General features: G+C 50.9%; 4 protein-coding genes across 11 annotated transcripts; 2 read left to right on the top strand and 2 right to left on the bottom strand.

Annotated features, from left to right (window-relative positions):
- Positions 1-581: 581 nt before the first annotated feature.
- On the top strand, positions 582-8,735 carry LOC149852571 (uncharacterized). Of its 2 annotated transcripts, none has more exons than XM_090029997.1 (4): positions 582-797; positions 4,900-5,024; positions 5,893-5,988; positions 6,321-8,735. In XM_090029997.1, the coding sequence occupies exons 2-4, from the start codon at positions 4,937-4,939 to the stop codon at positions 8,300-8,302; spliced, it is 2,166 nt and encodes a 721-aa protein (XP_089886123.1). In that variant the 5' UTR covers positions 582-797; positions 4,900-4,936; the 3' UTR covers positions 8,303-8,735. The 2 variants fall into 2 exon arrangements, with proteins under 2 accessions (XP_089886123.1, XP_089886124.1); XM_090029998.1 differs by having other exon boundaries at positions 583-797; positions 6,324-8,733.
- A 10,827-nt stretch (positions 8,736-19,562) lies between these two features.
- Positions 19,563-37,079, bottom strand: LOC149852570 (uncharacterized). Of its 6 annotated transcripts, none has more exons than XM_090030018.1 (5): positions 36,856-37,079; positions 35,819-35,905; positions 24,365-24,487; positions 23,393-23,500; positions 19,563-22,557 (listed from the first exon to the last, which is right to left on the bottom strand). In XM_090030018.1, the coding sequence occupies exons 3-5, from the start codon at positions 24,450-24,452 to the stop codon at positions 21,053-21,055; spliced, it is 1,701 nt and encodes a 566-aa protein (XP_089886144.1). In that variant the 5' UTR covers positions 24,453-24,487; positions 35,819-35,905; positions 36,856-37,079; the 3' UTR covers positions 19,563-21,052. The 6 variants fall into 6 exon arrangements, with proteins under 6 accessions (XP_089886144.1, XP_089886146.1, XP_089886140.1 ...); XM_090030020.1 differs by lacking the exon at positions 36,856-37,079 and adding an exon at positions 36,221-36,423; XM_090030014.1 differs by lacking the exons at positions 35,819-35,905; positions 36,856-37,079 and adding an exon at positions 27,196-27,404 and having other exon boundaries at positions 19,565-22,557.
- Positions 37,080-43,047: 5,968 nt separating this feature from the next.
- Positions 43,048-52,389, top strand: LOC149852569 (uncharacterized). 2 transcript variants are annotated; one of them, XM_090030035.1, is made up of 6 exons: positions 43,048-43,379; positions 44,381-44,469; positions 45,689-45,794; positions 46,134-46,247; positions 46,977-48,451; positions 51,243-52,389. In XM_090030035.1, exons 2-5 carry the CDS (start codon positions 44,446-44,448, stop codon positions 48,407-48,409), a joined length of 1,677 nt encoding a protein of 558 aa, XP_089886161.1. In that variant the 5' UTR covers positions 43,048-43,379; positions 44,381-44,445; the 3' UTR covers positions 48,410-48,451; positions 51,243-52,389. The 2 variants fall into 2 exon arrangements, with proteins under 2 accessions (XP_089886161.1, XP_089886160.1); XM_090030034.1 differs by lacking the exon at positions 51,243-52,389 and adding an exon at positions 43,670-43,880 and having other exon boundaries at positions 43,072-43,379; positions 46,977-51,223.
- Positions 52,390-52,528: 139 nt separating this feature from the next.
- LOC149852568 (general transcription factor II-I repeat domain-containing protein 2B-like) lies at positions 52,529-64,630 on the bottom strand. Its single transcript, XM_090029995.1, has 6 exons — positions 64,385-64,630; positions 64,163-64,246; positions 61,176-61,217; positions 57,723-57,855; positions 56,323-56,433; positions 52,529-54,511 (listed from the first exon to the last, which is right to left on the bottom strand). Exons 1-6 carry the CDS (start codon positions 64,484-64,486, stop codon positions 52,680-52,682), a joined length of 2,304 nt encoding a protein of 767 aa, XP_089886121.1. The 5' UTR covers positions 64,487-64,630; the 3' UTR covers positions 52,529-52,679.
- Positions 64,631-68,895: the final 4,265 nt, after the last annotated feature.

The following is a 68,895-nucleotide window of genomic DNA, read 5'->3' as shown; positions in this document are numbered from 1 at the left end:
TAGAACAATTCAGATAGGGATAATCCTGCTTCATGTAGGGGACGGGACTAGATGATCTCCAGAGGTCCCTTCCAGTCCTACTTTTCTGTGATTTTGAAATTCATGGGCCCCCAAGTTGGTGTTAGTCAGCACCACCAGGGATAAAATGAGCCATATTCTCATCTGGTGTAAACTGCCATAGCAGTGCAGTGCTTATTTACACCAGCTGAGGATCAGGCCTCAAGTCTGGGGTGTAAATCCTGAAGCCAGGGGACAGGAGGGGCTCGATGAGCTTAGCCTGCTCTGTTACAGAATCTCATCCACCAATCCTTGCAAGGAAAGCATTTGTTTTTTTTCTTTCTTTTGACATCTATTACCCTCCCACAGCCTGTGAGCAAATCAGTAGGCAGCAGGGAAGGAAGGACTGGGGGGATGCAAATCTTCATCAAAATCTGGAATAAAAATTCCCTTATGCCATGTTTCTGCCCCAGGAGGCACAGAGGGAAGAGGATTCCGTAGCTATTGCCACCAGAGGGCTCTGGTTATTGCTAAGGGCTCTTCCTCTCTTTTTTTTTTTTGCTCAGGATATCAGGGGGCTGAGCTTCCTGGGTCAGACACTGCTAGCAGCTGCATCCATAGTGACCTAAGAGCCTGGGCTGTGCAGCTGCTGCTCCCCCAGCAGGTCTGTGCCAGGGAGAGACCTTCAGCAAAGCCCCTCTCTGCTCAGCCCAGGGGGAGCTTTCTGCAGGGGCTGGTTCCAGCTCCCCAGGGACAGGCCCGGGCTCTGCAGACACCAACTCAAGAGCCGGAGACTCCAGGTAATGGGAAGAATTCAGTCTTAGATGTGGTCAGGAGAGTGACTGCAAAAATGGCTCCTTCCTCCCCTTCCCCCCATCTCTCCTCCTGGTGGGTCTGTGACTCCCAGAGCTGCTGCCGTCACTGACACACACAGGCTCTGGCTCCCAATAGCACTTGCAGGAGCTGATCCAGCTATGAGGGAAGTTACATTTTCTTTTGTGCGTGTATGTATGCGTTATATATATATATAGTCTGAGTCATTTGACTGGCTGATGGGAGCATTAAGCAGTGCATAATTTGGGGATAATAAAAGTTTGGTTTAAAAGCAGCTAGTATAATCATTCTGACTTGTTTAATTGTAGGGTTTAATTGGTGAGCGTTTGGAAAAGTGCCTTTGCTAAAGAAGGAGGAAGAAAGTGGCAGAGCTGCTAACTGGGGAAAAAGAATGCGATTAAATGATATTAAAATTATCTGTTAGATCAGAGAATTGAAAGGTACCAAATGTTGTACTTCTTTTAAATGGGTTGTGTCTCCTAGAATAGCAGAGCAGAGCATCTGTATTTACCAATACCTGGAAGGTTATTTCTGGCGATACTTAAAGATGTCTAAAGGTTCAGATTGATGAAATAAGGACTAACTACACAGCTTCTACAAACAGATCTGATGAAGTGAGCTTTAGCCTATAAAAACTTGTGTTCTCTCAAGTTAGTTCATATCTGCCCTGCCTTTTGACTGACTTCCAGTTAACACAGCTAACAACCTCTGTCTACAAAGAGATGCCATGATGATTTGGTTTAGTTCTTTAATGCAATAGTGGACGAAAGAGGAACAGTAGATGGGCTTTATTTGGGCATTCAAGAAACCTTTGATGAAGAGGCTATAAAGGAATAAAATAATTTTGGGATGAGAGGCAAACTTTTATCCTGGATTGATAACTAGACTAGAACCAGTGGGAAAGAAATGGTTAGTTAACACACAAAGTAAACAAAGGTGTCACAAAGGTCTACTGTGGTTCTGATCAGCATGCTGAAAATTTCTAAAAGGCATGAGCAGCAAGGTAGCAGATTTTTCAGGCTATCCAAAAATTATTGAGGTTATTTAAGTATAATTTTCTGCAGAGGAATCTTGGGAAGGTATGTGAATAGACAACACAGGTGCAAACATGATTCAGTGCCGATGTGGATTATCTAGCATTCAATGAGGGGTGTAACTTTGGGCTCAGTGTTGAAGTATGGAACACATAGGATGGTTGAATTAGTTGGTTGGAGGTATTCTGTGCTGAGTGATTAGAGGACTAGTGTTAACTACACAGACAGTTTATGGAGCGTAAACACTAGTTTTGTTTGTTACAGGCTTAAAGAGAGAGACATGCTCAGTTGGTATAAATCAGCTTAGCTGCGCTGATAAACACCAGCTCTGGATCTGGCCTAGAGTGGGTGAGGCTGGCATGTGGAAAGTGGGGATATGCCATGAGCACTGATCACCCTATTGTGTTACCTTCAGCATATCCCTTCAGTGCACACAATTGTACAGTAAACCCGCCTGCTCCTTGCTCCTTTTCCACCTTGATTACCTTGCTGCCCTTCGTCTGGCTTGCATGTTGAGCAGGTCAGCCTCACCTGTCCAAAGAGAATGCAGTGCTCCTATGGTCTGGTCTGCTTAGCAGTTGCACCCATCTTGCATGGTTATAAAAAACTGAAACGGGACAAATGTAGTACAAAGCTCTAAATTGTATTGCCAGAAGAGCCATCTGAGTTGCCGCGTAGCCACCAACCTTGCCATTCCTAGGGTGGGGAGGGGAGAGAATTCTTTACGTTTGGAGAGTCTGATAGCCTGCACACTCCTGAGGGTATAAGAGTCTACTACTGCTGCCAGATGGTAGAGTTGCCCCTTGAGTTTTAAGAGCAAGCAGGTGTGAGCTTTGGTGCAGAAAATCCTAAGACCAAACCCTGGTGCTGATGTGTTTGTGTCACAGTAGTTGTTACTCAAGGCTGTGGGAGCCCCTTGCATCCTTAACTACAGTATTGGGTCTTAATAATGCTTTTACCCTGTGAATAAGAGAGGTAGCGGGCGGGAGAAGGTGAAATCTAGCCAGCAGGTTGCCACTATTTCATTGAGACCAAGCCACTCCGATAATGAAAAGGAGGCTGGAGGTGATAGCAGGCAAGAAGTCTGGAATCTGATCAGGGGTCCAAGCTCTATGGAGAAAAAAAATCTCTAGTACTTAATCACTGCGTTCACAATTTTTTTCATAAATAAAATTGAATTTTCCAAAAAGATCTTCCTTGAAAATTTTTATGCCACATTTTAATTTCTCAATGAGAGAGGGCATGGTTCCCTTTCTTGGCACTCTTGAGTGTATTTTAAAAACTACTTTTCTGTGCTGACAGTGGCAGGACATTGACAGTACCCTTGCTCCTCTGCTTCATCTATTGTAAGTTAAAGGCTGTTTTTGATGTTACAGACATGCTTCAAAGTTGTGCATGAGGGTTAGTTCCCAAAGTTTTTAAAAAGAGGTTATATGAGGGCATTTATACACATACATGTGTCAGCTCCAATATGCTGGAGATCTGACGCATCAAAGCAGACTCGATTAATGAAGTCTGTTTCACATGTGAGCTGATGTGCCTGGTGCTGCATTGCATGCATTTGTATGCACATCACTGTGGCTAAATGTACATCAGCACTGAGAAAACGGTGGTGCGCTTCTGAACTAAAACACCTTTGATGTGTTTTAGTTCAAAAGCATATCTCTGCCACTTTCTCAGTGCTGACACGCATTTCGCCATTTATACCAATGCATGCACTACAGTGCCGGGCACTTTTAAAAGTACCCAGTGCTGCCACACAAGCGTGTGTACACAGGTCCCAAATGCTCATCTAAAATGGTTTGGATCAGGAGTAGGCAACTCCTGGCACGGGTGTCAGAGCATGGCACGCGAAGACTTTTTGCTTGGCACATATGCCTTGGGGTAGATGGTGGGGAAGGGGCCGGGGCTGCACTGCCACAGCAAGGATTGTGTCCCTCATGGCTCCTCCACCATCTGCTCCTGGAACATCAACTTCTTACAAGTCAAGGTTGCAGATATTTTTGGCACTATCCCTAAAAACATTGCCAGCCCCTGGGTTAGATGATCCATTGTGAGCAGGAGGTTGGACTAGAAGTGACCTCCAGAGCTCCTTTCTAGCCCTATTTTTTCCTATGGTTCTTGCTTCAATTTGTCTCAGATTTTTGAAAAGCAAACCTTTATACACACACACACACACACACACACTTTATCTGTGTAGATTTTCTTGAAAACATTAAAACAAGCTTTTTTTTCTTTTTAAAGTTTTGACTAAAATTGAAGTGTTTTCCATTGCCAAAACCCCACCCTCCATGAAACCTGATGATCAAATGTAGCTGAGGCTTCTTTGCAAAGTACACTCCATTCCCACTAAATATGTGCACTGAACGTGTCAACCACGTATCCTGCCCCCTCAGGTGGACTTCTGTTGTGTTCTGTGAAGGTTGTTTGACTTTGGGGATTACTGTGGTTTGAGCATCTTCCAGGAGGCAATTAAGCAACCTGACTAGCATCAGTCATGGGACTATTCTGTCATTGTGTTTCTAGGAGAAGTTTTAGCAGAGGTTTTTTTGTTTTGTTATTTTTTGTTTAATTCTTAAACAACTGCATGTGTACACGCGCATACTTTGCTACGTATATTTTAGGGAAGGTAAAGTCAAAGAAATGATCCCCGCACTTGGATTGGAAGGTGGTGAGGTTAGTGACAGCCCTTCAATTCTGTAAGATTTCATTGCCAGCAAAGCTTCATTTCTGGCAGTGTGCGGCAAAAGCAACATATGGGGTAAATCAGTATAGCTGTAATGGAGTCGTTTTATACTGGCTGTGGACGCTAGTCATTTTGAACCTGTTCTTTTAGCTTTTTCTTACTAATTGCTTCCTGGAATGAGGAGTTGCAGGATTAGGGGGTTATTGGACAAATCAGTTCTGGGGACACAGGGAGGAAAATAGGAGTTATGCAAAAGGAGAAGCCCATGCAATGCAGCTGTGCCCAAGCTGGGGACACTGTGTCAAGATTGTGGGGCTGGTACTGAGTGGAGAAAATTTGTTGTTACAGAGGCTGGTGGCTGCCGTGGAGGTGGCCAAATCTAGCCATGGAGCCGTACGTGTTGCTGGACCCTCGGCAGCGAGCGCTGTACAGGGATGTCATGCAAGAGAGTTACGAGACCCTGATGGCCCTGGGTAAGGAGGCGTTTTCTCTTGCATTCATTACAAGCAGTAAATGTGCCCCTGCCTCACCCCAGTCTCCCCAGGGGTTTGGGCTTCCTTTGACTTTAAGTGTGCGGGCTCCTTGTTGTGATGTACATTATTGCCTCAGAGGGCTGCAGCGGACAGGGCATGAATGCAGTTCTTGGAGCAGGTTCAAGGGTTGACAGCAGAAGGAGAAAACGGGAGTTGCAGACAGGACAATGAGGGAAGGGCACCAGCAAAGAAAGGAAGAAGTCAGCATTTACCCAGCCAGCAGGATGGGATAAGACAGACAGTGTTCCTGGTTACTGGGAGGAGGTGGGCACCTTGGAGAGGAAGGTGGGGTGACACAAGTATGTTATTTGGTAAGGGTTAAGAGAGAGTCAGTAGCAAGGACAGGGAATGCAGCAGGGGTGCTGGGCATGGAGAGGATCCTCAAGGGGTTCAGGGGCAAGAATGGGGGTGTGAGGTGGCGATGAGGAACAGTAGTGCTGTTTGGACTGGAGAAAGGGAACAGCAACTTGTGTGAAAGGGGAAGGTTCAGAGCAGGGAGATGGTGTAGATATGACACTTTCCTGAAGGGTTGTGAGTTCGTTGGAGCCTGCCACCGTGATAGTGATGAGGGAGGGCTGGGGCACAGAGCTATCCGATGGCTGAAGGCGAGTAGGAGCTGATGTGCCCCAAAGACCAGAGAAGGAGCAAGGAACTGACAGTGGGAAGGGGGCAAGAAGAGAGCAAGAGCCCCAAAGACTTCTGGGAAAGGGCTGCTGAGATACTAGGAGACCACGAAGCCAGGGACGATGAAGGTCAACCCTAGCTGCCACTCATCCTGTTTGGTTTTTATCCTTCTCTCCTCCAACAGAATTTCCCATTTCGAAGCCTGACCTGCTCTCCCGGCTGGACCATGGGGATGAGCCAACAGCTCTGGACCTCCATGTGCCTAAAGGTGCCCGTGCAGGTGAGCAGCAAGTTAAATCCACCTGGGTGCTGCGTATCCGCAGGGCAGCAGAGCAGCCTGTGAGCTCGCCCACGTCAGGGCTGGGTGGGCATTGTACCCTCATGAGAAGTGTCATTCATGGCTTTCATGCCATCATGACTGACCTGCTGTCTGAGGAGATGAGGAGCCAGAATCGTTCTCCTTTCCCTTCCTCCCCTCGGGTAGGGTTTTGGGTGGTGACTTCATGATCTCTTCAGACACCGACCATAATGGTTCCCCTTGCACCTGCCATTCCCCATTCTCCTTGGCACAGCGAGAAACTAGCTAACACCTGGATACTCTCTCTCTGTCAGCAGATGGGGCCACAAGCGAGAACGAGGAGGAGGAGAACCCCCCACAGGAAAGCCCTAAGGAGCCAGAATCGGAGAGCCCTGAGAGCAGGAAAGCTCCTCTGAGCCCTCCTGAGGCAACAGGGAAGGCAGCAAAGAATGAGGCGGGTGAGGCTGCAGCCCGCCCCAGTGAGAGCCCCAACACCTGCCATGAGTGTGGGAAGACCTTCAGCCACAAGTCAGCCCTGGTGAAGCACCAGAAGATCCACACAGGTGAGAGGCCCTATGAATGTGCCGACTGCGGGAAGAGCTTCATCCAGCGCTCAGACCTGACCATCCACCAGCGCGTGCACACTGGGGAGCGCCCCTACGCCTGCCCCGACTGCGGGCGCCGCTTCAGTGTCAGCTCCTCCCTGCTCACCCACCAGCGTACCCATGCGCCGAGTGGGGAGAAGCCTAACCGCTGCCCGCAGTGCGGCCGCAGCTTCACGGACCCCAGTGCCTTGGCCCGGCACCAGAAGAGCCACTTGGGTGGGAAGCCCTATGAGTGCGGGGTGTGTGGGAAGGCCTTCGCCTGGAGTTCCCACCTCGAGCGGCACCAGCGCATTCATACGGGTGAGAAACCCTTCCAGTGCGGGGAGTGCGGTCGGGCCTTCGCCTGGAGCTCTCACCTGGACCGCCACATGCGCACCCATGCGACCGTCGTGGAGGCGGCAGAGGAGGAAGCGGAGGAGGAACCCCCGCCACCCCCCCAGCGCTGCGCCGATTGTGGCAAGCGCTTCAACCACCAGACAGACCCACAGCGCTTCAAGCACAAAGGCACACAGACCCATGCCGAGGTGGAGGTGGAGGAAGGCGTCCCCGACCGGCCCCACCGCTGCCCCCACTGTGACAAGTGCTTCAGCCAGAGCTCAAACCTCCTCAAGCACCAGCGGGTCCACACTGGGGAGAGGCCCTACCCTTGCCCTGATTGCAGCCGCTGCTTCCGCTGGGGCTCAGCTCTAGCCAAGCACCGCCGCACCCACATCCGTGACCGCCCTTCTGAGGCCTCCTCCAGTCAGGGCTCCCCAGAGGAGGCAGCACCAACACCACCCATTGCTGGCAGCAAGCCCTACCCGTGCGGTGCCTGTGGGAAGAGCTTTGGCTGGGTCTCGCACCTGGAGCGGCACCGGCGCATCCACACAGGAGAAAAGCCGTTTCGGTGCGGGGAGTGCGGCCGGGCCTTCGCTGTTAGCTCCCACCTGGAGCGGCACCGGCGCATTCACACTGGGGAGCGCCCATATCGCTGTGGCGACTGTGGGAAGAGCTTTGCCGTCAGCTCCACCCTCCTGGCGCACCGGCGCACCCATGCTGCCCAGGAGGGGAGACCTCACCAGTGCCCTGACTGTGGCAAAGGGTTTGGGGCTGCTGCCAGCCTAGAGCGGCACCGGCGCCTGCACCGGGGTGAGAAGCCCTACCAGTGCAACATCTGCGGCAAGGGCTTTGCCTGGAGTTCCCACTATGATAGGCACCGGCTCACTCACACTGGTGAGAAACCCTTTGCCTGTGCCCAGTGTGGCAAGCGCTTTGGCCGCAGCTCCCACCGCAACCGGCACCAGCGGGCCCACGCCCAGGGGGGCAATGGAAACGTCAGGGAGAAGCGCCATGTCTGCCCTGAATGTGGTAAGGCCTTCAGCCTCAGCACCGCCCTGGCAGCCCATCAGAGACTTCACTTGGCCAGTGCCGCCAGCAGCAGCCCGCTCTCCCTGCTGCCTCCTGCGTGGTGGGAGACCGAGAGAAGGACAGGGACGCCGCCACCCGAGGCCTGGGCTGAGGACCCCACTGCTCCATTCCAGTGCTCCGACCCTTCCTCCTCCTCTTCCTCCTTGCCTGGGGCATGGATGACCAAGTCCCTTGTGCCTCCTGCCGCAGCTGCTTGGAGGCCTGGGGAAGTAGAGGGCAGCCAGGCCACCAACACTACAAGCCAGCCAGAGAGCTGGGCCCAGCTGCCTCCCCCCAGCTCCTAACTCAGTTCCCAGCTAACTTGGGGGAAGGGGGAATCTCTGTCACCAACATTAAGCTCCCTATTTTGGGGAGAACCAGAAACCTCCTGCACCCTCTGGTCTTCAGGACCATGGGTGGGTGACTGACCTGCTTCCCCTCCCTTCCCCCCAAGCCAGGTACTCCTCCAGGTATGATGGCACAGTGACTTTCAAAACACTGTCACTGGGATCTGCCACTGATGTGGAAAATTGCCCTTTAAGCACTTGGTGTCTGAAGCACCCCAGAGTACCACGAAAGGGGCATGGGGGCTGGATGGGCAGGGAGTGAAGGGCTGACATGGGGGAGAGTGCGTGCTTAGGCAGGGATAGACACCAGAATGGGGTTGAGAGGGTGATGCTGAAGGGTTAGGGGAGGAATGAGTGTTAGGGGATGGTGGGTGGGAGTGCAAGAGCCAGAGTGGGAGGGCGGGGGAGCAGAATGAGGGAGGGGGCTGTTCAGGGATTGAGGGGGGAAGGGGAGATATTAGTTTCCTGGGATTGTGGATGGTAGGGGAGGAGAGGGAAGAAGGGAAGCACTGTCTCTCAGTATGACCTTTCCTTCTGTTCTTTTTCCTCCTGCTCCATAGGGAATGAGGGAGGCCTCAGAGCAGAGAGTCTGAGAATGGGAGAGGTGGGGCAGCACTTGGGAAGATGCAGACAGAAAAACCGAGACAGCAAGTCTGTCACTGCAGCAGAGGAAATGCTTTGGAGCAGAGCATGGTTCACCCACAGGGTATCCAGCTGTTGGGTGCTCCAGGATCAGTGGCTCAGAGAAAGGCCTTTTGCAGTGGCCTAAGCATTGGCAAAAGTTTGGCCTCATTCTTAGGAGCCTGGTGCCAGCTTTTCCCATTGGGCCCCGTCCTGAGCCCCTGATGAGAGGGGCTTAGGTAATGGATGCCCAGGGAGAAGTGTGAGGATCAGTCTTTAGAGCCACAGACTCATTAACGTTACCCTGTGGCAGGGTATGATGATCGGGATGCTGCCTTATTGTCAGGGGGATGAATTCACACAACACCATGAGAAGGAAACTGTTTCCATGGAGGCCTTCCCCATGGAAAGTCCCTTTGTGAGCACAGGGCATCTTGTAGCAACAGCAGTAGCCATGGGAGGGCATCACATTTATAATGTTCCCTTGCTCCTATGAGACTGAATCATGAGCACCCCCGATGGATGAAAGATGATTAAGAGGGCTGAATTGTTTGACTTTTTTTTTTTCCCATGCAGTTGTTTCATTTGCATGAAGGCTGGGTCTGATCCTGCCATCCTAGGCTGTCATTGATGACACAACCCCCTTTGGCATCACTGGGCCGAGAGACAGGACCCATTTGTTGAGCAATAAGAAATCACTTCTGGAGATGGAGAGAGTAACACAGGAAGAAGCTACTGCTCAATCTTGACATTGACAAGAGTTAGTTAAGATACCAAGCTGGGATACGAGGCACAGCTGGGATTTGAGGCACCCATAACAGTAGCTGCTGGTAGACAGGGGGTTAAGACAACACAGCTTAGTAACCACAGCTGACAACTCCATAATTCCAGTCGGACAGAGGTCCCTGCAGCCAGGCTGTGAGATTTTGTCCATCTGAAACCTAGTGTCTGTCACACCCACGGCCTGTGCTGTCCACTTGTGTCCAATGCCTGTGAATGCAGTGAATGAAGTTGGACTCAGAGGTGGGGTAAGAGGTTTTTTTTTCTTTTTTCTGCTTTCCTTGCTTTGGATTTGAGGATAATAAAGTAGAAGGTAGTTTAACAAAAAAACAAACAAACCCCAAAATGTCTTGGAGTCCTTTTCCTTAGTGAATGTGAGCAAGAATGGGTCACAGGGTGGAGAGGGAGACCTGAGAGCAGTGACACTCACTCTCATATTTAATAATAAAAATTAAAAAAAAAATTAATGTGCCAGGTCAAATTAGTTTCAAATCATATCAATTGAGCAGAACTCAGCTGTTCCAAAAACCATTTTGACTGAGCAGGCAGAGCTCAATCAGTCATTCTAAACACCAGGTATGCAGGGCTGGACACGGGCATGAATGAACTGGGTGAGTACCCAGGGCCTGGACACAGTGGGGCCTGAAAATGGTGGAAGTAATTATTATCATTATCTCTGGCAAAGGGTGGCCTGATACTAAGAGTCTGCCCAGGGCTACCAGGAGTCTTGGTATGCTGTATGGTATTACAAGTGAGCCTCATCCATCCCAGACACTCGCCCTGGGACTTCAGATGCCTGCCAATGGATTTGGGAGTATCCTACATGCAGGCCCAAGCCCAGAGGTCTTAAGATTCAGATGTCCCTGTGGCAAAGTGGGGCTCCCCACCTGACTCTTCCGCTATGCCTTGTTCTTAGTTAATTATGATGTTAATTAAGGTGGGAGGCTGCCTATTCTTGCCCCGATGCCAGGGGGCGCTATCTGTAGCGCTGTACCTCCCCTCCCCTGCCCAGCCCATGCCTCACAGATACCATCCAGCTGTTGTTCTCACCAGCCCCACACTGGGCCCCAGAATCCTTCCAGCAGGAGCCCTCTGAGATCCCTCCATGTAGGCAGCCTATTCCGCCTTCATACGGACTGTCTAGCTCCCCAAAACATTTCCCCTCTCAGGCATGGTCCCCCCGGGACCTTTAGCCACACAGGCTCTGGCCTCGCCTCCAAGGCCAGTCGGGACCCCAGGCCCTCGGCTCTGGGCATCCCTCGTGGTGGGCCCCTGGCCCTTTTGACCGTTCTGGTCCTGACTCCAGCATTGACCAGTCGAGGGTACTTTACATCAGCCCTCTACCACTCTAGCCCCACTCTTCCTCTGGGGTCTGCCTTCTGGCCCCTACTAGCAGTTACCTGCCGGTTGTGGGAGCTGAGATACCTCACACCACGACTGGTGCTCCAGGGTCTCACAGGGACTCACTCCCCCTATCCCCCTGGAGCAGCAGGTCATTGTGCTTACTCTGTAGGTCTTGTATTTGACCCACACTTGCCCTCCCACCAGTGGAGGACTTACCAGGGTCAGGACTCGCCCCTATCTCTTGGGCTGAGCCCCTTTTACTCCACCTCTGGCCCAAACTTCAGCCTTGTGCATCTGGAGACATACCTTGGCCTACTACCCTCACTTGGGGCTCCACACCTCTGCTTCCCTCACTTGGGGGTCACAGGGCTTCGCTCCCCACTGGGCTCAGGTGGCTGTAGCTATGCCTGGCCCCACTCTTCCTCCTTGGGTTCTTGCACCCTACAGGGCTCAGGTGGCTGCAGCCAAGCCTGGCCCCAACTGCCTCTGGTGTTACGTAAATCCACCTGAAGGTGAGGGCTAAGGTTAAGGTGCCCCAACCTGCCTTTTGCCAGGGTGGTAACTGGCCTGGCATTTCCTGTGGGCTCCCACACCACTAACAGCCCCACCAGGCCACCCACTCCCAGCAGGGTGCAGTTTTAAGTCATGCGCAGGACCAGGAGCCTCCATCCCATCCCCTACAGCCCCTGCCCTTACCTCCAGGATGATGCATGAAGCCTCACATCCAGGCAATGTTGCTACCTGCTCTACCAGCAGCAAACTGCCCTGTTTATATGGGTGGCCAGTGACCTAAAACAGCCGCCGCAATCGAGCACTTGCTGGCTGCTTGGCTCCAGTCTTAGTGGCAGGCACCCACTGTGCCCTGCCACAGTTCCCTACACTTGATCTGAGCCAAAAGGTGCTAGAAATACTGATGGGCAACTCCACAAGGACAAGTCAACGTAAGAGCTAGTGACACTGTCCTGAGGGCTTGGAAGCCATGTGAATAGTTGGAGCTAACCAAAGAGCCTCAACAACATGTAGAGCCCCAGGTGAACGCACTTCTTAAAAGTGGTAAGTCCTTTTAGTGGGTACCAGTGTGTTTGTACGTGCATGTTGCAAGTGGCCATGCTGCATCATTCCCAAGGCAGGCAGAGCAAAACAGAACACCTTTTGGTATGGCCTGCAGCTCTCTGCAGAAAACGTGAAGTTGAAGAGCCACTTGCAGCTCAACAGATGCAGTGTGAGTATCACCGGAGCATGTTGACTGCATGTTTTGTGCGGGAAGAGCGAGGACATTGCCCCATGTTAGCTCATCCTGTGGGTGGTGACTGACTGTAAGGACTGTCAGCTTTGTGCCTGGCAAAAGACTTAACTGGAGAGGTGTGTGGTGAGAAATCACAGGGAGTGTTTTTCAATGCTAGCCAAAAATCATGAGTGAAACCACAAAATTCCTGATTAGTGTGAAAAAAAGAAAAATTCTGAAACCAAATGAATGCACTATTTTCTTTGTCTTCTGGTTTCTGAGCCAGCAGGTTATTCTCAGGTCACATTTTCAAATTTCTCTGAAAGCACAAGGGCAAGAAACCTCCTGTTCTAAAAATAACTCAGATTTACAAGAAACCCTGGCTTTGACCTTGGCTTTTAACAAAGACCTTGGGCCTAGGAAGGCTTCTGCTATAAAAAGGTAAAATTTGGGCATCCTCAGTGTAAGGCAACATAGGATGTGTAGTGGCTGGAGCTTGCATGCCACATGTACCTATGTGTTGTGAATTCACTCTGTGGAATGGTAAATATTAAGGATGGGTGCAGCAGAGAGATTTGCAATGCAAATGAATGAGGCAGGTTTCTACATGTGTTACATATTTGTCTGATGTCTGCACTTTGTCCTAATGACACCTCTGAACAGACATCCTGCATTAGGGTTAGATGTGCCATCCACCCCCTACAAAACATCTTGGCTGTTAATTGTATAGCATCCTCTGGCTTTCTTTGTCCTCCTGGTGCAACCAGCAGACATCAGGGCAGCAGCTGGCTACTTATCTCTCTGAGGCAGGGAGCCTGGGACCTGGTAAGCAGCAGCTGCTTATGAAGGGGGTGGCGCTGCCCAAGGGAGAGTTCATGGCTGAATGAACATGCACAGGCTGGGCTCTCTCCACCCCACACACAACATTAGAGAAGGCAGAAGGGTTGGTGTTGCCTAAGCATTTCTCCAAGCTACCTCCTCTTGCCATGCTCCACTCTGACCACAGGTAAACTGATCCTTCCTGCCAGAGAGCTGGAGGCACTTCAGACACTGCAGATAAGGAGGGGGTTGCAAAGAACTGGAACCCAAATGAATTTGGGGGTGGAGGCAAGCTTGAGCCACATTTTGGGGGAGTGTGGCAGGGGGGATTTGGTATTAATGATTTTTAATTGGGGTGGGGCGGGGATTAGAGCCCAGTGATTTTTGGGAGTGAGGAGATCTGTTGCAGGAATGGAAGAACTGCAATCATGGGCAGCTGTGGGATGTGACAGAAGCAATGGAGTCCAGTGCTTTTGTGATGGGGGTATGGATGGCATGTCCCAGCCTCTGCAAGACAAATAGCCTAGACAAGTTGCTGCCATGTGCTCTGATGAGGAGGAAGGAAAGGGTGTAGGTGATGGGAGAGCACTGATTGGGGGGGGGTTGGGAACCCACAAGAAAGCATTGGACCAACAGAAGAAGGGGGCTGTTTTTTCCAGTATGATCATAGAGGATAGGAATGACATGAGGGAGGTTGGCCCCAGAGAGACCAGAAAGGTAAGGGACCCCGCTTCCCCCAGGGCAGGCCCTGGGGACACTTTGCTGGTACCTCTCTCTTACTATTTATCTGGTGAGATGGATAGGTTTCTGGGACAGACAGTTTCTCTCGCTGTCTGTGTAGCACTTGGTAACATGGGGCCTGATCTCACCTGGAGTCTACAGATGTCTGTTTGGGAAAAAACAATGCTCCCTCCCCTCCTAAATAAAACCACTGGAAATTTGGGTACCCCTGATGGTAGCCAAGTACAAATGATGATGATTAATAATAGCAAAGGGGTGGGGAGGGAATTAAGTACAAATTATGTCTGGGTGTGTGTTAGTGAGAAGAAAACAGAAGCCACCTTTTTTTTAGGGATCAGAACTCATGGTAGAAGTGATATCTTTTATTAGGCGAACTCAGTTTTTGCAAAACAGTTTATTTAATTGCAAGCTTTCAGGCACAAGTACCCTTCCTTGGGCACAGGAGAAAAGATTGTAAAAGTTCTTCCAGGTAGAAACGAAAATTTGTATTTCACAGGAAAATTAAAGGGGTGGTACAATCTCCTGCTTGGCAATCATAGACCATATACTTTTGCGTAGAGTATGGAGACGAGATCTTTGGAGTGTGGCAGCAGTGGTGAAGGCATTTGCTACAGCTCTAGTCTCACTTTGGGCTCCTAGAAAGGCTGCTCCCTGTTAATCCAGCTGCTTGTGGGTACCTGGCATGCAGGCTGAAGTAGCTGGGCCTGATGCTGGCCATCTCTCTCTGGGGTGCCTCAGCGTGCCTCAACTTCACTTGCCCGATGAGCCATTAAGTGTGGGCAGAAGTCTGAGAGGAAAACTTACAGGAGCTCTCTGATTTTGGTGAAGCAGCAGGATGGGGTCAGAGCCACCTGGACTTTATCAAGAGACAACAGCCAAACGGTCCTTGGGAGAAAACAAATGACTTTTTTGGGATAAAAAATGAGACAGAGGGGAAAGACAACTAGAAAGCCATGGGGGGGGGGGCTGCAAAACTGCTTTAGCATTACAAAAAAAAATTTGGTTTTGCCAAAGCAATGCAGGCTCAGGTTTTCTGGTGGGGAAACACATTCCCTTCAATGGACATTGCTTTAGTAACAAGTCTTCAGGTGTGATGTGCAACGGGACAGCTTGCTCTACCTAGCTTTGTGTTTAATAGGCATCCTTGGAGCCTGGGCACTTATTTAATTAAGTGCCCACCACTCTGAGTCCCAGAGTTGTCTGTCACAGTTAAAAACAAGCTTTTAAGAGTGCACCTTGGCAGGGACATCCAGAGGGAGAAGGTGTTGGCCCAGTGCCTGCAGGACCGGCTGTCTGCTTTGACAAGGGATGCTGTGGCCTAAGCAATGGCAGAAGATGGGAACTGTGCTGTCATGGAAGCATCCGCATCAGTCTGTCTCCGCCACCAGGGTGTGATGCGATGAAGCTACTTCTGTGGCTTTCCAATTAGGGAGTGCCCAAGTCAGCAGCGGGGACTTTTTGCACACCTTAAGGGGAAGGTTGCTAAAGCAGAAGCTACCTTGAGCTGAGCTGGAGCATGCCCCAAATCATTACAACCCAGCCCAACCTGTGCTCAGCTCTCTTGCTAGCACCACACCCACTCCCAACCCAGTTTGAATAAAATCCCAGTTACAGCCTCCTGCCCAGGGTCCCTGGGTAAGGCTGGGGAGCAGATGCTAGAGAGCACCCTTCTCGGTAGGAGCCAGGGCTCTAACTGATGGGGCCCTGCTTGCCACTGTGATGTTTGACGAGAAATAATAAAATGATTAAAAATGTTGCTATTGCTCGAACACGTAAAAACAACAAACCCCTCCCAGTGTTCCCTGGAGCTCAGCCGATCTAGGTTCAAAACCAGATAATGACCTACAGTAAAAAATCTGAAACATGGCTTAGGGCAAGCAAAACTCGGGGGCATGTGAACCCCAAGCCTCCAGGCTTACACGTAGGATGCCTGCCAAAGGATTTGGAAGTATCTGAAGCCCCAGGCTAGGGTGCGACTTGCTGGTAGCAGGGCCACATACAGTTCTTGCATAATGAATTTGGACCTGATCTGGCTAACTTGTCTTAGGACACGAAAAGTTTTCCTTAAAAATTGAAACCCACTTATGTATGTGTACCAAAGGGCCAGGTCCTCCAAGGTGTTTAGGAGCCTAGCTCCCATGGGGAACATTTCATCAGCACTCAGGAGTCCTTGTCCCACTGCAAATCAGTGAAACTTTGGTTCTGGAATTTATCTGGGAATTTACCTTCCTGAATCACTTAAATGCTTTCTGAAAACGTTACCCCTGGACCTACTGGCCTAGTCTGAGGGCCCAAACCCCTGCCAGCATCTGTTTACATCAACCTCTGTTATTTTCATTCAGATAATAATATGGGTCTCGACCCTGTGGCTGTTGTTAAAAGCTTCGAAGCATGGCCGTGAGCCTGTCTTCCTGAGTCCTGGGTTGAGCTGGAGGGCTCCTTCACATATGGGGCTGAATCCATAAAGGGGCTTAAGTGCCCAGGGTACTAAAAAGCCCTGCCCAGCTGTGTCCTCGCCCTTTTGGTGTCTAAGTTTCTACAGCTGGGCATGTGCAGCGCTCGGCATCCTGTTACCATCCAGCTACTTGCAGCCGGTGGAAGGAAGAAACATGCTTCACCTTGGGTTTGGTTTCGAAGTTGTCAGAGACTTTATTTACCAGCAGCTGCCAGGGAGGCGGGGGACACCAAGTCTCTCCACAGCAGAGTTGAAACAAGCTTTTATAAGTTTCCATAACAAGTCACGTGACACAAGAAAAGTGGAAAAACACTGGTTTGAACAAGAAAGTTCCAGAAGGGCATAAACTGTGGCCTGACCTTTTGACCCTTTGACCTACTTAGCATAGTGGAAATTTCCTACAGACAAAACGGAGGCCTGGGGTTTTCACCTTAACATGGAGGCCTGGGCTTCGTCTTCCTCCACAAGCCTCAGGTCATGTCTCAGCCTTGGTATATGGGCCCAGCTCCAAAAGCTGTTGTCAGGACATGTCTGTTGGGCCAGGCCTTGCACAAAGCCACTGGTCAGCAAAGTCGGGTTCTTGCTTCTCTCTTGCTCTTTCCCTGGTCTGGCGGGTATTTAATTATCACAGGGCAGCACACCTCCCATAAGGCCAACTCGGAGAACCTTCCTTTAGCACGTCCCAGTGTCTATAGGGGTTTGTATGCGCTCCTAGGATGAGGGAAACCTAGTTCAAGTCTGTGCCCTAAAGCAGCTGGAATGGGGGCTTGAAAATGGCCCTTCCCACTCTTGGGTGAGTGCGCTCGGCCCTGGGCTGCGGGGTCTGATGAGGAGGGAAGGGACCAGTCTCTGGGATTTTCATGAGAACAGCTGTCTAATATGAGGACAGGGCTCACAGGTGCTAACCCTGAGCTGAGTGGGGTACTGAAGGACTTGGGGGGGGGGGGGTCTGGGTCCCCTTCTCAGCATTTCCTGCTGCTTAGGGGGATGGACAAGGAGGCATGGCCAGGACCTACATCTGGCTGGACCAAGGCTGTAATGAGCGTTGCTGATGCTTGTGGTTTTTATCCCCAGTCTTGGGCTATTTGGTCATTACCTTAAAGTCCCAGCTACTGGAGTCACGTGAGAATCTCAGTTGACAATTTTCCAGCCCTCCTGATTGCAGAGAAGAGCTTGAAAATATGACCTGAAGAGGCTTAAAAAATAATAAACCCAAAGGCAAATTAAAAAAAAGAAACAAACCTAGAAATGTATTGTTCGTATGTGTTTAAGTCAAGGTTGGGGGAACCCAAACTCACGGCCTTTTAATACTTGGGGTTGGCAATATTGTAAAGTCATAGCCTCCAGCCCCTTCGCCTTCATTCAGGCTGCACCCAACATGAACCCAGAGTAGTAAAATCATTTAAGTTACCTCCACACAGAGTTGCAGCACGGCTTCCTTTCCTTCTAAGTGGCAGCCCCTACACGGACCTGTCTCCATAAGTGCGTATCTGGAGTGCTTTACAGACACCCCCAACATCTGCCCCTTCTGTCAACAGGGGGAGACCCTGGTGAATGCCTACCCATAGGAGCCTCCTCCTGAGGTTCTGGCTGCACTTCTCCCCACACCTTTTCTTTATGCATGTCCCATTTATGGCCCCACCAAGTCCTGGGACCTCCTCGTCAACCTCCTCCTGGCTCTAGCCAAAGTCACCATCTGCCAGACCAGGAAAGAGGTTATTGCCAGGGGGAACCCTGCTGACTGTAGGGCTGCCTTCCAATCTCCCCTCTGCTCATGCTTTCGGGCAAGAGTTTCACTGGGCAGCATCCACTGGCTCCTTGGACACATTCAAGGGGCAGTGAGCACTAGCCATTGTGCTCTGCACAGGGTCCCCCCCCCTTGGAAAACTGGTTATAAACCTGTGACCCTCACTTCCATCCCTGTTTTCTTTTTTAGGTATGCCCCAGAATCTGCACCAACCACCTTGATTAAGGGAGGCTTATAAATCCCCTGGTGGGCCTAGGTCCACGTTTCTCTGGTCATAACAAATAGGCCTTCCCCTGTGATCATATCTGAGCCACAGCAAAGTTCAGATCCTTACCTTCCAAGTAACCATGCCCTCCAGGTAGGCCTGTGTGTCTTAGTTCCCCATCTGAATCATGCGGTTAGTAATAGTTTGCATTTTCCCTACTGCTCCCTCAGTGGGAGTTCTCCAAGTATTTGTGCAAAAAGGATCCATTTTAAAGTCATTTATCTAAAATGACATTTAGTTCCCAAGGTCTCCTGGATGCACGGAAGTGGAATAAGTCTAAATTAAAATCAGGTTAAAAGCCAGTTTAATTCCTGGAGCACACACCCTCATGTAGATGCTCTTGTGGTTTGAAATGGGTAATGTCAGTGTATCTGTCACCAATTTGTCAGGGGAAGCTAAATTGGTATCCATATGCACAAAGCTATAAATCAGTTTAAAATGCTACTTCCATTACTATCATGTCTACACCTGGAAGTTGTACTGCTCTAGCTCGATCAGTATTGGTAAATTGGTATGTCTCGAATGTGGTGGCAGTTATGATGTAAAAGTGAAGAGGGGACATCATTAGACTGATGACACTTGGCCAGGCTTTTGCAATCTTCTTGGAAAATTCTGTCTGCCAATAATGTCTTAAAAAACAGACCATGTATTGTTGTCAGAGAAACTGAAAATTGGACCATGATTTTCCAGAAGTGACCAATAATTTTAGGTATTCGGCATGAGGCATGTTAAAGGGTCTTGGCTTTTGAACAGTGGTCTGCCCCTCTGAAAATCAGGCTGTTTTCCAGTGTTGCAAGGTAAATACTAAAATCCCTAGTCTTGGTTTTCTTCATCCTTATCCTTATGCATGGTTGGGTCACAGTTTAAATATCCTTTTCCATGCTATTCTAGCATGGATAAGGGCCTCTGATATATTTCCTATTTGCATACCATCCTTTATTTGATCTAGCCGTCTTGTCTTGGGACTTCTTCTTAATCTGACACCTACTACCTCAGTATTCAATGATTTCTTGGCAATATGATCTTCCTCTCCTCTCCCAACCCATCTGTACTACTTTGAGCATGTTGTTCATAAACATTCACCAATAGTTGTTATTTGTGAAATTATTCTTAAAGTCTTATTATCTTTCTTATTGCATCTTATCTCACCGTTTAGCCATTTCAGCCTACATACTTTGGTGGTGTAGAAAAGGAAAGAAACACAATGATTAGGATAAATGGAAGGAAACTTGGGGATTTGTACAGGATAAAAGGATGTCATCCATGCTGACAGACAAGGTCTACACTACAGGATGGTAAGGAGACCTATTTTATGGCTTGGAATGAGAAGTACTGATCTAAAATTAATAGTCAGTTGTGAAAATCTTAGCCTATGAACCAAGTTGTCAACTCCAGTTTTGGAGAGTGTGCCATCTCACTCTCGTGGGGAGCCCAACTGAGTGCTCCACAGAAATCCTCGGAGAGTTTTACCTATCAGACCTTGCTGGGTTATAGGAACTTTGATACCTCAGGACAAATTAAATGCCTTCTGTTCCAAAGAGCATCCTATCCATATTTAAAGACTTCTTTCTTAAGAGCATGGAGTTTGTAGTACTAGTAAAACTACACTCTATTGTATTTATTCCCAACAGAAAGCAAGAAAGGTTACAAATGAACCACTGGACACAGCTCCATGTGGAAAACCGAACACACCGTGATGCACTTCAAAAGCAACCGAGCACATGATGGCACATGATGGCAAACAGCTCTAAACTCTCAGAAGCAGGAGGCTGACATTTCTAAAGGGGGGTTGGGAAAAGACAGGGCCCTGTGGCTTTCTGGGATCCAGTGATAAATGTAACCCAGCCCAAGAATGCAGGGAGTCCCGACCTACACAAGTGAAATCACCTGCTGTGGTTACTGCCTGCCTGAACGTGGGGAGGCCGGCTGTCGGGCTCTTCATCTTCCTGTGGCCTTGCTGATGGGGGTCACCTTGGCCTTTCTGACTTCCCTGGGCTCCTTCTCAGCTCTGCTCAGCACCAGGGAACACCATCCCCCTCCCCAAGTCACCCCCTCTGAGGTGTCATTAGTCCCCATTTGAATTCAGGGTTGGCTTTCCCAACCTCCTAGGTTATTTCTCATCTTCACCCATTCCAGGTGCATTGAATTTACTGCTCTCATCTGCCTAGGCGGCAGGAGCAAGACATATGTTTGCCAATCTGTGCATCTCTTATCTTCCATACATCCCCACTCCTGAACTGTGCGTATCTCCACATTGCAGACTGCAACACAGTGAAGGGATACCCCTGCTAGCTTGGCACTAGCCAGCTCACATATCAGAATCAATACAGATGTGGCTGTATGGTGCTCAGCTGAAGCAATTTACCCTGTTCATCTGCTTCCAGGATCCAAACTTAGCTAAAGAGCATGACATTTATACTGTCCTCTACTCTTCTGAGCTTTGGTGTGTTATGCTGACACTGCCTCTGCTTTCCTGAGCCCTCAATGTGTCATGTCACATTGATACTGCCCCCTCAACCCCTGAGCTCCCATGTGCCACATTTGTACCATCTGCCACCTCCATCAGCTGTCACACATCACATTTATACCATGCCCCAGTTCTCCTGAGTCTCCAAGCAACGTGCATGTGTTTCCCGATGACCCTTGCTTGCTTCCAAATGTCCCACTTATGCTTGGTCCCTTTGGTCCCCTCCAGTGCTAAGGCCAGTCCTTCAGGAGTCTTCACCCCCCTCGTGGCTCCTCTGGTGCTTGGCAAGGTTGGAGTGCCGAGTGAAGCCCTTCCCACATTGCACGCATTTGTAGGGCTTGCCACCCATGTGGGTCCTCTGGTGGATGACGAGGTCAAGGGTGAAGGCAAAGGCCTTCCCACACTGGCTGCAGGCGTAGGGGCGCTTGCCCAGGTGGCTGCGCTGGTGCTTGGTGAGGTGGGAGCTCTGGCTGAAGGCCTCCCCGCACTCCCCACACTTGAAGGGCTTCTCCCCTGTGTGGATGCGCCGGTGCCGCTCGAGGTGGGAGGCCCAGGCGAAGCCCTTGCCGCAGTCCGTGCACTTGTAGCTCTTCTCGGTGGCATGGCCCTGCTGGTGGGCCAGGAAGGCGGCGCTGTCGCTGAAGCGCTTGCCACAGTCCCCGCACTTGTAGGGCCGGTCGGGCGAGTGGGTCTTGCAGTGTTGGAGCAGATGGGCCTTCTGGGCGAAGCGCTCCCCACAGCTGGTGCAGGGGAAGGGGCGCTCGCCTGTATGGACACGCCGGTGCCGTTCCAGGTGCGAGGCCCACACGAAGCCCTTCCCGCAGTCCCCACAGCAGTGCGCCCGCTCCCGTCGGTGAGAGCGCTGGTGCCGGGCCAGGGCTGGGCCAGCGTGAAAGCTCTTCCCGCAGTCCCCACAACGCAGGGGCTTCTTGCCCAGGTGTGTCCGCTTGTGCCGCGCCAGGTCCGAGCTCTGGCAGAAGCTCTTGCCGCAGGAGGGGCAGCGGTAGGGGCGCTCGCCAGTGTGGCTGCGCCGATGCTTGCTGAGATGGGAGCTCTGGCTGAAGGCCTCCCCGCACTCAGGGCACTGGAAGGGCTTCTCGCCCGTGTGGATGCGCCGGTGCCGCTCCAAGTGCGAGGCCCAGATGAAGCCCTTGCCACAGTCCCCGCACTTGTGGGGCTTCTCGGCTGCATGGCCCCGCTGGTGAGCAGCCAGCTCATCTGGCTGGGCAAAGCGCTTGCCACAGTCCCCGCACTTGTGGGGCCGGTCGCTGCTGTGGGTGCGGCGGTGCTGGAGCAGGTGGGAGCTCTGGCTGTAGCTCTCCCCGCACTCGGGGCACTGAAAAGGACGCTCGCCTGTGTGCACGCGGTGGTGCCGCTTCAGGTGTGAGGCCCAGATGAAGCTCTTGCCACAGTCCTGGCAGCAGAAGGGTTTCTCCTGCTGCTGGGGCAGCTTGCGCCGGTCCCTGCCTGCCTGCACCCGGTCCTGGGCGTTCTTCCCACAGTCCCCACAAAGGGATCCCGACTTTGCGGCAGATGCAACCTTTGGCTTCTTCAGGCCCCCACTGTGCTGTGTGGCCTTATCCAGCTTCTTCCCTGGTTGGGTTTTCTTTTGCCCCTCTGAGCTGGCTGGACTCTTTTCCCGCTCAGGGCTCTGGGACATGCGCGGTCCCATTTCCTCAGGGCTTTCCTCCTCTTCCTCGTCGGCATCCTCCTCTTCCCCCTCATTGTCACTCACCAATCCATCAGCTGCTGGGAAAAATGGAGAGAGTGTCCTGCCATGAGTCGCTCCCTGCTCCAGGTAGGGATGGAAGAGGGGGAAGAAGGAACCATGATTTAGGGAGACGGGAAAAGCAGGAGCTGAGTTCCCCTTTTCCCTTCCCAAGGGGAGGGTGAGCGAGAGAGAGAAGGGGACCAATTCTGTCTCACAACCCATCTGAATTTCCTCCGGGAAAGGGAAGGGAACTACTGCCAGATGCCAGCCAGGATGGATGGGGGGACCAGAAGTGACCTCTGCCATAAAGCATCAGCCAGAATTTCCAAAAACAAAACAAAAGGGTTAAAATATTCTGGGGTTGTTTTTTTTTTAAAAAAACCCACAAAAATAAAAATGATTCCCTGTGGGGACCTGAAATGACCTCCCCCACCCTTAAATTTTCTTTTCCATTTTTTCCAGTTTCCAAAAGCCACTAACACCATTTTCAGTTTTACATTGCAGCTTCATTAAAACCTTTGCAAAAAGCAATGGAAATATTAAAACACACACACAACAAGATACTTGCTTTTTCATCTTTTTTTTTTTTTTTGAAAGCTTGAGAATACTCACCAAAATGAAGATTTTGGGCAACAACATCTTTTGGTCAAAAAGCCATTTTTCATCATCCTCCCACTTCCACCCCACCCCACAAGCATTGCTTTGCTGGAAACATCCAACTAGCTCTCAATACAGCGCCTGCTGCTTGCTACAACCCTGACCCAGGTGAGAGGAGGTAGAAGAGGGGAGCTGAGGGAGATCCTCGTGGCTGTGTCCTTTGCTCCCTGTCCACCCTGGTAGAGGGGCTGGGAGGTGGCTCTACTGGCTGCTCACCTGTATGGACTCCTCGGGGGCTCTCCCATCCCTGGAAATCCCGGGCAGATGGCTCCTCCCCGCGTTCCATCCAGGAGATCAGGTCAGGTTTAGAAATCGGAAATAGTGCTCGTGTGGGGGAAAAACAGGTGATATCAGGGTTCATTAAGTGTCTCAGCTCCACCTCCTCCTCCTCTGCCGCTGGGTGTCCCCACCTCCTGGGGTCTCTCTCCTCTCTTCCTCATTTCTCCTCTTCCCCAGCTCTGCAATGCCTCAGCTATTCACCAGCTGGTCCCTCTCTCTTCACTCCATCTCTAGGACGCCCTGTTTTCCCTTTCGCTGACCCTACCTCATCTCATTGTCTCATCAACAATTCTCTTTCTGGCCCCATCATGCCTGCCATTAAATACACTGTCCAGTTTTTAAAAATGGCAAACAATATCCTTTTTTTTTATACAGTATTGCACATTTTTAAAAAATTTTGTAAAATCCTCATTTTTCTGCAAACAAAAAAGAAGAAAACCTCAGAGAATCTTTTCCATGCAAATTTCTGGAAAACGATTCTCCCCAAAAAGAAAGCAGCATAAAATGTCTTGGCCAAAGAGTTGGCAGTCCTTTGGAGGACAAAATCAGTTGGGGTGGAAAAAAGGCTGGGTTTTTTTCTAGCCAGAAAAGTTTGGTTGGAGAAATGTTGAGCAGCTTTGTACCTGTGGCTTTTACATCTACTTAGGCCTTGGCTGTTTGCTGCTGGTCCCCCATCCTACACATCACTGTTCGGGCAGCTCCTTGCTGCCTGCAAACTTGGATTGTCTTTGGTGGTTTCCTCAGGACTCATTAGACAATTAACATGGTTAAGGGTTCCTCGGGAGCTGCATCCTTTCTCCTCCCCACTCAATCTTGGGGAGCACTACTTAGAGAGGGGAAAGGAGGAGTGGGAGAGGAAGGGATTTATTTGGGGAGAAGAAACAGATGGAACAGAAACGAAAGCCTTACCAAGGGACATCAGCGTCTCATAGCTTTCTTGCATGACATCCCGGTACAGGGCTTTCTGCCGTGAATCCAGCATTACCCATGGCTCCATGGTGAAAGAGGCACCTCTAGCAAGGTCACCGGCAGCTGCAACAACCAAGATCCACCACTTAGCATCTGTTTCTACGATAGCAATCCTGTTGTCTCAGGTAGACACTGCTGCCTTAGTCTCCCAGAGCAGTTAGAGATGTCTCCCAGGCTCACACAGCACAACCTCTGTCCTCGAGTATCAATAACAGTTTGCCACCACGTTTGCACTAACAGACATGGTACTTTATCGCATGGTCTGAGATTTCAGAAACCCCCTGGTTCAGGCCTCTCGGCAACCCAGCTTGCTCTGCTCCCACAAAGGGCAGGGCAGGAGGCAGTGTTTAAACTGCTGCAAAGCAAATGTCAGGAAAAACTTCTTTGCTGTCAGAGCAGTAAGGGCAGTGAAAAGAGCTGCCTGGAGAAGCTGTTGAATCTCCTTTGGAGGTTTTCAAGGAGAGGCTGGAGAGGCATCTGTCTGGGATGGTTTAGGAACAGCAAATCCTGCACTTGCACAGGGGATGACCCTTAACTGCTCTTCCCAGTGCTAGGCTCTAGGGTTCCTATAAGTCCCAGGTCAGATGTGGCTTTTAGCCCCCACAAGAAGACCCACTGTGGACCTTCAACCCATCCAAACTGGATGCAATCTAGACAGGCTTGACCTGTCTTTCCATCTCTTTGGCTGCCCCATAACAGCAGTGCTGAATCAACCCTGTGTTTGGTCTCTGAGGTGCAGTGTTAGAAGCAGTGCTGCCTACGGGCTAGGGCAACCTGTCCTGGGCCAGGCTTTCTGAGAAGCCTGGACTGGCCCAGTATGTTAGAGGGTGATGAATGCCTTTCACACAATGCTACTTTGTATGTTAAAACCATAATAAGGACATGTTTGCCTTGTTTCATATGTTGGACTAAAAGAATGAAGTAGTCTGTTGTTACAGCATCAGGTAGCGGGGGCAGCCCTGACTTAAGAACTTGTCCCAGGCCTAAAAATGTGTCTGGGCAGCAGTGAGGTGAGGGGCTGGGTCCTGGGTGTTTCAGGGTCTGGGCAGGCATACCTAGTCAAATTGGTGTCTCAGGGAAACTGGATGTAGCTGATAGAGCATGTGTGACATACTTCACTGCAGCCTTCCTTGCATCTCCCTTTGATGGTGTAGACATATGCCCTTTTATTACGTAGATGGAAAGGGGGAGGGGATCTCTATTCCCTCTCATGTGGGCCTGTCCCTAAAACTCAGACCCCAAATGAGCCAACATCTAGCAGGCATTACTTACCCTGCTCCCTTCCCCTGCCTTTTCCCCTTGGGAATGGACTGTCCCTTGCTGCACCAGTATCTTATTAAAACCACTTTTGCCAACCTGTGCGTGACTTTCCCCCTGACTCAGGAATACTGGACAGGGGACAGATGGACCATCTCGAGTGAAACCAGGATGCTATTCTGTATCTTGTTGCAGCAAGAAGGGCAATGAAGGGTTCAGGAGCAGGTGCTAATCCATATCACACCCTGTCTACCCCAGGCTCTTTCCCTGAAGATGAGTGTCCTTGACTTTTCAATGCTGGAATAACACTTTATGGTTCATTACAGCACAGACTGGGCTTGTTCCACCACAGGCAAATCTGCCAGGACAGTTTATATTCTCCCACTAACGGGGCACATCTACACTTGCGCATTTACTGCGCAGTAACTGAAATGACTGCACAGTACAGGCATGTGTCTACACATGCATGTGTGCACTGTGCAGTAAGTGTGGTGACTTACACCAACTTGGGCATCACGCAGGTATCAAATTTACGCTTAATAGGTTATTGTGCAGTAACGCATGTGTAGACACCTTCACTGTGTGTGTGAACTGGCTTGGGACTACACACTGCATTAATGTACTTTAATGCCTGCGTGTGTAGACACTTGTCTATTCCTGCTTACTGCAAAGTAATTTACTGTGCAGTAACTTTAAGCTGGCATAAATGCACATGTAGACACACCCACAGGGTGTCTGACCAAGCTCCAGAAAGTGGCAGCATCCAGGGACCTGATAGAGGGGATGGGGGAAGGGACTCCTCCAACACTCTCTCAACCTCTCAACACACTCCAGAGCCAGGAAGGGGCAGGGACAGACTGACTGTTTGCAGTAACCTGATCCCTGGCTGCCAGGAGACCTGTGGGGAAAAGCCTAAGAGCTCACAGCCTCCCCTGGCACTGGGGCCTGAGGCTTCTGACAGGGACATCATGACTCTGTGGGCACATTTACACATTGCCAGACAGTAATGTTGTTATTGCGCCATGCTTGGTACACTAACTAAAGCATGGTGCACTAACTACCTGTACTGTGCTGTACATGTGGTGCACTGTTATTTTTAGCAGCTACTTTGCCATAGAGCTGCACTATAATGGGGGAGCACACCACTACGGCAAAGTAGCTGCTGGTCACATGTAGACACTTGTGGATGCTAGGTCGCCGTAGTGCATTGCTGTGGTGGTGTAGCATCATGTGTAGATGTGCCCTGTATCCGGCACTCAGGGAGTGAGACACAACTGGGCAGAGCAAGAAGCCAGTCATCACTTTCTCCATTTAATGCTCCTGTTACCCCTTTCCTTCCCCCATGTCTGGAGCACTTGCTCACTGGTCTGTCTCTGGGGCATTTGTCTTGCCTGCCAGGAATGAGAGCTTGCATGCATCAGTGAGGGGGCAGAGATGGGTGCAGAGGGGCTGTGTGTGCAGAGAGCCACTGTCCTGCCCACCCCAACACTTTCCGTGATGTTTCTCTCCATTACCTGGAGTCTCCGGCTCAGGAGCTGGTGTCAGCAGAGCCCAGGGCTGCCCTGGGGGGCTGGTTCCAGCCACCGAAGAAAGTTCCCCTGGGGCTAGAGCTTTAATGAAAGTCTCACAGTGCATTCAGCAAGAAAACAGCAGCTGCTTATTCCTAACCCCGGCCACAATGGAGGCAGCAACAGCCACTGTCTTGCTCCGGAAGACAAGTCCCAGTATCCGGGACAGAGAAAGCACAGACACAGAGAGCAGCTTCCCTTTCCTTAGCAATAGCCAGGGCCCTCTAGAGGCAACAGGGGCTGAATATTTCTCCCTGCTCCCCAGTCCCTTTGGCAGGGGAATTTAGTCTGAGCAGAGCTGCGTCCTAGTGCAGCTAGATTGCTTGTGGTCCCTGAACCAGCTGGCTGACCAGGAGCTCTATGCTATGCAGCTGGTGCACTGGAAACATGCTCTTAAATGCATTTATTCGCACATCACTTCTATGAGGGAGGGCTGCAGTACCCTGTGTTCAGAGCCCTGGTTCCCAGGAATGGGCTCCAGAAACCAGAGGTCAGTGCTAAGGTTCCCTATATATGCACAGGCAGAGTCACACAATCCACAACAGCAGGAGCCCCCTGAAGCCAACTGACACGGGATGTTGAGGATGGGGTGTGTGTCTGAAAGTCTACTGTCCTCTACAGCCCCAGTAGACTCCTCTGTGCTTTGAGGACCAGTTCCCCTCTCCCCGGAGAACACTCAGCCCCAATCCCTCTCCTGAAGGCAGGTGCCTCCAGCCTCTCCTGGAAGAATAGAGAGGAGTTGCTCTTTCAAAGCATGGCTGGAAGACAAAGTTGTGGTGCCCCCTCTTCATACAGCAGTAGCTCAGTGGTGAGGGCACTCACATGTGGATTGGGGAACCTTGAGCTCCAGTACTTGCTGCAAGACAATGTAGGTGTGTCTACATGTACACATTTACTGCACAGTCATTTAGGTTACTGCACAGTAGCCAAAAATTACTGTGCAGTAAGGGCATGTGTCTACATGTGTATGTCCTTACTGCACAGTAATTATGGCAACCTAAGCCAACATGAGCATAAATTTGATACCTGCATGATGCAGGTATCAAACTTATGCCCGATTAGTTACTGCACAGTAACAAATGTGTAGACGCCTCATTGTGCAGTAATACCAATACTTTAGCCCCAAGTTAGTCCACACACAACGTTACTGTGCTTTAATGGCTGCACCTGTAGATGCCGACCTAAAAACTGCTTACTGCACAGTAACTTACTGTGCAGTAAATGCACATATAGATGCACCCTGTGTCATATAGATGAAGCAGTCATTGGATAGCAGGGGCCACAACCCAGGAGATCAGCCCTCCCAGAGGAATACCTTGCCAACTGGATTAGACAGCCATGTTCACAACTGTGCTTTCTTTCTGGTACGGTGAGTCTTGAATTCCTCTACAGACAGTGAAGCAGCTTCAACATGTGGGATGGTGGTATGTATCCCCTGCCCCTCCATGCCCACCATATCTAATAGCTTTTGGTTAGGGCATTCCCAGCAGGTAGGGGTTTGACCTCATGTCTTTCACATCCTACGTGAATGCACAGAGCAGTTGTATAAAAGGGGGCCTTGCCTTCTCGTGCTGTGGTGACTATCACTGTGGGGGACACAGACAGGAGTTGTCTGGGCCAGGAATAAGAAGGGGGTTAGCTTGATGGGCTCGACATACACAAATACGGATGGCACTGAGATGACTTTTTACCATCTCTGTCAGATATTGGATGATGTGTCTCAGCGCGTTACCCGTGTACCCCTAGTTAAGGTACTTCATGAGAACCAGTGCAGGTAATCCAACAAATCTATCCAACTTGATGCCACATCTAGTCAACCCCATTACTCAGTTGCACTTGAAGATAACTTTCTTGGTGAACTGTAAACTAGAAACATTACTACCAGTTGCTAATTGTATTCAGCTGCAAGGGGAAGCAGTAGACAATACAGGAAGAGCTGCTCTGTGATGGGCTGTTTTTGAGAATATTAGCATTTGCCCAGTGGTCGCAACAGCTGAGCCAGAGGCTTAGGCCTTCTTAGACTGATTAGAAAGGGCTAACTGCCATAACTCCTGGAAGATTTAGAAACAGCTGAAGTTGCTCAGTTTGGCAGTGCAAAAGACAGGGCGCATCGGAGAGAAAGGGTAGCAGGCCTTGAGAGGGAATGAAGAAGGCTTGATTCAAGAGTGCAATAAGTAAGGTACTCAAGGAATGCAATAAATAAGATAATCAACAACCTGGAAGAAAGGGCAGTTACTGGATGGAACAGAAAGATCAGGAGAGGCTTTGTGATTTGTTTCTTAGCGTTCAAACTGTAATAACTTCCATGGGGACACCTCCCTAGCTTGCTTCTGCAGCCGTTGGTTGAGGGCAAGTAAGACTCAGGGGCATCTGAACCCCAAGCCTCCAGGCTTGGGCCTGCATGCAGGATGCCTGCTGATGGATTTTGAAGTATGAAGCTGCAAACTGAAAAGTCTGGGGTGGAGGATACTTGCTGGTTGCAGCGCCACGTACGGTGTTTGAACAACTGAGTTTTGCTCAGTCAAAAGTATCTGGAACTGATCTGGCTAATGTGACCTGGAACACAAAAAAATTCACACACACACACACACACACACACACACACACACACACACACACACACACTTCTGTGGCAATCTGGCTGTGCTATTGGCTAAGGCAACAAAGCTAGGCCAAGATATCATTTAATGAGTCTCTGTTTTATGTTTATATTCTAGTTCTCCTTTGAAGTTGTTCTGCTCTTTTACTGTAAGATGCCCTGAGCCTTTTAAGATGCCCAGCCAGGGAAGGGTGGCATATAAATCACAGAGATAAATAAACAGACAATGTAAAAGTAGAGCATAATTTAAGCAATGCAGGAGCATTTTTTCTCTGCATCTACTCAAACATGTATAAATGCCAGTTTTTAAAAAAAGAACAGACTGTGTAGGTTTTGTTGGTGCAGGTCTAGAAGAGTTAAAGCCTCCTAAAGAGATGATGTGAGAGAATGGGCTGCCTCTGCACAGCAGACACAGCTGCTGGAATTAATTGGGGGGTCCTGGAGCATAGCTGGAAAAATTAGGAAAGTTTACAGTTGTGATAGGCCATACTTGCCCAGTTAGCTCAGTGCCCAAGACAACATAATAATGTATTAATAAGACAACATCATGCTCTCATATAAGACAACTCTCATAAGAAGTGAGAGTGCTGGAGTAATGGAGTATTAATAGCTAGGGAGTAGAGATAGTTTGGTGCATAAACTATCACCTCAGCATGCAAACATGCTTGGTGAGCAATTAGTGCTCTGACTGATCAGTAAGTATGTTATCCAGGAATGCGCCAGTGCAACAATAATGTGCTTCAGTTGTGAATGGACTTGTCAGTGTCCATGCACTTAGAAAAGATGCAGGATTTGGGAAGTTCACGGATCTGTGCATTTTTGCACCTATCCCTCTGCCAACAGTTAGATCTCCTGGCTGACAGGGACTGAAGTGCATCAGGTTATACAGCTAGGGGGAAAGAAACCCAGGTAACTGTTGAGGAGATGGAAGCACCAACACCTCCCCCTGCCAATCCTCTTGCCTAGAGAAAAGCAGGAAAGGGATGAATTTTACCCCCACAGCTTACATGAATATGCAGGGAGATATTGCACAGAGGAAGAGCCACTACTGAACTGCTGTTTTGACAGTCCAATACCTGCTGGGTACATCAAGCCCTCTAGTTCAGGCCATAGGGACCCATCCTCAGATTACAGACTCCATGCCCAAAGACAGCCATGTGGCTGGTGGTGTCAGTCCACCTCGGAGTAGGACAGCAAGCTGATAAAGCAATATTAAGCAAAAGTCTGCTTCTCAATCTGAGGAGAGATTAGATGCCTGTGGAGGACAGAGCTGAGGTTACGGGAGGTGATTGATTCCATGAGCACAGGGGAAGAGAACCTGACCCCTTCCTAAATACCCCGAGGAAGGCTAGTCTATGGGGATAGTTTATTTTACTGAGGATTGAGAATTATTAGGGACTGTTTCCCCTGAAACCTGAAAGACCAGGGAATAGCAATAGCCTGGAACAGAAACTTGACCCTATTGCTCCAGAGATCCTGGAGCACAAATTCCAGAGGAACAGGGATCCTCACCACAGCCTCAGTTCTCTAGTATGAGACTCTCAACTGGGGCCCAGCACAGCTTGCTGCCCTGGGGTGAGATACCCTCAAGGGTCACTCATTTGAAACAGCAAAGTGCTTGCTGCCCCAGCCCTCTAGATTGGCAGCTCAGCTCTATATTCCTGCACAGTATTCCCCTCCAAGACCTTTATACTCCCCACCAGCAGAAAGGCTGCTTGCCCCCAGCATTAATTTTCTTAAGGCTTGCTGCCAGGAAAGGTTGGGAGGACAAGTTTGGTGTATACATGTTGCAGAAAGACGATCACAATCGTTCCTCGCACTGTAAAAACCCTGAGACAGATTCCCACCTGTGGGTGTGTGACAGCACGTCCATCTGGAGAACTGTCTCTAAGCAATCCCAGGCATTGCTTATTACAATTTTAAGGGGAAGGGTAGTCACTGTTAACTGTTATTAGTCACCAGCAGGGATCCTGGTTTTCTCTGGTTTAGAAAAAATCCCCAATTTTCTGTTAAAAAAAGTAACACCAAATCCACACGTGCGCGCACACACGCACACATATAGTTTCATTTTTAAAATGTGGATTTGGGGTTCCTTTGTTTTCTAACCAAAAATTGGGATTTTTTAATTTAAATCAGAGAAAACCAGGATTCCTGGTTACCAGTATTAGTGTTAATTATTAACCAGTGCATACCTGTAGCATTTCAAAGCTCTTAGGATGTCTTTCAAAGGTGGAAGATGCTGTACTGAGTATTCACTAACCACACTAGTCTGTGTTTTATTGTGAGATGCCCTTGGCCTCTTTCCAGCTCTGTTTGTTATATGACTACATAACTTACCCCAGACCGCAGGGAAAGCACTAGGCGTGGAAAGGGCAGTCACTGCACATACAGCTCCTTCACACCTGTTTCTGCGGTCTTGTGGTCTGAGTCCCAGAGTGGCTGCCTCTACTTCATTACTTATCCCTGCAGCCTCAGATCTCACATCTGCTGCCTTGTTGTTAGTGCAATGAAGGGAAGAACCAGACTTGAAACCACGTGAATCCACTGCCTTTTCCCTACCTTTAGCACCCAAGGGAGGCAGGCCTTGTTCAAATGGGGGGAGTGGAGGAAGGGGACAGAGCTGCAAAAAAGCAAAGGGGTGAAAAATGAGGAGCTGGAGGTGAAAGGTGGGGTACGGCAGCCGCCCTGGAGCGTGTCGGAATTCCCCACTTCCATGGAGTCAGGCAAATGTGCTCCTGGGTGACATACACAGCCATCTTCTCAAAGGTCACCAGGTCCCAAAACAGTAAGAGCCCCCCACTTAGCAGCCCAAATGCAATCCCTCCAGCTCAGGCACAGGGGGGATAGAAACTCTTCTCCACAGAAGACTAGGGAGATTATCCAAAACCTTTTATTAGCATCAGTGGGACAGTGTTGTGATTCCACCCAACAGAGGTCTTGACTGGGGTGCTTTTTTTTTAACGAGTTTCATGATATTCAGCTGGGGTTTGGAAAGGCACCTATGCTCTTACCATTCTTGGCCTTTATCCATTGATCAACATCCCCCAGCACTTCCAGAGGCAGGGGCTGAGGGTGGGGGTGGGAAGCTGAAGTCAACCTGTCTTTATTAAATTGTTTTTTTTTTATAGACTGGTTTGTGCACGTCCTTTTATAGCATCTGATGAAGTGAGCTCAGGCTCAAGAAAGCTTATGCATCTGATTTGGTTAGTCTGTAAGGTGCACCTTTACTCTGCCTTTATGCAAGATGGCCTCCATTTCCCTACCTCCCAATATGAGGGAGTGGGCCTCCACCATTGTCTTAAGTGAAAATGAAGCAGCACTCAACTCAGGGAAGGCAGCTTGAGCAATAGCCCAGACCTATGAGTGGAAAGCATATGGGGAGCTAGAGGCGGATGGAGGATGCAGGTGGGGTGCATGGTCATGTGCAGGGAAGGAGGCAGGTTGAAGGGTGTGCAGGGAGCATAGGGGTGTCTGCAGGGACAGTGTGGGGGTCAGGGTGGTACAGGGAGATTTGTGAGGTCCAGATTGAGCCCAAGGGGGTTGACAAGGAAGTGTGTGGAGGCTGCCAGGGCAAAGGGAGTGCAGGTGAATGAGGGGGGCGAGGAGAGAGTTTGCAGGGGTGCAGGGCAGCTGACTGAAGAGAGGCAGCCAGGAGGTCACGGGGTGAAGGGGTATGTGGCATTACTGGCATGAAAGGGAAGAGACTCTAAAGGAAAGGTCTACAAATATAGCAACAAGCAGGGAGGGGGAACTGAGTGGGACAGAGAGGAGACAGATTAGGTAGTAATGGTGGTGAAGAGAGAGGACTGAAGGACAGCGCATGGGGAGGGTCAGCAGGTGCAAACTCCTATGAATAACCATTCAACACGGACTGAAATTTGGCATGTGCAAAACTCACCTGCGCTGGGACTCCCAAGTGCGGCACGTAGCACTGGCATCTCTTTGCCTCTCCAGGGAGGACTCGCTGGGGAAGCCCTAAGGCATGTTTTCTCACATGCAGCCAGAGCGAACCCAGTTGCCTATTGGAGCCCCATGTTACACGAGGAGGTGGGGGTGATGGGACATGAGACAGCCTATTGCTGAAGCCACCTACTTCAGAACAGGCAGAAGGACACACATGGATGTCTGTGGGCTCACACAATGGTTGTTGTTCACAGACAAGACCCAAATCCTCATAGTTTCATAGTAGCTACAGTCGGAAGGGACCTAGGTAGATCATCTAGTCCGACCCCCTGCCTTGGCAGGAAAGAGCACCGGGGTCAGATGACCCCGGCAAGGTGCTCATCTAACTTCCTTTTAAAAATCCCCAGGCTAGGAGCCTGCACCACTTCCCCTGGAAGCCGGTTCCAGGCCCTAGCCGCCCTGACTGTGAAGTAGCGCCTCCTAATATCTAATCTAAACTTACCCTCCGCCAGCTTGTGACCGTTATTCCTGGTCACTCCTGGCAGCGCACGGGGGAACAGGGACTCCCCCAATACCTGCTGATCCCCCCTGACCAGTTTGTAGCAGGCCACAAGGTCCCCCCTTAACCTTCTCTTGTGGAGGCTAAACAGGTTCAGGTCCTATAGCCTCTCCTCATAAGGCCTGCCCTGCTGACCCCTGATCATACGAGTGGCCCTCCTCTGAACTCTTTCCATATCGTCCACGTCCCTCTTGAAGTGTGGCGCCCAGAACTGGACGCAGTACTCCAGCTGCGGCCTGACCAGCGCCGCATAGAGGGGGAGGATCACCTCCCTGGACCTGCTCGAGATGCATCTGTGGATGCATGACAGGGTACGGTTGGCCTTCTTGACTGCCTCCCCACACTGCCGGCCCATGTTCATCGTGGAGTCAATGACGACTCCAAGATCTTTTTCCGTCTCCGTGCTGGCAAGAGGGGAGTTCCCCAACCTGTAAGTGTGGTGCCGGTTCTTCCTCCCCGTGTGCAACACCTTGCACTTATCAGTGTTAAACCCCATCCTATTCTCATCCGCCCACCGTTGCAACCTGTCAAGGTCAGCTTGTAGCCTATTGCACCCTTCTAGTGCACCCACATCCCCCCACATCTTAGTGTCATCAGCAAACTTGAACAGGGTGCTTTCTACCCCGTCATCCAAGTCACTGATGAAGATGTTGAACAGTGCGGGCCCGAGGACCGAGCCCTGCGGAACCCCACTGCCCACGTCCTTCCAGGTCGAGAAGAACCCATCCACTACCACCCTCTGGGTGCGGCCCTCCAACCAATTGGCGACCCATTTGACCGTGTGGGCATCGACACCACAGTCTCCCAGCTTTTTGATGAGGACAGGGTGAGAGACAGTGTCGAAAGCCTTCCGGAAGTCCAGAAAGACTACATCCACAGCAACCCCTGCATCTAATGATTTGGTGACCTGATCGTAAAAGGCCACTAGGTTGGTCTGACAAGACCTGCCCCTGATGAACCCATGTTGGTTGCCCCTGAGCATGCATTCCCCCGCAAGGCCCTCCTGGATGTGTGCCAGGATAATTTTTTCAAAGAGCTTACCTGGGATTGAGGTAAGACTAACTGGCCTGTAATTTCCCGGGTCCTCTTTTTTTCTCTTTTTGAAGATAGGGACCACATTGGCCCTCTTCCAGTCCTCCGGCACCTCACCAGAGCACCACGAGTGCTCATAGAGCCGCGCCAGGGGTCCCGCAATGACCTCGGCCAGTTCCTGTAGAACCCTAGGGTGAAGATCGTCCGGACCAGCGGACTTGAACACGTCCAGCCTCTCCAGAAGTACCCTAACTAACTCCTCGCTAACCCCTGGCCCAGGCGTGTCTCTCCCGGGGCCCAAGGGGGGCCCAGCAGGGAGGTGGCTGAACTGGTCCCTCCTTTAATTATTCAATATTTAGTAACCTTCATGTGTGTGTGGGACCCAGCTCTGCCCCTGGTCCAAACAGTCCCTTCCATGACCCCTCCAGGATTTACTGCCTATCCCCGACATCCAAACCAACCTCACAAGCACTTACCTGGGCCAGTTCCTCCGCAACCACCTCCCTTCCCGATCTGGAGAACGGTGGAATGATCTGGAGCGAAAGCAGATGCGATACTGCAGCCTGCCAGGGTGGGATGAGCAATGGAGGATTTCAGAAGGGGCCTCAGTCTACATCACGCACCCATTCCCCTGAAGATCTTTCCCCAGTGGGAACATGCTGGATCCCTCTGTCGCAATGAAGACCAGAACCTCCCACAAGGGTCATGTCAGGAAGAGATCTTAAAGCCCTCGTAGTAACAGAGTCTCTGGCCCAAATGCTAGACATGAAGCAGTCCCAGGAGCGCTGAGGGTCCCCCAGACTGTCCCCGAGGGCACCCTCAGCAATGCAGGGATCAGGCAGGGGCAGAGATGGGCCTTTCTTCTCTCTGCTCCTCACCTGGTCACAGGACAGTGACTCTGCCCGGGGTGGCTACAGGGAAGGGGCCTGGGCCAGTCACCTCCCTGCTCATTGCCGGCTCCTGCTGCCCCATCCAGCCTGGCTCTCCCTTTCCAGCTGAGATATAGGGTCACTCTGCCATTACCAGGACTGCGTTGGCTCCTGCCAGTGCTACTGGGAGCAAGAGCCCTGAAGGCTCAGATCAAGCATGGTCGCTTCTTACCCTGGCCGGGGAAATACCATGTATCTGTGTCCAAGAAGGCAGTTTTCCTGAACCGCCTCACAGGAGAACTGCTCTTCTGGCATCGTTTGGTACCCGCCGAGGAGCAGTGGCTTTAAGCCGTTTATGGAAATGGGAGTCTACTCCCTAGCTTGCTCCTGGGGCCTTATGGCTAAGGGCAAGCAAAACTTGGGGACATCCGAACCCCAAGCCTCCGGGCTTGGGCCTGCAAGTAGGATGCCCGCCAAAGGTTTTGGAAACATCTGAAGTCCCAAGTGCGGGGGGAGGATGCTTGCCAGGAGTAGGGCCACTTATGGTTCTGGACTCTTGAATTTGGAATTAGTTTTGGCTAATTTGGCCTTAGATACAAATTGGAAAAAAGTCAATAAAGGCAGCAGCTCTGGGACTCACAGACCTGTGGGGAGCAGAGAGGGGGGCAGAGAGGCCACATGTGCAGACAGCCCCTGTGCTGCCCATCCCCAGCGCTTTCTCCCAGGTCTCTCTCCATCCCCTGGAGTCTCCGGCTCAGGAGCTGGTGTTGGCAGAGCCCAGGGCTGCCCTGGGGGCCGTTTCCAGCCACTGGAAAAAGTGTCCCCTAGGCTGGATAGGGAGAGGCTTTAATGATGGGCTTTGCCTAGCAAAGACCCTCCTAGGGGCACAGACAAAAACCTCTGACCCAGGAAGCTTTGTTACAAACATCCTAAATGCAGAAAACACCCAGTTAGGCAGAGAGCAGCCTTCTGGGTTGAAGACTAGAGCCCTCTGGCGGTACCAGCTACCGAAAGCTCATCCCCAAATTGTCCTGAGGCAGCTGAGACATCACTTAGACCAGTGGTTTTCAAATGTTTTTGGCTGCATACCCCTTTGTCCATACCCACTGTACCCCATGCACTGCTGCCCATTCACCATCCGCAACACACGGCAACACCATAACTCACCGTGGGTTGACCAACAGAAACTCCGCCACCATTATTAAAATTTAGGCACATACCCCTTAGCAAAACACTGCTTGCCCCTGGGACATACCCCAGTTTGAAAATCACGGCTTAGAGCACAGACCCTCGTCCACCAGCCCGGTGCATCCCAGATGCTCTCTATGTGGCCTCCATGTCACTAAGGCCTGTGAATGTGTTCTTTAAGAACAGGTTGAGGGACACGCTCTATCCTTTTGCACTTACTCTGGGTTTCTTTTTAACATGTATTCCAGGTCTTTGCATCTTCTTCTCTGATTAACATTGGAGAGAAGGGGCGTTGAACTCTTGGGCAAACCTGGGCCCTTGTTATTAACACCTTTCATTAATTGCCTGGTATTTTCTGGAGGTATTTGCTTTTGAAAGCTTCATGACCCTCTGTCTATAGCTCTGGTAGATTTCCAGCTATCTCAGTCTTAGGGTAAGGCTGGAGTAACAGTCAAATTAAAAAGTCATAGTTTGGCCTGTATAGCTATGGACAGAGCAATAATCCACTTTAAAAGGGGACTTACCCCTCAAGAGTGCCCCTCAACTGAACTGCTGTTACTGCTTTGTATCTGCTCCCGTGCTGGTACAACGGAGCTAAGCCCCTGTCACTTTAAACCCAAATGAAACAGGTCACAATGGTTAAAGTGAAAGTGGTTTAACTTCCACTTAGAGTGGAATAGAGCATGCAGCTGAAACAGTGCTTCAACTGTGCATCTCCCCTCATGCTAATTTGGAGATTTGCACTGAGCAAATCTTTTTTGAACAGGAAAATCCAGATACCTCTTTTCCATTTGCAACATCACTTCCTCCTGACCACTTCTGGCAGCTTGCACTTTACAGCCGAAGTCAGTGAGCTGACCTGCTTTTGTATTTCTTTACCTTTTCACATAAGGCTTGTGTTGGGGTACTGTTCTACCCCTCATTCATTGCAAAGCTCTGACCCTGGCTAGAAAGGTAGCGTTCTTTTAAAATATCCCATCATTTTAGCATCAAAATGTAAAGCTCCATGGGAACTCAGCATGGTGGGCTGGTGATCAAAGACCACTCAACTTTACAAAGTACCCCTAAGGACACACTGGATGCATCTACACTTGCACATTTACTATGCAGTAATTTAGGCTACTGCACAGTACAGGTACATGTCTATACATGCACACCCGTACAGCACAGTAACTATAGTGACTTATGCCAATTTGGGCGTAACTTTGATACCTGCATCATGCAGGTATCAGATTTACAGTGGATTAGTTACTGAGCGGTAACACACATGTAGACATCTTATTATACAGTAACACTGTGTGTGGACCTAGTCCCCACTTAGTCCACACACAGCATGACTGCACTTTAATGACTGCATGTGTAGATGCTGGCCTAAAAACCACTTACTGCGCAGTAACTTACTGTGCAGTAGGTGACCGTGCAGTAAATGCACATGTAGATGCACCTACTGAGCTGTTCCTTTCACTCAGTAGCCTACACAGTGCCCAAGGACCAAATGCATTCCCAGGCTGTGGGTCTGTCTATATGCTATTGCTGAGGCCTTGCCCCTGGCCCACTCTCTAGCCTAACCCAAACCTACCAGACATCTACATTAGCCAGCTTCCCCTTCCCTCCAGCTGGTCCTGCATAGCACCCCAGCTTGTTTTTCCCCTCTGTCCCTCTGACAGCTCTCTTGAGCTTCAGGGCCAAGCTCCTCTCCTCCCTGCACCCTTTGGCATTTATTCACCATCACAGGGACTGAGCAAAATGGAAGTGCAGAAAATTCACCAGTGAATGTTCTGCACCCCCCTTCCTGTTTCTGTTGCCTGTAATTAGGGCTGGCACAGACGAAGAGACAGAACAAGGAGCAATGGTCTCAAGTTGCAGCAACGAAAGTTTAGGTTAGATACTAGGAAGAATTTTTTCACTAAGAGGGTACTAAAACACAAATTAAAGAGTCATGGTTTGCCCTATATTGATTATGGACAGAGCAAAAACCCAGTTGAAGCAGGTTAATTAGAGAGGTGGTAGAAGCTCCCCCCTTGGGGGTTTTCAAAACCCAGCTAGACAAAGCTTTGGCTGGGATGATCTAGTTGGGGATGGTCCTGCTTTGAGCAGGCGGTTGGACTAGATGTGACCTCCTGAGATCCCTTCCAACCACTGGCGATGTGTAGGGGGTGCACACAGGTTCACGTGCATCTCCTGAGATTGGCCATGCACCCCCTGGAAACCCAGCCACAAAACCAGAAGCGCCAGTGAACTGGACCGCCCCCACCACATTGGCAATCAGTGGCAGGGGACCCCCGTCGGTGATCTGGTGCCCCCCCAGCCTTGGGAGGCACCAGTTGCCTAGGCCAACCATGAACGACTCATGCCTCCTGAGGCTGGAGGGGGGCACGGTGACTGCCCGCAGGTGGGGGGGGGGGGGGGCTGAGCAGGCTCTACCCGCAGGCAGCCTTGCCAGTGTTGGCAGCAGGGCAGGGAGGGTAGGAGGGTGGAGTGGTGACTTCCCGCAGACCCTGGTGGCAGCATTGGCAGCGGCCAGTTGCAGGGGGGGCATGTGCACCTGTGTGGACCGCCTGCACATTGCCCACACTTCCAACCCTAACTTCCTATGACTGTGATTCCAAGAACACTCAGCCCCGAAAAACTGTGTATCTGAGTCACCTCATGTTCAATTTTAGGAGGTAAAAGGGGGAATTTGGAATTGAAGCTGAATCTGTCTCCACTTACAGGTGAGTATTCTGGGTCCTGGAGGAAGAGAGAAGTTCCCCGTAGCATTTGCAAGAAAAGATTGGTATAGACATGTTACAGATATTTTAAAAAGTGCTTTACTGGATGAGACAGTGCGTTAGTTCTATCCAGCTCCTCAGGGTCTGTATAGATCAAGTGCTTCAGTGGGACTTTTTGGTGCTTTGATCTAAGAGCTGGTCCAATCAGCTGTTAAGGTGCCAAAAAAGCCCCACTAAAGTGCCCAGATCTATGTAGATGTTGGGTGAGCCAAGCCCAACTAATGTGATGCCTCTTCTGGGCATGTGCTGGGCTCAGTGTGGGTGTGTGCTGAGTTTAAAACACCTTTTTTTTAAATGTCTGTAAACAGCAGAAGCAGGCTTCCAACTCCAGCCAGATGTCAGTGGGGTCTCTGGACACCTGCTCCTGGTCGTGCCCCTCATCGTCTTCCACCCATCCTCTCCCTGATTGTCTCTCTGTCATTCACAGCCACATACAGTATCCCATCCCTCCCTCTTTTCAGTTCTCCTTCATCCCCAAGTCACCTTATTTTGAACTTTCTGCTTCTTTCCCCGGCAGGAGGTGAAACAGCGATCCCAATGACCACCAACTCATGGTAGAGGTGATATCTTTTATGAAATACCTGGATACTTGACCCAAGACTATTAGGAAGTTTCTCACCACTCTGAGATGCGATCATTAGTTGTCATCAGTGTCTAACCCTCAGTGACTCAAAGCCTTTGTTAGGTGGGCCAGCACCTACATGATTCACAAGCTAACCCCCAAACTTGCAAGTAGGCATCCATAATGTCAAAACAATTGAGACCTGTTGTGGGCTGTCTGAGTTCTTTGCAAAAAAAGAATTGCTCTAGTGTTTTGGGTTTTTTTAGCTGAAACATGAGTGAAAGATAAGAGCCTCTCTTCTTCACTACAGTAGAGTCTCCCTTACTTACCTTTGGCTTACCCCCCCATTTTCTCCCCCTTCCTTCTCTTTTCTACCTTTTGTTTTCCTAATTTCCACCTATATACATTCTCACTGACCTCCTGTCCCACTTTTATCTTCTTTCATTCCTTGGAGTCTCAAAACAGCAGGCTCCCTATGCCTTAAGAAGGGTGACTGTGCCCAGAAGCTTGCAAAAAACTTTTTTTCAACTCCTCAGCTGGTCTAATAAAAAATATCACACCTACCCAAAGAACCTGGCCTGCCTCTGTCCTTAGACCAATACGGCTACAACCAAAAACCCCCCTAAGAGCTGACATTTTCCAAGCAGTGTCACAAGTCCCTACACAGTCAAATGGGTCACCAACTGGCTGGAGGACCGCACCCAGAGAGTGGTGGTGGATGGATCATTTTCGACCTGGAGGGATGTGGGCAAGGGGTCCCCCAGGGCTTGGTCCTCGGGCCCGCACTGTTCAACATCTTCATCAGTGACTTGGACGAGGGGGTAAAAAGCACCCTGTTCAGATTTGCTGATGACACTAAGATGTGGGCGGGGGGGATGTGGTCACGCTAGAAGGGAGAAATAGGCTACAGTCGGACCTAGACAGGTTACAAGGGTGGGTGGATGAGAATAGGATGGGATTCAACACGGACAAGTGCAAAGTGCTGCACCTGGGGAGGAACAACTGGCACCATACCTACAGGCTGGGGAACTCCCTTCTCGTCAGTGCAGAGGCAGAAAAGGATCTTGGGGTCATCATTGACTCCAAGATGAACATGGGCCGGCAGTGTGGGGAGGCAGTCAGGAAGGCCAGCCGCACCTTGTCATGCATCCACAGATGCATCTCGAGCAGGTCCAAGGAGGTGATCCTCCCCCTCTATGTGGCGCTGGTCAGGCCGCAGCTGGAGTACTGCGTCCAGTTCTGGGCGCCGCACTTCAGGAGGGATGTGGACAGCATGGAGAGGGTCCAGAGGAGGCCACTCACATGATCAGGGGGCAGCAGGGCAGGCCCTACGAGGAGCGGCGACAGGACCTGAATCTGTTCAGCCTCCGCAAGAGAAGGGGGATCTAGTGGCCTGTTACAAACTAGTCAGGGGGGACCAGCAGGCACTGGGGGAGTCCCTGTTCCCCTGAGCACCGCCAGGAGTGACCAGGAATAACGGTCACAAGCTGGCAGAGGGTAGATTTAGGTTAGATATCAGGAGGCGCAACTTCACGGTCAGGGCAGCTAGGAGCTGGAACCAGCTTCCTAGGGAAGTGGTGCTGGCTCCTACCCTGGGGGTCTTTAAAAGAAGGCTGGATGAACACCTTGCTGGAGTCGTCTGACCCCCGTACTCTTTCCTGCCATGGCAGGGGGTCGGACTCGATGATCTGCTCAGGTCCCTTCTGACCCTACCAACTATGAAACTATGAAGTCTAAAAAGTTGGAGAATCACTGTTGTAAGCTCTCAGAGGCATAGCAAGCTTCATCATTATATCATGCTTCTGCTTAATTCTTGGTGCTTAAAGCCCTGGGTCCTGAAGTCCCAGGTTATGGGAAAGTCTGTTTGGAGTTGTTAAAAAAAATCGCCTTCTCTGTTGCGGAAGCAAGAGAAACGTCTGCTGAAAGGCTCCCAGAGCAGAGAAGGAAACCTTCCTGGTTACTGTTTTTTTTAAGGCTCTTGTGATTTTTGAGCCATTCTTGTGATTTTCCTGTGGCCTGACTCGTGACTGCTGGCAGGCTGCAGTAACAGTCCCCCCAGCTCCCTGCTGCCATGCATGTGATGGAGGGAGGGAGAAGATGCTCCCTCCCTCCCTGCCTCTCTCATTCCTCCTATCACGAGGGGAGCAGGGGAGCAGGCAGGCAGAGGCTGCAGCTGCAAAGCCTCTGGGCAGCCCCAGATCCCTTGCTGCCCTCTCCCAGCCAGACCTGGAGGCAACTGCTCCAGCAGCTGGTATGAACCAGGATCTCTGTTCTTCCTTCGGAGCAGCTTGTGGCAAGATGTTTTGCCAGCCTAGCTGGTGTTGCAGCTCGGGTTGGTATTGAAGGACACAGGAAGGGGCTGGATCAGCTGAGAGGTGCTGGCTGGATGCTGGGAGGAGGGGAGGCAGGAAAGGGGGTGAATAAAGAACCAAGGGACCAAAGACTGAGCATCTCCTGGCAGTGATGAAGGGGGCACAGGAGGCAATATTACCTGCCCTGCAATCCAGGAGCCCAGGCTGAGCAGCTGCTTCACCCCCCGGGACAGGCTGCACTGAGAAGAGACCTTTATTACAGGGGGACTTTCTCAGGGGCTGCAATCAGCCCCCAGGGCAGCCCTGGACACCAGCTCCTGCGCCCGAGACTCCAGGTAATGGAGAGACCTGGGGGAAGCGCTGGGGCAGGCAGGGCAGGGGTCTGCACACACGGCCCCTCCATACCCATCTCTGCTCCCCGGGACACACGCACTTTCTCTCTCTCTCTCACTCCTAAGAGCAGTACACACTCACACACTCTCACTCCCAAAAGAAGTACTTTCTCTCTCTTTCCCAGGAGCAGTACACACACACACACACACACACACACTCAGTCTCACTTCCCAGAGCGGTACACACACACACACACACTCTCTCTCTCTCTCTCTCTCACTCCCCGGAGCAGTAGTGCTGTTAGGAGCTGATCCAGCTGCAGGAAGACTCATGCTAGGAGCAGGACTGACGCTGTCCCAGACCAGCGGGGAGAAGACAGAAAGAGAGAGCCAGGCTGGAAGGGGCAGCAGGAGCCGGCAGTGGGGAGGGAGGTGACCAGCTCCAGCCTGGCGCAGGCCCCTTCCCTGGAGGCGCCCTGGGCAGAGTCACTGTCCTGTGACCAGGTGAGGAGAGAGAGGAAAAGCAGGTCCCTGCCCCTGCCTGGTCTTTGTGTTGCTGAGGGGATGGGCAGTCCTTGGCGACAGTGTTTGGGGAGCCCACAGGGCAGCTCCTTGGATCCTGTTGATTTCTAGTGCTTGGGTGAGTGTTGCAGGGAGGGTTTGCAGATGTCTGTGAGTTCAGGTTGTGGCAGGAAGGGCTGGGGCCATGCTGCAATAAAGTGATCAAGTGTTTTTCTAGGCAGGCAGAGTCCAGCACATCTGTCTGCTGAGGAGATCAAGCTGCGGAAATCGATTCTTGCAATGGATGCCGTTGTCTTTTGCTTGACAGCTTGGCAAGTGCTGGTAGCTATTGATGTCCAAGCTTCTTGCCAGCTCTGCATTTTCCATTGACATCAGAGGAATCACAGCTCTTCCTCTGGAGTGGGATCTCAAAGGGCAGCGGGAAAACAGCTTGGAGCCCATTTTCAACCCCCCTTCCCTGTCATCCCTCTCTCTCTTGACAGGCAACAGAATAACAGCTGCGTTTGAGCCCAGATCATCCCATCCTTGTGGCCAACGGGGAAGGGAAATGGCTGCAGCAGATTCAGCTCAGGTGAGCGATGGGCAGGGGTTATCCTGGAAGGGCAGGAAGTGTACAGGGCTAGGAGTGGGACAGTGAGGTTAGAAGCTGCGGGAATGCTTGTATTAAGCAGGGCCTGGTTTTTGCGGTCAGCCCAATGGGTGGATGGGCAGGGGAGTACCCTGCAGCGTGCAGTGTCACCCAGCAGTCTGATTCAGCTCTTTCTGATTCAGCCTGTCTCAGCATGCAAATATTTCTCCCTTCAATCCAGGCTCTCACCTGCCAAGGGAGCTCAGTTAGTGTTGTTACCTCCATTGCACATTGGGGCATACCCTCAGCACTAGGCAACACTTTGTCCAATGATAGCCTGGTCAAATGGCATGCTGAACATAGCACAGTCTGCCCTTACATAGCTATAAACAAGGAGCGGACACATATTTATTGCCCTACACCAGTATAATTCAGCAGAATCTGGTGTAGAGTCACCTCAGGAAAAATCAGGGTTAAAACTACAGGTATGTAAGCTGCTAAGGTGCAAGGTAGGGGCACTATACTGTAATAGTTACAAACATTTTGGTAGAAGAGCTAGTTGTCTGCCAGCTTCAGACACTGGTGTGACTTACATCCGTGTACCAAAGGTGTTGTGATACCTGTGAAGTGTTTTCTACAGGGGTTATTTCATAATCTAGTAGCAACCTTCAACTAACTCCCTGAATGGTGGCTCCAAAGGAGCGGACTGTTCTCAGTGGGGGCAGGTGACAGAACAAGGAGCAACAGTCTCAAGTTGCAGCAAGGGAAGTTTAGGTTGGATATTAGGAAGAATGTTCTCACTAGGAAGGTAGTAAAACACGGGAACAGGTTACCCAGAGAGGTTGTGGACTCTCCATTCTTGAAGGTTTTTAAGGCCCGGCTAGACAAAGCCTTGGCTGGGTTGCTGTAGTTGGGGATGAGCCTGCTTTGAGCAGGGGCTTGAACTAGATGACCTCCTTCCAACCCTAATTTCTAGGATTCTGTGATCTGACCATTCTGGGGTTGCAAAAGTAGTGGCAAGAGCAAAGCACATCCTGGGGCAACACCATCAAATAAGGCAGGGGGGTGGGGAGTGTGAATCTACCCGGGGGGCAGTGGGAGCTGTAAGGATGCTGTGCATCAGGGAATAGAGAAGAGACACCAGTATGGGTCCCTTGGGCCTGAGTCGGTGGGACTGAGGCTGGGGCAGCAGGTGTTGAGCAGGGAATATTTGTTGTTACAGGGTCCAGTGACCTTCAGGGAGGTGGCCCTGTATTTCACTGATTCCAGTCAGAGAGCTCTCTACAGGGAAGCCATGCAGGAGAACCATGAGAGCGGCTCCCTTCTGGGTAAGGACCTGCTTTCCATTGCTCTCGACAAACTCCTCTGCCTCTGACAGGCTCAGGGAGTGGCTGCAGCTCAGGGATGCTAAGAGGGACCAGAGATTTCTGGACTGAACCAGAGCCCACGTGAGAGACAGTCCTCCCCTCCCACAAGATTGGCGAGATATGGGAACGGATCAGTCCTATTCCTGCCTCCATACTCAGGGCTTCTCAAGGGGCAGAGAGGAATTTCCCAAGGGCCCCCAAGAGTGTTTCCCATCCACTCAGGCAGCCGGACCCTATATCCCCAGCCATTCGTGTAACCCGGACCTAGGATGCTGTAACCTCACTTCTCTTCTGTCTCAGGAACAGGCTCTCCAGTTCCCCAGCCAGAGGCAGTCTCCCAGCTGAAATCAGAAGAAAATCCATGGGTCCAGGACCTCCGTGAGGTGAGGGAGATCCCCAGCAGTGCCTGCACAGGTGAGGCATTGGTTAGACTGGCACAGAACCCCTCACGCAATGCAGGAACTGGCCAGGGCCACTACGAATGCCACGTCTGCACTCCTGGGTCTGCCTCGTCTCCTCCCCCAGGCTAGGATTGTCCCAGCGGGTGTCCTAGACTCCCAGCAGAGGTTGCTCATGGCTCAGGCTATGCTCACCTTAATGGTAAGGGCATGGGGAAAAAAAACAAATTCACTGGAAAGTTGCCAAGTGCATGTATTAGATGCTTACTATGACCAAGCAGCCCTCAGTGGGGAGCATGGCCTCCTGGGAGCTGCAAGGGGAAGGTCCATGCCCCTTATCCTCCCCAGAGGCCAATGTCCCTGGCTGAGCTGCTGCTCCCAAGACCTCCTCGTTGAGCAGTCAAGTGCTTCATGAGCATCAGGGAGCTTTTTCCAGTTCATTGTCTCCATGACAAAACTGTAGCCTGACCTGCAGCTTCTTCACTGGTGCCTGGCAAGGACTCCCTCCCCAGTCACCTGTCTTCCCCTGAGAGGGTGGGGAATGGGGGCAGAATTGGTCCTTTCCCCATCTCGCCTGCCCAGAAAGGACTCTGAGGAAGGAGTCTGTGTTCCCAGCTGTTTCCAATGGTGACTTGGTTCATGGCACTAGATAGCAATGCCCCCCAGCCAGGTTTCATTCCTTGCCCTGCCATGGCCCCCTCCTGCAAGGCAAGGGATGACTCCTGTCCTTTCTCTGTCCCAGCAGATGAGGGGACAGCGAGCAATAATGAAGATGAGGGCCCTGAGCACGTGGAGACAGACAAGCTGTTGTCGGGAAGCTCCAAAGGGAACATTTCCCAGCGCCTCGAGGAAGATCAGGCTTGCGAGAGCCCTCAGAGGGAAAACCAGGCCTGCCTTGGGGAGTCTTTCCTGACGTCTCGCACTGAGGCCCTAACCCACAAAAGCCTGCGTCCCCGGGAGAGGCCCAGCCCCTGCCAGGACTGTGGGAAGAGTTTCCAGCAGCGGGTCAACCTCTTGGCCCACCAGCGCAGCCACACGGGCAAGAGGGCTCACCCATGCCCAGATTGCGGGCGGCACTTTGGGGCCTTCTCCAATCTCCTGCGGCACCAACGGGCACATGTAGGCGAGAAGCCCTACCAGTGCCCTGACTGCGGGAAGGGCTTTGGGCATAGCTCAGCCTTGGTGACCCACCGGCGCATCCACACAGGGGAGAAGCCATACCGCTGCCCCGACTGCGGCAAGCGCTTCAACGTGGTCTCCAATCTGGTCCGCCACCAGCGGAGCCACACAGGGGAGAAGCCCTACATGTGCCCCGACTGTGGGCGGTGCTGCAGCCAGCGCTCCCACCTTGTCACCCACCGGCGGCTGCACACAGGTGAGCGCCCCTACGCCTGCCGGGACTGTGGCAAGAGCTTCAATGTCAGTTCTGACCTCATCAAGCACCGGCGCACCCACACCGGGGAGCGCCCCTATGCATGCGGGGACTGCGGCCGGCGCTTTAGCGGCAGCTCCAACCTCATCACTCACCAGCGCCTGCACACAGGCGAGCGCCCCTATGTGTGCCCTGACTGTGGCAAGGGCTTCACCATCAGCTCCAAGCTCATTGCCCACCAGCGCACGCACACTGGCGAGCGCCCCTATGCGTGCACAGACTGTGGCCGGGGCTTCAGCGACCGGCCCCACCTGGTGCGACACCAGAGCACTGCCCGCCGGGAGAAGCGCTACACGTGCTCAGACTGCGGGAAGGGCTTCACCACCAGCTCCTACCTGCTCACCCACCAGCGCAGCCACACAGGCGAGACGCCCTTCATTTGTGGGGACTGTGGGAAGAGCTTCGCCGTGGTCTCCAACCTAGTGCGGCACCGGCGAGTCCACACAGGGGAGAAACCCTTCCGGTGTGGGGAATGTGGGCGGCAGTACAGCCAGCGGGCTCACCTTACCACCCACCAGCGCGTCCATACCGGTGAGCGCCCCTACGTCTGCCTGGACTGCGGGAAGGGCTTCAATGTCAACTCCTCCCTCACCAAGCACCGGCGCGTCCACACTGGAGAGAAACCTTATGTCTGCCCAGACTGTGGCAAGCGCTTCAGCCAGAGCTCCAATGTCATCACCCACCGCCGCCTGCACCATGGGGAGGACACCCAGCATGCCCTGGACCAGACCCCACAGCAGGAGTGAGGCCCAGGCAGAGCCAGGAGAAGGATGAATCCTGTTCCAGAGGTTTGCATCTGTTCAGGATGGCGCAGGAACAAGGGAAGAGATTTTACTTGGCCAGCACTAGTTTTGGTGCCTAAGTCTTGAATCTGCAGGGAGCTGGTCAGCTGCAGATGCATCTGTTTAGGCTTCCCTGCCTCCTGGTAATCAGAGAGAGAGAGATTGCCCTCACTACTACCACCTCCACCAGTGCTTCCAACCCCCTGGAGTTACGACTGCCCGTTCCCCATGGCGCCCACCCTATCCCTCCCATCCTGCTGGGGAACAAAGACCTCCATGCCCCTCCCCTCCAGACACGTTTCTGCAATCACTTTTGCTCCCCAACTTCTTGCCACGTCTGGGTCACTTCCCATCACGTTAATAAAACTCCTGCTACCCACGGGCAACTTGTGCTTGCTTGCACAGCGCCGGCAGCCTTGGAAAGGGGTTATCCACAGTTGAGAGCAAGGGGGCCTTGCAGCAGGCCTAGGGGCCAAGCCAGATGTGTTCAGGGGATGAAGAGTTTGGGCTGGCATTTTGGGGAGGCGGGAGGGGCCTGATGAAAGAGGCAGGAAGGAGCACAAGATGGGAGCCTTCACTGGCGCAAACGACCTGAATTTTATAGGAGGGATTGTGGCTGCCTTAAAAGCCCTTGCTCTTCCCATCTGTACCTCTCAGGTCCCCCTTCTTAATGACAGGAAAACTGAGGTACAGAGGGGTGAAGTGACTTGCCCAAGATCACCCAGCCAGGCAGTGGCAGAGTCAGGACTAGAGCAAAGTTCTCCTGAGCCCCCAGTCCAGGGTATTTCCTGCTGCATTTGCCTGCCTTGCCTTACAGGTTTTGTTACTGCTTCCCACCCCAACGCACCCGGGCCAGATCCTTCCTGGTTTTAACCCTTGGGGGGAATCCCGTAGTTCCTGTGAACACACAGTTGAAAGTTTTAACTGAACTCTTTTTGGTGGTGCGATCAACCCCTCCTCTTCCCACTCCCTCCTGAGCAGTCAGCCTTGCTAACACAGATGTTCACAGAAGCTGCTTCTTGACTCATCTGTGATGTCTATTTGAGGAAACCAAGTTTTTGACCCTCTGGTGTTATTATTCATGCCAGAAGCCATGACATACTTACCCTGCTGGGGGTCAGAGAGGCCACATGATTGTTCCCAGTGCATCAGTGCTTCAAAGCAGTGCCAGGGCATGCCCATCATCTGAAGAGTTAAATATGCGGCCTCAAGAGATTCACTGAACCCTTGGGAATCGAGCATGATCTTAGTGGAGCCAAAAGGGGTGGATAGGGGAGGAAAGGCCACATGCTGCTTGCAGGTGATTGGAAAGATTGGAGGCTGAGGGAGAGGAAGAATCGGAACTTTCCTTGGGCTGACGTGTGTTGGATCATGCCACAGCAGCATAGGGACGTGATGTGAAGGCACTGTGCCTCTTATAAAAAGGTGCCGTGCCTCCACTGGGTCACCAAGCCAAGTACTTGTAGGCCCCTGAGCTCCCCGTTCCCTTCACCATTCAGACTCCCTAAGTGTAAGTGCCAGGCAGGTTGCTAAAGAGAGAACTTTTCATCCTCATCAATGGGACCTGCCAGCCACATTGTAAAACGGGACCGTGTCCATCTCACAGTTCAGGAAGAAGTCCCAGACTGGGTCTCACACCCACGGGGAGGTTGTGATGATAGGGAAGGCTTCATATCCATCTCAGTTAATTTGTTTTACCAACCAGTGTCTATTTTCATGGGGTTGCTCATTTCCCAGAAGAGATTACCTACAAATAGAGAGACCAATCGTCCCAAATCACCTGGTACTATTCTGGTGTCCCCCGAAGATCCTGAAACATGAATTTTATCCTGATTTTGGACAAAGCTCTCTCCTTGCCTAAATGCCCCCTGCTGATACCCTACACTGCTTTGCACACCCTGAAAAGCTCTGGTAGTGTTAATTTGCTATACCAGATGCAGCATGGCTAGGTATACATGACACTGCACCTTGGCTGATTAGCTTTTCCTACAGCTCTGTACTAGGGTGCTGAAACTGGGAGAAGTTAGACTACCAGAGGCCTGCAGTAAGTCTGGGATCCGTGCAACTGGATTTTGCTTCTCCACAGTTGCTTGCTTTACCTATGCAAACCCATTTTGTCTCCTACCTCCTCCATGTAGCGCTGCCTGGCTGAGAATCCATCACCCAGGCTGATGCCTGAATTACTGAACTGTTTGGACTGGCCAGTCAGATCCTCCCTCTGGTGCTTTTTCAGTTGACAGACTCGGGCGACTCATAACAAACAGTTATGTTAGCTCAAGCTAGAAACAGAGTTATTAAATAAAGTGGATCAGCTATGCCGCTTCATTGGAAAATTACACATTGCCCCTTGTCCCACCCACCCTTAACAGAGTGGAACAAGTAGAGATTTGATTCTCCTGCTTTCCCTGCTCAAACAGACCTGCTCCCCCATGATCTTAGGGGACAGGTCTCACTGAGCAGGAAACCCCGACTTCTCTGCTTATCAAGAGATACCCTGAGATTCCCTGGGGCATCCCTCTGTAAGTGGGGAAAGCGGGCAGTTGTTCCAGGGCTTGAGAGGCCCCCGCACACCTGCCTGGGGTAGCTGGAGAGCAGGAGCTAATAGAGCTAACCACAGTGCTAATAGAGGTCTGCTCCAATAGTGGCAGTCTATTACTGCCTTTTCTTGTGCCATTGACTTTCCTTTGTCGTGGCACTTCAGGGTAGCAACATCGATTTGTTTACAATTTGTACCACCATAAAAAATGTATACGGTGGAACAAATGAGACATCCGGCAATGTCTGTTTCCATCCTCAGAGCAAGAAAAAAACCCACCCGCCTCCCAGTGGTGTGGCTGTTGTCAAGCTTCCTCCTTCGTGACCAGGGCAGAACTAATGTTGCCGAGGTAAGAGATTCAGGGCTGGGGTGTCCCTCTGAACTGCAGAACATGCAGCCCTGCCAAGGCTGTCTAAAGCCATCTCTCCCTTCCCACATACAATCTTCTACCCAGGCTGTGTGAGGAGCTGGGGCTCTGGGGAACAGACTGGCAACCAGGTCCTCCAAGGACAGCACTTTAGGAGAGGATGAATTCTAGGATCTGCAGGATGCTCAGCCCCGATTTCCAGTTGTTGCTGTAGGTGCAGTAACATCTAGGATGGCAAATGAAGCCAGGATCCAGGTTAAACTATAGCTTGTCAGTATAGTGATCTCAGCTGTAGGTGGATGGAGATCTTTTCACTCTTTTGCCGACAGAGCTACACCAGAAAAACTTTGTGGCACAGATCTGACATGACAGGCTTGATCTCATCTTCACGGACACGTTCCCTGAAATGCTGCAGATTGTCTCCTGCCTGGATTGACCCTTCCTAACATCCCCAGGAGCTTCTGCATCTTCCAACCCCCTTGTCCCTTTCCTCTTTGGGGTCCTAGTCTTTCCCCACCCAGCTATGTCCACACCCATAGGCCTCTGGCTCTCTTCTGAGGTGGGCAGCTTGGGATCACATTGTTAGTGGTTCTCAGCATTCAATCCTACTCCCTCCCAACTGTTTTCTGTCATATAATCACAAGTACCAGGACCACACTTTCTTCCTAGACCTCTCAGAGCAACATCATTGGTAGCAGCATCAATTCTGGAGTCTCCAGTGATCAGGCTCCTGCCTGGGATTTTTTTTTTAATTATAATTTTCATGAAACCTTGTGGGAGGAATAAAAACAAAGCAAAAGAGAAACAGTGGTAGGCTCTGGATACATTCCCAAATACCTACTGTAAGCCCTGACCACCAGCCCCTTGGGTGCCTTGAGGACAGGAGGGGGGCTGTGATACCAAGCTTTCCCACATAACATGACGGTCACTAACAAGCCGAGAGGTTCCACTGGCTTGGAAACAACCGGCTGGAGATTCTGCTCTTTGATTTTAATTATCATCCTGTCACCGGCTAGGGAAGTGACATACAATGGCCCCTATCAGGATTCTGTGCCAGGGTGGGGTGGGTCTGTAAGAAAGGAGCTGTCCCTCTTCCAATCCACTGCAAGGATTAACATTTCTAGTCACATCTTACCTGCAGACCGCATCTCTCTCTCTCTTTCTCCCTTTTTTGAGTGGATGAAATGGAAATAATTAGTTTTTAATACAAAAATTGTATCTTTTGTTTTACTACAAAGATGAGGCATAAGTAAAACACCTACAAATATAAAAGAAAGAGACACATATAAGTCTACAGGTAAAATATTACAAAACAGTAAATTAACAGCTTTTCAATGTGAAAACTGCGGGTGATCCATCTTCTGTACAAGAATATCAATGTCAACTGACTCCTCAGTTAAGGCCAGTCGAAGCAAGTGACCAAGGGATTCATCTGTAAGTGAACATCGGTACTGGGATTTTATCAGCTTCATTGTAGACAAGGCGTTTTCACATAGGTATGTACTGCCAAAAATCGATACGATCTTTAAACCAAGGTCCCTTAAATGGGGGAAACGATTCTCTGCCACAAGTTTAAAGAAGTCCTGCCCTATTTCTTGCCTGCTACCTAGGAAAGGGTCAGCTTGTAGATCACACAGCTCAAGTTGTACGTTGGAAGACTGATTTTCAACTGGGGCTCTAAGCGGGTTGTTGAAAAGCATTAGTTCGTTTTTCAGTAACTCAAATTCAATAAAGCGATTGTCAAATTCCTTCACCATCGCGTCTACATTGGACGAGAATTCTGAAAAGCTAATGCAGTCGAAATTTTCCATTTCTTTTACCAACTCCTTGCAAGATGGGAAATGTGTAAGATCACCCTTTTCAATAGCAGCCTTAAACAACTTAAGCTTACTACGAAACCCATTCACACATCCAAAAAGGTCTGATATTGTATGATTTTTACACTGCAATTTTAGATTCAATTCATTTAAGTGGGTAGTCATATCTGTCAAGAAGGCTAACTCAGACAGAAACTCAGGAGACAAAAGTCTCTCTTCAAGCTCTGTGGTGTCAGCTTTCACTTGCTCTCTTAGGAACAGTGGAATTTCTTTTCTGAGAGCGAAAAACATTACAAGAACCTTACCAGCACTCAGCCAACGAATTTCTGAATGAAGAGGCAAGTCTCCATACACAGACTGCATTTCTTCCAAAAATGAGCAGAATTTCCTTTGTAACAAAGACCTATTTCCACCACGAATGAGATTGGTAACCTTCATGACCACTTTCATAGCTTCAACTTGTTTCACCCATTTCTCACACAAAGATTCTTGGTGAATTATATAGTGAATCATGGGGCACATAACACCAGACTTTTTCAGAAGACCTGATAATCCAGCTTTGGAACCAACCATAGCCCTAGCACCGTTTGTGACAATACAGGTACATTTGTTAAAACCTCCGTGTTCAGTCACAGTTTTCTGAAGAGCTTCAAATATATCTACTCCCTTGGTGGTGTCGTGCAAAGAAACCAGAGACAGCAGCTCCTCTTTTGCTGAGAAATCTTCCTCCACAGTTCTGATAAATATGAGAAGCTGACTCATATCAGTTTGGTCAGTGCTCTCATCTAGTAATAACGAAAAATAGCGACACTTTTTCACGTTGAGCAGTATCTTTTCACATATTTGATTGCTCATATCTTCAATTCTCCTGGCCATTGTCCGATGAGACAGTGAAACTGTTTCAAAGTTTTTCACCATCTTCTCATTACCGAATGCCCTGGCCATTTCAATTGAGCATTCTTTCACAAGAGCCCCGTCACTGTACGGTTTCTTTGCTTTGGCTAACAGCAAAGCTACTGCATAAGAAGCTGCAACACTTGATAACTTTTCCTTTTTAACTGCAGGAACAAGTACAACTGGTTCTCTAAATTTATTTTTCAGGTCTGTTACCACAGCTAATCTCAAATCCCCGCTGTACTCTTTATATTTTTCTTCATGTAAAGTTTGATAGTGTCGCCGGAGGTTAAATTCCTTCTGAACAGACAGCACTCGTAAGCAAACTAAGCACTGAGGTTTTCCATTTTGCTCAGTAAACATATAATCCACTTCCCAGCGTTCTTGAAATCTTCTGTTTTCCTCATCGATTTTCCTTTTTTTTGACATGTTCTTTCCCATCATCACTGTCCCTTGAAAGAAAAACAACAAAGTCTCAAAACAGGTTTTTTGGGGCACCTCACTACCATGGTACATACTTAGAAGTGAACTACAGCATTGTCACGGACAGCATGGGGACATGCTATTCTGCTTCCTAGAAACACTTCCTCTTACTCACAAGTTCCCCATAAGTTCATTTATTTTGCTGGAGAGCAGTACTAATCGCTGTTCCTCAAAGACATGCTGATGTGATTTCATGGTAATACAATCCCCATAATATGAAAAAAAAGTGCTTTTTTTTCTATTTACTATTTAATTTCTTTTTTCTAATATAGAAACTAGTTGCAGCCACTGCCATTTGGATAGGGGCTGCCATTTGGAGACCTGTGGCTTAAAGAAAAGAAATGGCCCACCAAAATGTTCAAATTAAAAAAAAACAAACCCAGGAGCTGGATCCTTCTCCCCACAACAAATCCCACCCTAGAGAAGAGTGGAGGACCCCAATTCACATCCCACCTAACACTCAGTGGAGTGGGATCTACAGTTGGGTCTCAGCCAAGCTGGGAGGGAATCCATGTGTGACTTGCGCCAAAAAATGACACTGCTGGGGATAAATCTGAACTGAGCCAGAACTGGGAGAGTTCAGAGGTCCTTATTGGAAATCCCACCTATCTACTATGCCAGGGGTAGGCAACAATTTTTGGCTGGAGTGCCAAAAACCCCCACAATGCCTACCTTGGAAGGTGCGGGAGTGCTGGCACTCCAGAAAAACAAAATGAGGTCAGGGGGTACATGGCAGGATGCTCTGCTTGTGTCCCTTGCCCCCAGCCCTGATGCCCCTTGCCCCTCATCCAGCTGCCCTGTGCTCCCTGCCCAAAGCCCCTGCCCTGCTCAAGACCCTTGCTGCTACCCAAAGCCCTTGCCCCCCACCCTGCTGCCCCTTGTCCCCCACTAAGAGCCCCTGCCCCCCAGACTGGGCTCTGTGGAGGTCAGCAGCTACCCAGAACCTAGGCCAGCTGCAAACATTTGCTGCCTCTCCACCCTGCCCTGGCCTCAGCACTGGGCTCTGGGGAGGCAGCACACACCGGCAATGCTTGCCGCAGTGCTGCCCTTGCTGCTTCTGCAAAGCAGTGCTGGAACCTGGTGTGGCCAGGCACAGCGGGGGGTGCAGAAAGCGCCAGGATCCAACGCTGCTTTGCAGAAGTGGCAAGGGCAGCACAGCAGCGAGCACTGCCAGTATGTGCTGCCTCCTCGGAGCCCAGGGCTGGGGCAGAGAGGCAGCAGATGTTTGCAGCTGGCCCAGGTTCTGGATAGCTGCTAATAGCCACAGAGCCTGGGCTGCTTGCAGCAGGGCTTCCATGGGAGCAGCCCAGGCCCCATGGCTATCACCAGCTACCCAGAGCTGGGGCCAGCTGCAGCTGGGAGGCTACAAACAGCTGCTGCCCTCCTGCTCCCCCTCCCGCTCCCAGCCCCAGCCATGGGAAGGCAGCAGGTGCTGGCACTGCACCTGTTGGGGCCTGGACCCAGGCGGCAGCAACTGTTTGTAGCCTCCTGGCTGCAGTTGACCCCGGCTCTGGGTAGCTGCTGATAGCCACAGAACCCAGGCTGCTCCCAGAAGGGCTTGCAGCCTCCCAGCTGTCTGCTGGAACCAGCCTGGGCTCCTGGATGGCCGCAGCTACCAGATCTGGGGCTGGCTGCAGCCAGGAGGCTGCAAACAGCTGCTGCCTCCCCGGCCCCAACACGTGCCGAGGAAAATGGCCTCATGCGCCATGCTCAGCACGTGTGCTGGGGGTTGCTGACCCCTGTACTATGCATACAAGGGTACATCTGACTGTCCCCTCACCTGTGATGTCATTTGAGAACTCCATTCCCTCAGAGCACTGGAGAGTTGGGACCCAGGGGTCTTGGCTGTATTCTGGCTGGGAGGTCATGCTGGGTATATAAATCAAATTCCCTGTGGAGGGGAAAGACAACAGGCAAGGGCAGGAGGAATCACAAATGCAGTCACATTCCTAACAGTGGGTGTCCTGAGATTCAAATCAAACCCCTTGTCTGTGCTGATGGCAGTGGGAGGGTGGTGGGTATGGGAAAATGGAGGTGGAATCTAAACACAGAGATGGAAAATCTTGGAGAAGTGATCTATGCATGCATGTTTGTGAGTGTGCACATGCTGGAGGATTTTGGAATTCGCAGCTGACAGGCCAGGATCTTAACCCTAAGCACAGGTCTGTCTCCAAACCTCCAGGGGCATCCCCATGGATAGGGCAGGGCCCAGACAGGGGAGTAAACAGGGAGTCTGTGGCTATGACTCTACTGCTTGCCTGGCATTCTGGGAAGAGCTACTCCTGAGCAGGCCCTGTCATCACTGCTGACCATGTCACAGAGAGAGGTCTTGAGAACAACAGCTGAGCTTCACCACCTCATTTCTGGAGTGGGTTCTTGAAGAGTGAGGCTGGGCAGCCGGACCACACTGGAGGAGGCAGTCCCTAGCAGCCCTGACATATTCTGGGTATGAATGCAAAAGACTCAGTCCTCATGCCTCCCAGAGAGCCCCACGGTGAAGGGAACCCCAGTTACATTTCTGGACCTCTTGTGCAGTGGAAAGATCTGAGGAAGGTAACAGCTTCTCTCACAAGTGTCATGAAAAATTTAAAAAAAGTCTGATGGTCCCTTGAATGTCTCTCCAGTCTCTTAAGTGCATTTATACTGGCTCCATGTTGCTTTTGAGGTTGCCACTGGAAAAATGCACCACCTCCCACACACTCCGAACCCGGAATTGTAGGCTGTGGGTGCATCTGGCCCCATCTCCACATCCCCTACCCACACAAGCTTCAATTCCAAGTTTGGGGCAGGTGGAGCAGAAGCAGAGACAGCACCCATTTTTCCATGGCAGCCTAGAAAGCAGTATGGGAGCCTGTGTGGGAGTCTCATGGGCCAGGAACAGCTAATGGAAAACACAACAGACAGAGGGAGTTCATCTCTTCAGCACCTCCCAATCCAGGTCTCAGCATTCTCCGGGGATGCAGTGCTGCACCATGGTGAGGTGATAGGATACAGCAAGGAGAATGGGGTTCTCCCAGATCAAGAACAGGGGAGGAAAGGTGAAATCTTCCTATATCTTAAGGAGGTACGGGATTATGGGCTTCCTAAACCTTGGGACTAGGGCAAGACCCTGAGCAGAAACCAGCTTCAACACTCTAGTGATGCCAGAGATTCTCAAAACCCAGGGCAAGGCATCCTTACATAATGAGTTCACCATGTCATAGTTCTCTTGCATGACATCCCAGTAGAAGGCCCTCTGAGCAGGGTCTAGCAGATCCCATTCTTCCTGGGTGAAATAAATGGCCACCTCCTCGAAGGTCACCAACCCATCAAGCTATAATTGCAAAGACAAAAGTCAAAAGCATTAGAGGAAGAATTTTAACTGATGCTGTCATCAGGTGCCTGGGCCTGCTGCCAGCCCTGACGCTGCAGCTTGAAGAAGCACAACCCACCCTATTCATCTCAACGAAAGTGTTGATTCTGGAGTCTAATGACAGTGACTAAAGCATCAACATTGCTAACTATTTCAATGTTGATTAAAGAAGGGGAGGAAGGAAACATATTATAAAATTCTGCTCCATCTACTGTGAGCACTACATCAACTGGACATCACATTATGCAATGTGGGAAAGACACTGCTGACTGCCCCCCAACTCAGCAGTCTCCAGGAGCCCGCTCCTATAAAGTGAGGTTAACTCATGGCCCATGGGCCCCTGCCTGTGTGCCACTCCCCTTACTGCTCTGGCTGCTGCTACCTGGTCTCAGTGCTCCCCACTAGATTCCAGTTCCTGCCTCTGCCCCTGGGGGTGGAGGGGCCCATGGGGTTAACAGGGAAGACAACACGGCCCCTTGCTGCTCAGAGGTCGGACAACCCTGACTTGAAGTGATCAACTGGATAATCAGAGGCATAACTGGCAATTTTAGTGCCCTGGGAAGAGGTGCTAAAGAGGAAGGAGTAGTGGAGTGATCACCTGAGAGCACCCCCAGGGCTCCCTGCCTGTCCCTCCAACGTACACCTACTCCCTGCCTGTCTGTTGCCACTCTGCCCTCCTAACTCCAAACTTCAGAGGGACACAGCACCACTTCCCCGTTTCCCCTGCCACTCCATCTTAGCTGGGAGGGCAAGGAAAAGTCCCACCCCAGCTAAGCCTAGCTCCAAACCAGCTAATGGCTGGGGAAGAGCACTTTTTTGGTTCATCAGGAAATGCTGCTGAGCCCCACATGGCCAAGTACAGCAGGTTGGCGGGGAGGGAAGAGTCTGAAAACGCTACATCTCCCAAGTGCCCCAGAACAGCCGATGGGAAGATGGAGGAGAGGAGATGTGTGTATAAAGTGGGGAAGGAGAAAGAGAGGAAAACCTTGCAAAAATAATGAAAAATGTTTGAAGATAATTGTGGTAGAAAAAATGTATTACTTATGGGAGCTATCTGTTCAGGAGTAGAACACAAAAGGAAGGGGAAGCAGTGGAAGAGTTTGTCACAGACCTGAAACTAGGAAGTCAGAACTGTGAATATGGAACACTCACAGGCTCTTTCATTAAAGACCCAAAAGTCAGGGATGTTATCATAAAAAAGAACAGTAAGTGATTAAGAGAGGGACCTGGCACTGGAAAGTGCAACACAGGTTTCCCTCGATTTATGCGGGTGCCATATATGTGAATTCGCTCTTATGCGATCACCCTTTTTCTACCCCAAATTACTTATATGTGAGGTAAATTCACTCTTATGTGATCAGGGCTTGTTTCTCCCCACTCACCGCAGGCCCTGGGCTGCGCTATGCCGCAGTGCAGGCAGGGGTGTCAGCTGCTCCTAGGTCTGCTGCAGCAGCCGGGATGAGCGGGAAGAAGCAGAGCCCCGGGAGGTTTGGGGCACAGTGCAGCCCAGCAGCTACAGGCAGCTGGCATTGGCTGCTTTTGCAGCCACTGCAGCAGGGACTGGGGTGAGCAAGGAGAAGCAGAGGCCCTAGGCTGCAGCAGACAGCAAGCTGGGAGGAACCGTGAGTGGATGCAGGGCATGGGACAGTGGGGGCACAGCTCTTACTGCTACATGCCCCCTGGGAGGGCTCTAAGCTGGGCTCTTCCGGGGGGGGTGCAGGCTCTCGGATCTGCGTGTAGGACAACAGGCCACAGCCAGCAGTGCCACAGGCTCTCCCTGAGGCTCGGTGGGCATGTTGGGAGGGCTAGGGTGAATTTTGGGGTGCCAGCAGCCCCCCCAACCCCAGTGCTGCCACCACCACTGCCCGCCTGGAGCTCCGGGAAGAGCCTGTGCCGCTGGCCCCAGCCTTGCTTGCAGGAATGAGGTGCTAGTGCTGGGAGAGGGGCTGCTGCCACCCCATAACTCACCGTAGCCCCCGCAACCTGCCTGCTGAGCACCAGGGAGAGCCCGGTAGTGCTACCAGCCACAGCTTGCAGCAACAGCCTGCTCTTGTCCCACACACAGATCCAGGGGCCCACAGGCCCCCAGCCCGCAGCTCTCCCAGGGGGCACGTAAGAGTGAGAGCTGCACCCCACTGCCCCGCACTCATTCACAGTTCCTGCCACTTTGCTTCCTGCTGCAGCCCCGGGAGCTGCCAATGGGCTGCGCTGCAACCCTTCCCCTTCGCTAGTCCCAGCCTTCCTCCCTCCTGCTATGGGAATGTATCCCTATTTGTTACATTATAAAGTGGGTTTGCTTTATTCAATTTATGTGCTATTCTCTGGGAACGCATGTACCACATAAAAATTGAGGGAAACCTGTATGTACATGTCATACTGCAGAACAAGCAGAAACACAAGTGAAAAGTCTACAAAATATGGTTAAGAGAAGATGTCACATGAGAAGTCCGTAAAAAAAAGACTAAAATAAGACCTAAAAATAAGGCAGCAAAGTGTATCCTTAGGAAAATAGAAGAGCCTGTGTCCATTCCCTGGTAATTGGAGGAAAAATGGGGACGGATTACAGCTGTCAGAGTTGAACACAAACATTTTTTTTTTTTTAAAGAGAGAGAGAGAATACTTTCACTCACTCACAAGAAAAAAAGTATTGTCAGAGATGGCAGGAGCAGATGACAGAACAAGGAGTAACAGTCTCAAGCTGCAGCAAGGGAAGTTTAGGTTAGATGTTAGAAAAAACTCTCTCACTAGGAGGATACTAAAGCACTGGAACAAGTTACCCAGAGAGCTTGTGGACTTTCCATCCTTGGAGGTTAAGACCTGGCTTGACCAAGCCTCAGGTGGGATAATCTAGTTAGGGATGGTGCTGCTTTGAGTGAGGAGATGACCTCCTGCGGTCCCTTCCAACCCATTTTCTGTGATTCTTCAGCAAATCAGTTGCATCACCAGAACTTTGGCAGATTATTTTGAACACAGAACTCCTAAAACCTGCATTTCCAAGACACCATTTGGAAGACACTACTTCCTAAAACTGCCTTTTGGAATATATTGAGCTCCAGAAATATTTCACCGTACAATGAACCAGATGCTAGAGGGTCTATCAGGTGTGAAAGTCTATACCGATTATACAATTTAGGGCAGCAGGGCCACTGAACATCAAGAACACCTAAGAAAAGTACTGGATATTGCAAGAACTAACAACCTTACACTAAAGACAAATGCCAGGTTCAAACAAAATACATTAAATATCTGGGCAACCAAAGGATCTCAAAAGGGACTCTTACCTGATAACTCAAAGGTTCAAATGATACTGAACGTGCCGAAATCTGAAGATAAAAAAAGGCATTCAAAGTTTGCTAGGAATGCTGAATTATGCCAACAACTTTATACCTAACTATACAGTATGCACAACTTACCTAAAGCATCTTCTCCACAAGGGCACAGATAGGGCCTGGATGCCAAACATGAAAGTGAATTTAATAATCTAAAATATATCAGCTCCAGTGCTACAATTCTTTGACCCACTAAAAGACACCAAAGTGTCCACAGATGCTTCACATATGGAAAATATGGATTGGGATTAGTACTACCATAGCGTCGTGGGATCGATGGTTTGCCAGTTTGATATGCATCTAGGGTTACGATAGGTAGAAAAATGATATGCACAAATCGGGGGCGGAATAGATCCTTGGCTTGGATCACAAACCACTGACTGAAATACTGAAAAAATGACTCAAAAGTGTATCACCAGTGATACAGTGACTACTTCTGAAATTACAGAAGTATGATATGACTTTGGAGTTCCTGCCTGGACATCACTTAGTGGTTAGCAGGCACACTTTCATGAGTATAACCTCTATCAAACAGTCCACAACTAGATGATCTGGAACATACTATAACCACACCTTACAAACATGATTAAAGCATCATACAATGTATCTCCAGGTATTTCGGATGACCTGGTGATGGAAAAGGATAAAGGTAAAACAGCGCAAGCAGTGATACAAGCCATAAGAGGAGGAGATTTAAAAAAAGAATCACCCATTTCCCACTTATGCATTCTCAACACAAAAATGAATTTTCAGTGACCTCAGGAGTACCCACAAGTGCTACACAGGCAGTAATTCTTGCAGTGATCAGAAGGAAAATTTTGGAATGAAGTCGGATATCTGGGAATGACTAAATCAAAGAGCAGAGCCAGAGATGTCTATTGGACACAGGTGAATAATGATATTGAAGATATGGTGAAGAATACATCAGAAGTACAGGGATATTGAGCAAGAATAAATGCAACTTCACTGGACAAAGTGGGAATTGTCATGTCTTCCCAAACCAAACATGTCAATTATACTGGGCTACCATATTCATTTTCTAGAAGTAGAGACAAATGAAGATACTACAACAACAGTTGTCCAGCATACTAAATCTATATATTGCTCACCATGAAATTCCAAAAACTGTAATTACTGTCAATGAACCACAGTCCAAGAATAGGGAATTTCCAGACTTTGCTCAAATGTATAACTTTCATCACAAGACATCCAGTCCCAAATATCGTGAAAGTAACAGCAGGCAGAATGTAGAGCATACCATGTAAAAAATTTGTTTTTTAAAAAAAGCAAAGCATGAAGAAGAATACCCATACTTGGCTCTACTCAACTACAGACCTACTGTTGCAATGTGGAAAGTCACCTGCAGAGCTTCTCTACAACAGCTGTATGAAAGCATGGCTACCTGACACAGGAGCAAAAGGAAGAATAACAAAGGAGCCTGCAGAAAAGATTGGGAAAGTAGAGTCAGATGCAGAGTTACAACAAAGGGGCAAAGCCACTTCCACGGGTAAAAAAACAAAGATTCTGCTCAAATTTGGCAAGATGGACATTGCTAGTTACAGCTACATTATTCAAAAAGGAGTCACCTCACCCATATTCCATTATCACAGACGAAAGATGAATCTTAAGAAAGAACTGCAGATATCTATCTGCTCAAAACACCTGACAATGAGGAAGACGCCAGTGAAACATAAACATAGACACCAGCTGAAAATAATTTACAAGTTGACCCAGCGTATGACCAGGAGACTGAACATTCAACTACAGGTAAGGATGGATGTAGATAAAAGGGGTCTGTGATACAGTACAACTGGAAGGATGCTGAAAAGGACCAAGAGAATTGCGAAGACACGTTAGTTCGAATCTGCAATAGTTTTTATCTTATAAAATTCCAGACTGAAGCAATAATTATAAAAAGAGGATGACGTGATATACAGTAAGTCCTCTCAGTGTCCAGGGAGTGTTGCACCCAGCAGACAGCTTGAGAAGATCCTGGTGCAGTAGAACAGCAAGAAGGCCAGTCCCCAAACCATTGCAAAGGATGCAACATTGTTAACTCCTTACTGAAAACAGTTCTTCATGTGAGTTACAATACATCATAAAGAGTTGTCCGCACACCACAAACCTCATCCAGACACTGCACTTGGTATAATTGACCTTGCTGCATATAACCAGCAGTAGTGTAACAAGATCAGGAAAAGGCAGACACGCAGCTGTCACGGGATAGCTCAGATGGCTATTATAAATAGGCACTAGGAAAGCAGGCACGGACCTATTTGCAGAGAGCAAACAGCTTCCCAGAACAGATGGGCAACTCTTTAACTAGGTGCCAGCCAACTTTAATGGCTCCATTAAACCCCACAGCCACACCCCTCCCTTAAGTGCCACTGCAATCCCCTTCCCCCGCCCAATCTGCTGCTCCTGCTTTCAGCTCCCTGCCCAATCCACAGCTCTGCTTTCCAATCCTTTGCCTGTGCTCCCTGCCCAATCCACCGCTCTGCTGTCTGCTCCCTGCCCTACGTGGTGCGGTGCTGCCATCCCGTTCCAGGTTGCCAATGTGCTGCCCCGGGCATGTGCCACACGCTACCCTGGCCCCTTGGCCAATGCAGTTCATGCGTCCGCAGCTTCGCCCATGACGTTTTGAGGGGCGTTTCTCTCCTGGGCTTTGCCGAGTTCCCCCCAGGTCGGGGGCTTGGCTTGTCCGGCCACCGAGTCCAAAGCGCCTGGCACCAGAGTGTGTCCACCCTGGCCCCGCTCCCGCTGCTCCAGCTACGGCCCCTGGTGCCTACCTCCGCCCACACCAGGCTGCTACCCTGAGAAGACCACACAAGAGCTGCCCGCGCCCTCCTCCCCCCGGCTCCAGCCAGGCCGCCTTCCTGCCCCTGCCCCTGCCCCTGCCCCGCAGGCCTGAGCTGCCCGAGGGGGGTCCTGGCACCTACCAGCAGCTCCCCGCTCCTCCTGTGCTGGGGCCTGGGCCGGGGCCGGGCTCTCCCCCCCGCCGGGCCCGGGGCCGGGGCCGCCTCCTGCAAGGACAGAGGGGTTGCTGGCGCGGCCGGCGGGGAGCCGGAGCCCGCGCCACAACGCGGCCCCGCGGGCTGCGCAAGATGGCGGCCGGCCCGGCCCGCGGGCCGCACGAGCCCCCCGCCCCCCCGGGCATGCACCGCGTCGCGGCCCGCGCCCCTCCGCCCGCAGCGCTGCAGCAGCCCGGGGCCGGGGCCGGGCTCCAGCACCTGCCAGCGCTGCGGGCCCCGCGGCCCGGCCATGCTGCGGGGCGCAGGAAGCGCGGGGGGGGCGGTGGGGGGGCGCAGGAAATGGCGGCGGGGGAGGCGGTCGGGCCCCAACCCCACCCCGCCCCGCCGCGCCCCGCCCGGCTCCTCCCGCCTGCGGCCCCGGTCCGTCCAGGTAACCGTCGCCCTACCCGGCCGAGCTCCTCGGTGTCCCACGGGCACCGCCCTCGCCCTCGTCGCCGCCTTGTTATTACTGTACTGCTCTTGTGTTGTTGCCGCCGTTATAACTGACCTTTTTCTTATCATCCTTGTTAGTGGTGCTACTCTTGTTATTAGCGCTGTTAGGACTATAGTTTTATTGTTATGATCATTATTACCGTCGTCCACTCGGTCACTGTCACTGTCAGTAGCATTTCATTATTGTCATGATCATCCGGATCATTCACGTGACTCCCATCGTTATCCTCATCCTCGTGGCCTTCCTCCTCCTCCTCCTCCCCACAGAGGCACAGACAATGAGGGCGGGAAGGGAGCTTTCTGGTGCCAGGACCCGTTGGTTACCATCAGCGGCCGGTCCCGGCCCCATGCTGCTCTGCAGCTTGTAAGGCAGCGGTTCCCAACACAGCACCCACAGGCGCCATGGCACCCCGGAGGCATTGGTGACACGTACGGAGGTGCACGTGCACCCCCTGGGACTGGTCAGCCTGCGGGCGGTCACTGCTCCCCCCCCACCGCCAACACCACCGCCGGCATCTCAGGCGGTCACCAGTTGACCCCGCCAGCGGCATCCACAGGTGGTCACCAACCGCCAGTCGGTGCTCACCACCCACCGCCACCGCTGCAGCCGCTTGTGGGCAGTCCCCACTCAATCCACGCTTGCCACCAACATCAGCACGGCTGCCTGCAGGAGCTCACGCCACCACTGCCCGCAGGTGGTTGCCATGCCCCCCCAGCCTCGGGAGACACAAGGCATTCGTGCCCAAGGTTTATTCAGGTGCCTGCGCAGGATCGGTCAGATTGATCTAAATACTTTAATACTCATTGGCGCCCGCTGCTTTTTCTTTTAAATTTGAATCTGCCCTTGGGCACATAAATGTTGGGAACTCCTGCTGTAAGGGAGAGGCGGTTTCCCATGTTTTTCTCCTGCAAAGGAGAATCCATTTTTAAAGTTTGTAACCCTTCCGTATATTCTTGCAACTCACTTTTGGGTCATGACCCATGGGTTCAGAAATGCTGATCTAGTCTATGCCCCTGCTCCAAGCAGGACCAGCCGGAGCTAAATCGTCCCAGCCAGGACTTGGTTGACCTACATCTTAAAAAGCTCCAAGGATGGAGACTCCACAGTCTCTCTGGGTAGCCTGGTGCACTGCTTTATTATTCTTATCATGTCATTATCATCATTATTTCAATATTATTATCATCCTCAATTGTGCGCCAGTTCCAACTGGTGATAGCTAGGAACAGTTCAGTTGTTATATGTGTCTACACACTCTGGGCCAGGGGAGCCAGTTTGTTTTGAGCAAATGGCTGTGCTAGGACAGGAGCAGCTGCACACAGCCCTTACTTGACAGTAAATTACCCTGGGGTGAAATTTTCAATGGGGGAATTTATCTTAAAAAAGAGGGGTTGTATGTCATATGTTCGCTTTGGTTTTACAGAATAAATCAACTTCAGTAAAAATGCCGTATGCTTATATCCAATGTTTCCCTAGGTTTAAATGTCTGAATGTCAGCCTGTAACATAGTTTAAAAATTTGAAAGGCCGTCACTAAAAGAGCAATCATAGGCACTAAAAGACACCATGTGTCTGCAAGCTAAGAAAGGATGTAGACAAGCCTGGGGAGGCAGGTGTCTGATCTGGGTTACAGTTTCCTTGTCCCGTGGCCGGGCGAGCGGGCACCGTTCCCTGCCAGGTGCAGATAAGAGAGCCCCGAGACACTGCAAAGAGGGGGCTGAACAGAGGGCAGTTAGATGGCAAGATAGTACAGGGGAATGGGTGCCCATGATGGGTTATGGGGAGGTTTGTGGCATACTGAGTGTTACAATTGCCTGTGGCTGCTGTTTGCACTGGGCAAGCAATCTCTCACCCGGGGTGCCGTGGTGTCTGCCCCATAGCTCTGTGAGTGGTGACTGCTTTCTGGGGTAGCCTATGGGAGAGTTTTGTGTTTCTTCAGCAGTGAAGACAGAGCCTCCGTGGCTGGCAGGCTTAACAATGTCTCTGTGACTTCCTTGGTGAGAGAAGCCAGGTCCAAGCTGGAATGAAGTGACTAAGCCTTGTCCCAGCATGACGGTAGGTCTGCCCCTGCACCCATGGTGGGGGAACTGTGTTGTGATGTGGACCAAAGGCCTATCTGAAACCACCCTTCTTCCTCTGACAGGTTTCAGAGTGACATCCACGCTTTGCTCACGGAGCGGCCCAGCCTTCTAGGGTGACAGGAGAGGGAGGGAGCTGCAGCAGGGATGTCTCAGGTAGGGGATTCATGGGGAGCAGTGTGTGTGAGGGGTGGGGGAGCAGCTACTGAAAGGGGAGAGAGGCAGCAAATCCACAAGAGGAAGGAGGGTAGAGGAGCAAAGTAAAAGGATGACTCTGAATATGTCGGCAGTTGAGAGAAGACAGAGATTCCTTTGTTTATAGCATAAGGAAGTTCCTTTTCCTGAGTACTGAAGACTGTGGACACTACTTTGCAATATAAAGGTGGGCACCCTTCTTGAGAGGCCCTGGGGAGGTGCTTCATCCATTTATTCCACTGCTGGCAAGTATTGGGATCCCTGTGTCCCTGGAACCTCCTCAGGGAGGTTCCTCTTCCTCCCTGCTGTGTTTTGATCAACAGTGAAATCATGGACAGTGTTGACATTTGACTTGTCGTCATTAGACCCCAGAGTTAATGTGCATTAAGATGAATGGGACAGTTCATGCTTCTTAGAGCTATTGTGTCAGGCTGGCAGCAGGCTCAGGCACCTGGTCACAGCATCAGTTAAAATCCTTCCGTGCTTTTCAATTTTTTGTTCCCTGTTATCGTCTCAGGGGCTGGTAACCTTTGAGGAGGTGGCCATGTATTTCACCAAGGGGCAGTGGGCTCTGCTGGATCCCAATCAGAGAGCCCTCTACAAGGAGGTCATGCTGGAGAATTATGAAATGGTATCCACGCTGGGTAAGGATTCCTGTCCCTTGAGGTATTTGAAGCTGTGGGGTCTCTGAAGCATTTGGGGTGGTCTCAGATCTCTTGGAGGTGGTCTCAGGGGTGGTCTCAGATCTCTTGGAAACCATAGATACAGATATGTTCCATGGCGAGCTTGATGCTCCCCCCCAGCCCTCAGCCAAGGAGCACCTCCACCTGTTTGTTCCTGCTCAGTGCACACCAGAGCCTGGGCTTCTTCTGTCTCATGTAGCCATCCTAAACAAAGGCCGATTCCCAGGCTTTGGTTTGGCACAGAGGCAGAATAGGCATGCCCTTAGGCCAGGGGTGGGCAAAATGCAGCCTGGGGGCCAAATATGGTCTGCCAGGCCAGTCTATCCAGCCCACAGGGTCTCTAAAAAAAATTTATATTTATCTTCCCTGGGCTGCCTGTCATGCAGCCCTCGATGGCTTGCCAAAAGTCAGTAAGCAGCCCTCTACCCAAAATTAATGCCTGCCCCCGCCTTAGGCTGAAGGGCACTGGGCCCCATTGACCCTGATCCAGGGTGACAGTTATATCTCCATACCCCCTCCCCAGGGGATGTTGGAAGCACAATGGAGCAGCTAATTGAGCCCTATGCCCTCAGCCCTCTGGGGAGCAGAGGTGTGGGGTGCATTCCCACTCATGCAAACAAAGCCCCTTTATCCTTACCCTCCCTAGGTCAATCTTTGGGTCAGGGCTCTGCGCTCAGGTTTAAAAGGAGGCAGGGGATGATCCCAGACCTATGTCTGAGAAGTAAGTTTCCTCTTAGCGTACAAGTCATGGAAACTCCTGCTGTGGGTGCAACAGTCTCACCCCTCCAATGTCTGCCTTTCCTTTCCTCAGGGGCCTAGATATAGATGCACATAAAGATATTTTGGCACTTCTTCAGGTGCTTATCTTGCCTTTGAATTCAGTAGCATGTTAGCTGCTTACGTATTTTTATGAGCCCAGCCCTTAGCGACCACCTTCCTACCTACTCTGATTCCCTGTCCACTCACCAGAACCCAGGGCTGGGTTAAAATGGATTCTTAGTGCTGAATTGTTTGATGTGTATACCATTCACCCTGATCTGCCTGAATTCACCCTCTCAAGCAGGATTTCCTGTTCCCAAACCTAACATGATCACCCAGCTGGAACAAGGAGGAGAGCTGTGGGTCCCAGACCTCCAAGGCTCTGAAGGAAGAGAGATGTCAAGAGGAGCCCACACAGGTGAGGAATCAGGGAAACTGGCACAAAAACCATCCACAGATGGAGTTTAAAAGCTAGGACGCCCACACAGGCCTCCTG

The sequence above is a fragment of the Crocodylus siamensis genome, chromosome 15 (genome assembly GCF_052110815.1).
Source record: "Crocodylus siamensis isolate JL-2025a chromosome 15, ASM5211081v1, whole genome shotgun sequence".
Taxonomy (NCBI): domain Eukaryota; kingdom Metazoa; phylum Chordata; order Crocodylia; family Crocodylidae; genus Crocodylus; species Crocodylus siamensis.
This window is presented reverse-complemented; position numbering and strand designations above follow the sequence as displayed.

Bases quoted from the DNA above. Each gene is read 5' to 3' on its own strand.
- LOC149852571 (XM_090029997.1), top strand. From the start codon at position 4,937: ATGGAGCCGTACGTGTTGCTGGACCCTCGGCAGCGAGCGCTGTACAGG. The intron at 5,025-5,892 runs GTAAGGAGGCGT...CTCCTCCAACAG, and splicing joins CGAGACCCTGATGGCCCTGG to AATTTCCCATTTCGAAGCCT. The intron at 5,989-6,320 runs GTGAGCAGCAAG...TCTCTCTGTCAG, and splicing joins GCCTAAAGGTGCCCGTGCAG to CAGATGGGGCCACAAGCGAG.
- LOC149852570 (XM_090030014.1), bottom strand. From the start codon at position 27,316: ATGCACTGTGAGACTTTCATTAAAGCTCTAGCCCCAGGGGAACTTTCT. The intron at 24,488-27,195 runs GTAATGGAGAGA...TGGTTGTTGCAG, and splicing joins TCCTGAGCCGGAGACTCCAG to CTGCCGGTGACCTTGCTAGA. The intron at 22,558-23,392 runs GTGAGCAGCCAG...CATTTTTCCCAG, and splicing joins CCCCCGAGGAGTCCATACAG to CAGCTGATGGATTGGTGAGT.
- LOC149852569 (XM_090030035.1), top strand. From the start codon at position 44,446: ATGGCTGCAGCAGATTCAGCTCAG. The intron at 45,795-46,133 runs GTAAGGACCTGC...CTTCTGTCTCAG, and splicing joins TGAGAGCGGCTCCCTTCTGG to GAACAGGCTCTCCAGTTCCC. The intron at 46,248-46,976 runs GTGAGGCATTGG...CTGTCCCAGCAG, and splicing joins CCCCAGCAGTGCCTGCACAG to ATGAGGGGACAGCGAGCAAT.
- LOC149852568 (XM_090029995.1), bottom strand. From the start codon at position 64,486: ATGGCCGGGCCGCGGGGCCCGCAGCGCTGGCAGGTGCTGGAGCCCGGC. The intron at 57,856-61,175 runs GTAAGAGTCCCT...TTGCAATTATAG, and splicing joins TTGAACCTTTGAGTTATCAG to CTTGATGGGTTGGTGACCTT. The intron at 54,512-56,322 runs GTGAGGGGACAG...TTTTCTTTCAAG, and splicing joins GTTCTCAAATGACATCACAG to GGACAGTGATGATGGGAAAG.